We start from the raw sequence: 60948 nt of genomic DNA on the forward strand, positions 1-60948 counted from the left end.
ACATTTGCCACTGTTTTAACTAGTGAGCATAGAGCTTTGACATTCTCTGGTATAAAGACAAATCTCTGAGCCCTAAGCCATACACACAGCAAATATTGTAATATAGGATCTTTAAAAACCCTACCTTAACATCAGGAATACGGTTATACTTCTCTATTCACTTCAAATACTCTGAATCTGACATTCCAGGTTTAGAGTCTGTGTGCAGAATCCATTGCAACTGCCTGAACTATTTCTTCTTCAGTTTTATTCTTAACATTACTGTGACTGACATGATCCTCTGATCATTTCACACCTGTCTAACTTTCTGCACCTGACCTATAACCTGCCTGCACTATGACAAAAGCCAGGTTCTCTCTCATTCATTGTCTTTGCACTCAGTTACATTGTGTGTTTGAAAGAAACTTCTGGATGGCTGCTATATACTTAAGCAGCCGTTTATATGTCCTCATATTTTGCCTTAACACGGTGGTTCAGAATTACTTGAAAGGCCTAAAATACAAATGCCCAAACTCTAAATCAAATCAATTAAATCAAAATCTCTACACACAGGGCCCAGGCATCAGTGTTTTTAAAAAACCCTCTAGAGGACTGGAGTGGACAGTGAGGGTCCAGAACCACCGACAGGGTGAGGCACCAGTTCTCTGATCAAAGGTACCTAAGAATCAGTTGACCATCTTGATAAAAATGACAATTTACAGATTCACTTCTAAATCCAAGATAGGTCCCAGTATTCCACACTCATAACAAGCAACTGTGAGTAATTCTGATACAAGTAGAGATAATCGTCAGATCACAGCAGGAATATACTTCCCCAGGAGTAGCCCTAGTACAGAACTAAAATTGAAGAAAATAGATCTAATAGGACATGCCATTAATTTACTGCATATCGTAGAGACAATGCTCAATCTAAAAAGGTAAAAAATTAAGGTGTAAAAAATTAACATGAAGGAAGACATATCGTTGGCAATGTGATACACTACATGTCAAGAAACACCGTATTTTGTAGATCTAAAAATTCTAGGTAACAGACTTGTGTGTGTGTGTGTGTGTGTGTGTGTGACTATTAGATGATCGTAAAGTCTGGAAAACATTAAGAAGCTAGAATAATTGCATTTCTCTGTCTTCTCTTCCAGCTTCTCCTTATACCCCCGTTTCCTAATGTTGGAGTCCCACAGGGCTCAACATCTTAGTCCTCTGTTCATTGCCAACACTAACTCTTTTGATAATGTCATGCTGCCCCATGGCTTTAAATATACTGTGCTTACAATATCTTTATACTTCAATCCAATCATCTAACTTGAAATCTAGGCTCCATTTAATTAATAGTCATCTAAAGTCAACATGGCAAGATCAAACAGCTAGACCTCACAGTAAAGAGGACAAGAAAATCGCACAGAGAGAGCGAGCTCTTAAAATCCGCAGCTCTTCAGCAGGCCTCACTACCAAACATTAAAGGCAAAAATGACTGGCAATTCTGCGGACTTTTTTACAAAATAGAAAAGGAGGAAAGACTTACCAACTCATTTTTAAGCCAGATTTACATTTATACTCAGACCAGAAAAATGACTTTTCAAGAAAATAGAAAAATATCGCTCATGAATGTAAATACAAAAACACAACACAATTTTACAAATTGAATCCTAAATCTGAGCAAGTCAAGTCTATCCCAGAGAGGCAAGGTTAGCTCAACACTGGAATTTTGATTGGTGCATTCACAGTATTAACAAAGGAAAAAGGAAAATGTACTCGTGTCCATGAATTCAGAACATTTGACAAATCCAGCATCCATTTCTGCCCCCTCCCCAAAACCTCAGCACCCCTGAAGGAGAATTTAACTTGTTCCATCTGATAAAAAGCATCTACATATACCAAACCACCACCACAACAAGCTTGCTCCGTGATAAAAGACAATGTTTTCTGTCTCCTGGAACAATGCCAGAATGGGCCCTTTCATCACTTCTGTTCAACATTGCACTAAAAGTTTTAGCCAGCACTAAAGGCAATAAAGAGAAATAAAAGGTTTTCACTAGAAAGGAAAAAGTAAAACTATATGTGTAGGCAACATGATTTTCTGTGTAGAAATTCTATATATTTTTAAAATTGTTACTAGAACTATTAACGGAATTTAGTAAAGCTTTGCAGGCTAGGTAAGATTAATATTAAAATTTATTTAAATTTTCTGTATTAACATTAATCTGATGTGGATCCCGGCTCCTGGGGTCCACAGTGTTATGGATGAGACTAGACAAATTCACACAGACTACTGAGTCCTGTGAAGGAAAAGGGGCTGCACGGCCACTCTTTTAAGAGAAGAGCAAGCCTTGGTTGGGGTGCCTCCACCACCCTCTGAAGAGGAAAGCGCCTGGACCCTTGCCTTGACAAGTTTTATTGGATTCAGTTTGCACAGGAATACAGGGTGTGTACGTAAAGCTCATCAATCATAGTCAGGCAGAAATGATTAAACAATAAATAACATTCATAGAACTCTGAGGGCTTATTCTGAGTCAGGGTCAGATAGTTAAAGGGCCGTAAAACTTTGGGAAACAAACTCATTTCATGCTTGGAACCTTATCATTTAAATTGAGGGTATCAGCAAAGCACGTTTCATAGGATTTTGCGCATTCTTTCTCTAGCCTGATTGCAACATGATCATCTATGCTGAAATTCTATATATTTTTCAAATTGTTACTACAACTAATAAGGGAATTTAGTAAAACTTTGTAGGCTAGGTAAGATTAATATTAACATTTATATAAATTCTCTGTATTAACATTAATCACATATTGAGGTTACAATAGGAATTCAATTAATAGTAGCATCAAAAGATTAAATAAAGATAAATCTACCAAAAAATATGTATACTAAAAATGATAAAACATTATTCAAATATTAAAGAACGGATAAATAAACCAAGAGATATTTCATGTTTCTGGGTTAACAGACCCGACATAGTTAAGAATATCAATTCCTTAAATGCATACCCCCTGCCGTACCCACCTGCTTTGGCCACCGCAGTGTATTTCATTTTAGACCACTACAATTTTTGAAAACTTTCTTACTAAGACTGCAATAAAAAAAGCCATTTACCTGAAAAAAATACCAATTCTTCCAAAAAAGGATTTCTAGATTCTCTGCAACCTCAATCAAAATCCCAGTATAATTTTTTTGAAAACTTTACAAACTAATTCTAAAATTAAAATAGAGATCCAAAGGATCCGGAACCACCAAAACAACTTGAAAAAGAACGAATTTAGAGGACCAGGAATAAAGGCAATGCAATATCGCCATCCGCACAGGCAATAAGAGGAGCACAAGAGAGGAGGCGGAAGTAGATCCACACGTACAGTCAACTGGTTTCTGACAATGGGGCAAAGGCAACTGAGTGGAGAAAGGATAGTGTTTTCACCAAATTGTTCTGGAACCATCTGATAACCATGTGAAAAAATAGTTCAATTCTTATGGTGCAGCCTATATAAAAAATAACTCTACTCATAGAAACTAAGTAAAATTAGAGAAACTAAAAACTTAAACTATGTCGCTTTTAATTAGAAAACATTTGTCACCTTGGGTTAGGCAAAAAATTCTTAGCAACAACTTAGAAAGTATGATTTATGAAAAAAATTTTGATAAATAGGACCTCATCAAAATTTAAAATGTCTGCTTTATAAAAGACACTATTAAGGGAATTAATTAAAAGACAAGTCGCAAACCAGGAGAAAATATTAACAATACATATGATATGACAATTTGTATCCAGAATAGATAAATAACTCAACTCCATTACCACATCAGGCAAAAGATTTGAATAGACATTTTACCAAAGAGAAGATACATGTGTCAAATAAGCATATAAAAATATGTGTAACCTCAGTCGTTAGGGGAATGCAGTTTAAATCCACAATGAGGTGTTGTAACAGGGTGCAGCCAAGGGGGGGGAAGCAAAAAGGGATTTGGAATGGGGCCCAGAATTCAAGGTGTCCAGGAAATATTAAGATGTCCTCACCCCTCCCGCCCACAGGTGTGAGTTGGGGAAGGAACAAATGAAGCACGGCCATTGAGAGCCCTTTTGTACAGCAAAGGCTTTGCAGCTAACCTCTGGCATGGTCATTTAACATACCTATAACCTTGAACTGGCTGCATAGATATGTTAGCTGTGGCCATGCTCTGAGCCAGGGGGATGGAAGTGACTCCCAGCCCCTGTGTTACAGCACCTGCATGAGAGCTTGGAGATAGTGGGCTCCACAACATGGGGCCACACCTGCCCAGACTCACTAGGGCAGCCCAGTAAACTGGGAATAATACAGGAATGCTGGCAAGTGTAGCCGATTGTAGGAGGAGTCGGAAATGGGGCTGCAAAGGAGGACTGGCATGGGATTTAAAACCCAGACACGGCAGCCACTGGAGGAGTACCATATGCTTCTGGCAGAGTGGGGGACCCCTGTAGCCATGTGAAGGAGTACCACTCAGCTTTGCCAGAATGGGGACCCCTGCAGCCAGTTGAAGAAGAAAGAACTACACGGCTTTGGGGTGCTCCTTTTGGCTGTGTGGCCTGGGAAGCAGGAGAGACTTTCCTTGGAAGAAGGGGGAAAGAACTCTGCCAGTAGGCCATGAGAAGGTGCCACATGGCTTTGGAGTAATTAGAGATCCTGCTTGGATGGCGACACAGCTGATGGTGCCAGTGGCCTGAAACATGGATGTGTGCTTCTTTTCCTGAGTTAAGTACCCTGAATTAGGGCAGGGGGGAAGAAAGCACTGTGGGCATCTGTGGTTATCCTAAAGGACTTTGATACATTAATGAGGACATTGGGTCACTATTTTAAGTCTGTATACCTTTAGATAAACCTTTCCTTTCCTTTCCTTTTCATAGATCTCTGGTATTGAGATACGTCTCTCCTCTGGCAGCGGACAGATGAGCCCAGTAGGTGGTCAGGACAGTATTAGTATACCATCCTTGGGAGGGGCCCCTGTTGTTCTGTAACAGTTTTTGGCATCCCTGGGTGGGCCAAATATTGTGCCCCCCCTTGGACCTCTGTTCTGTAACAGTATCACCATACCCCTATTGGAATGTCTAAAATTTAAAGGATCAGTCATCCAAATGTGGGTGACAATCCAGAACAACAGGGGCTCTCAATCGCTGCTGGTGGAAATGGAGAATGGCACATGCGCCTTGGAAAGCAGTTTGGCAGTTTTTTGAAAAGTTACACATATATTTACCATATGATGCAACCATTAGACTTTTAGGTGTATGCCCACGAAAAATGTAAGCATACATCCATACCAAAGATATTTATAGCAACCTTATTTGTAATAGTCTAAAACTTAAAACAAACCTAAATATCGATCATCATGTAAATGAATCACTAAATCACAGTATATCCCTATAACAAAATGCTGAAATGGAATAAACTTGAAATATGGATGCATAACAAAGTAATAATGCTCAGTGAAAAAAGCCATAGAAAAGACATATTCTGTAATTCCATGTATATAAAAATTCTGGAAAACGCCTATTAATCTATAGTTACAGAAATCACAACAGTAGGTTGCATGTGTGTGAGAAGGAGTAGAAAGAAAGAATTACAAAAGAATATAAACTTTGGGGAGAGAGATATTTACAATTTTGATTTTGGTTATGGCTTCATGGGTACATATGTACTAACATTTACTGAATTATGCATTGATACATGTTCTGTTTATTGTATTTCAATTATACCTAATAAACTACTGCAAAATTTCCAGATCATAAACAAAAACATAAGTCAAATAGAAAACTCAAATAAGACAAAATTAAATTACAATTACTAGAAACCACAGTAAATTACATATTTATTAAACTTGGCAATTAAAAGTAATATTAGCTAAAAAGAAACAGCAATATACTGTTTATATGTGATATAAGAGCACAGAAAATTTGGAAATAGATTGATGGAAAAATATATACCAGGAAAACATTAATGTTATATTAATATGTGAATAAGATTTTTAGCAAAAGCTTTCTTAGAAGTAAAATTTTCAGTGTTTATGAAAGTTTTATTTCACCAGGAAGATACAATTATTAAATTGTATATACTGTATAGAGCTTCAAATTATATAAAGCAAAAATTAAGAAGACTGTAAAAAGAAATTATCAAATCAACCAGAATAATAGAAGATTTTTTTAACCTATTTCTCTCATGATAGAACAAAGATAAAGAAAATAGCAAAAATAGAAGGTTTGAACAACCCACTGAATTTTGGTCAAATCATCATATATGGAACAGATCAGTGGAGAGCATATATTCTCTTAGTACATATGACATTTACAAAGACTGAACACTTCTTTGGCATTGAAGTCTCAATGGATTTCAAATATTTGAAATACTGACCACATCTTATCTATAAATAAAAATTCACAACAAACAATAACTGAAGAAAATAATGCATTTGGATTTATATTTGAAACCCACTGCCCTAGAATACACTGTATTTGGAAATTACTCTTGGTTCTGGGACATCAAGATCCTGTGCTATTCAATGTAAATGATCTGTGACTCAAAGGAACAGCCAGAGAGAAGCCCGTAGCACTACCCAGCTGGTGTTACAAAGGACCCCAAACCATCCCATAAACCAAGTGAGAGTTGGTGGGGCCACCTCCCTCTATCACACACTTACGCAGTACATGTATACCTGTTTGAATGAACACAAGTTTATTTAATTTTCCCATAGAAAAATTCTAGGAAGTGGGTCATGAATGGTCTTACCACCTTCTAAAAATTGTCTTGAGCATTGCACCGTCCTGACAATGGCCCTTGCAATATCAATCCCTGTATACAGGCAAATGCTACTCAAGACACCTCTGCCTTAGAGATTCACAAACACATCCTAAAATATTAAAAGTTTTGAATATATATGTAACCTTATTTCAAGCCAAATTCCCCAAACACTGGCCACAGAATACATTTTCCATGTAACACCCAAATTGGTATTTACGCCTTGGGAAAGAGGTTTTTAGAATTCCTACCTGAATTTGGATTGATTGCAGTTGGAGGAATATCATTTCTTACCTCTAAAAGCAAGCTAGATTCAGTTGACTGTTCTCTCTGGTACCTCAGCCAGTGTTATCCTAGCTCTTAGGGAAGCACATTCTGGGTCAGCGAGAGGGGGAAATGAGGAAATTTTGGAAAATAAGTCACTGGAATTTCTATTAACATTTCATTCTTCCAAGAGTAATTGAACTGCCCTCAGTTTTGGTTTTTTGCTATAGTTACCCAGTGTTATTCAGATCTGAATATTTATTCACCAGAAATATATTTCAGCAACAATACCATTTCAAATCAGCTGACTTGAATGTGTGGGAACTAGAGTATGTTCAACATTAACATGCATGTTTTAGCCCCATATGACAGCTAGTTGCATTGTGGATATAACCAATTATTGAATCACATTTTAGTGAAACTGTGAAAGGTTGCTGAAAGGTTGAGCTAGCATTTTCAAATACAATATGCCATTTCATATTCTCCTGTATAATCCTCTCAAATTTCCCACTGCCGAAATCCAGAGGAGAATCTGGATTTTACAACAAAAAGAAGAAAAATAGTGACGCTAATGAGCTTTTCCACTCTAAGAAAGCTGGTGGTCTCCAGTGGGAATCGTAGTTCAATTAGCAAGCCCTATTTCTAAGTTTTATGGTTAGTAGCTTGGATTAAAAACAAACACATAATTTTTTAATTTTGAATATGACATGAATTAGAATTCTGAGTGCTAAAGAGGACAGAAATTAGAAGCAAGTGAGCTGAACAAGCTATACTGAGAAAGGCCGGAGATTCTACCATATGCAATTGCCATGTGACAAGAAGGCAGCTTGTCTGGAGTCCACCAAAATGTATAGAGTTGAACTGAAAGTCTCAGCCTTCCCACTGACAACTCTATGGCCCTGGGCAGACCACCTAACTTCTCAGTTAGGTGATGCTAACTTAGACTTAGCCTGCTCATCCATAACACACATGTAAGGTACAAGTACTTGAGAACCTACTGATGCTAGAAACTTTATATTTTATCACATTTATTCTCATCAAGTTTCATCCTCCCCAAGGAACTGTGAAGTAAACACTATTACTTCTACTATGAAATTGTGTAAATGGAAGATCAAAGTAAAATTATTTAACCAAAATAAAATTATTAGTAAAATTGTTTACTAACAGCCCTGGCTGGCGTAGCTCAGTGGATTGAGCGCAGGCCTGCGAACCAGACGATCGCGGTTCGATTCCCAGTCAGGGCACATGCCTGGGTTGCAGGCCGGTTCCTTGCAGGCTAACTACCAGCAGGGGATGCACAAAAGGCAACCATACATTGATGTTTCTCTCCCTCTCTCCTTCCCTTCTAAAGATAAATAAATAAACAAAAATTAAAAAAAAATTATTTACTAACTTTTGTTAGTAATTAGCAGAGAATAATATTCCAACCTTCACATTTATCACCCCCCAAGCTAATGGTCCACAAACTATAATCCAGAAGCCAAATCTGGCTGGCTGGCTGTTTCTCTATGGCCCCAAAACTAAGCATAGTTGGAAAAAATCTTAAGAATATAATATGTCATGACTCAGGGAAAATATGAAATTCAAATTTCAGTGTCAGTGAATAACCTTTTACTGAAACGCACTCATATTCATTCATTTACATATTTTCCTGTGGCTATAGGATCAGAATTATGTAGCTATCACAGACACCTTATGGCACATAAAGCCCAAATTATTTACTATCTGTTGCTTTACAGGAAAAGTTTGCAAATTTCCTGCTCTTATTACTTCACACGGTGCTGACATAATTATCAATGAGATAAAAGGAACAAATGCTTTGCAATACCTAGAGCTCAGTACAAATTTGAGGAATTAATATTCTGAGGAACAATCAGGGAATCATAACAAACAAAAACTAGCCCATAAAAACAAAGGAAGAAACCTTTAAAAGTAAAGAAAATACCATGAACAGAAGACTTCCTTGCACCTCCCATGAAAACTGCTATTTTGATGAACAGAATACTTCGGCAGCAGTTGGGATTGGAGCGACTCCACCACATGCTAATCAGTGAGGTTACCGCTGGGATTGAAATCCTGCTGAAAGGTCCTTACCTAGAAAGCCCAGTCCAGTAAAGGTTACTGCATCGTTTTTTCATGTAAGGGGGTCTTGCATTGGTTTGGCAATGTTGAACTTGATGAACCTGTGGACTTGAGCCTGTGGAATAGAAGGAATGGGTTAGAAATCGAGGATTTAAAAATTTCTCCATCCTTTCGTGTTCTGAGAATTGACCTTCACCTATTCTGAGATAGGCCTCACTTGGTGAAGACCCACCTTCACTCTCCCGCAGAGTCCGGTTTCATAAACACCCACCTTTTCTCCCTCTTCTTTGGGACTTCCCTGATCAAAACAGCCTTCACCGTCTACTTGACCAAATTTCAAAAAGTTTCCTCCTGAGGACCAGCCCCTGACTTCCTTTTTCTTAGGACATTTACTTTAGGAAACTTGCAATTGTAATCATCTTTCTGCGCCCATTTGAGATGTAAATCTTTCCCCAGACTCTTGACAGTTTTTTTAACCTAAAATGTCTTTCTCAAGTACCAGGGCCATCTCTCTGAAATGTAACCCTCAGGACAGCACCCCAAGCTCCCGGCTCTGTGAGAGGGTAGATACCTCACTCTGATAAGTGCCAGTTTGCAAACAGAATTGGTCTAATCACACCCACTCACTCTAAGGTCGCTCACTCAAGCACTTACTTGAATTCAATCTCTCTGCCCTATTGTAACAGTCTCCCTCTGAAGTCTACCTTGCCTGTTTAATGCCATCTGGTATAATTTCTCTTCAATATTACTTATTAACTGTTGGGAACAAGAACAATGGCCTCAGCCCCAAGGAGCCTGAAACCCTAGCAGACACCCTGTAAGTTGATTGCCATCTGTTCAGTTTCAAAATTTCCCTTTCAGTTGAGTCAGACCCCACCCTTTTTCTCGCGTGTGGACCCTGTAAGCCAATAATCTGCCTCTCTGCAAAAACGCCTGCTTGATGACCTGTATATAAGGACTTAGCTGTAAGCGCTAGGCGCGAATCCCAGACGAGCCCGCAGTGGGCACAGTGTCTCTGGAGGGATCGCCCCTGCGCAGGTTAAAGTTGGCCAATAAATTAACATCTTTGAATCCCTGAAAGTCTCCGACATTTGTTCTCGTGGTTGGTGGATCTAACATTAACAAATACATTCTTTATTGCAGTTGTTCAATAAACCTATGTCCTTAACTATACAGTGTGTTTTGTCTTTTACAACTTCAAGATCATCATCTTAAAAAGAATTTTTACGTAAGTATAGGTTTGGGAAAACATAGGACATGGAAGCAAATCTGCACTAATGCAATAATAAATCTTGAAAGTGGCTATAAAAAATCTAGAACATCATTCCTTTTTCTTGATACCTGCTCCTCCCACCTGAGGCTAAGTCGTTTCATTCTGCTGGGATTGTAGATAGTTCTATAGCAAAGTTCTGCTGAATTTCAATCAGTCTAGAGTACTCCGAGATAAGTAAAGGAGAAACCTTCCCCTCTAGTAGTTTGGATGACAAAATTTTGGACAGATACTAAACATTTTAATAGCTCCATTTGCTAGATCACATTCCCTGCTCATGTCAGAGACCCCTTTGATTATTTACAATGCCTGTTTATAGGTGAAAATAAGGAAATCTTCCATCAAATGTGTGAAATAAATGCAATTGAGTTAAACCCAAACTTTTTTCTCTCTTAAAAAAAAAAAAGAGAAACAAAACATAGTGCTTTCTGTTCCCACCTAAATAGATTAAATTGGCTTCCTTTTAGCCAGACTTAATTAACACAAAACTATCCTGTGAAGAATCTGTAAAAGATTAACAGTTTTCTTCATTAGCATTTTAATAACTGAATGTTCAGTGAAACAACTGTTGCCATCTTCCTTCTATCATCTTATCTTAATAGTCACTTCAAAGACACTTGGGTAGAAAATAACTTCTCAAGCTGCCATTTATTACTAGGCATTTGCAACATTCTCCAGTAGACTAGAAAGAAGCACACACCACAGCAATTAACAGGATAGGAAATGAATTAGTTTAGTAGTAGTTTAATCAGATACCTGTTCATAGTAGTGACAACTAAACAGCACCTTTTTGCTTAGCTGTCCTTGTCTCAAGTTTTTCATTTCCTTTTTGTGAACGTCCCCTGGGCCATTCTGACATTCCTTATCGAGGCAAAAAGTCAGTCCTCAGAAGACGTAGGGATATCTTACAAGGCTGAACTCAGACTGCTGTTTCCTGAATGATCCTGTTTTAATTTTTTCAAGGATTTTAAATTATTTCCTGTGTCTTATCTTCTTGATTCAACTGCCTTTGACATAAAAGGTTATTCAGAGGGCAATTTTTTTAAATTATCTACATATGATACTCTATACCTCCCACCCTCAGAACAAAAATATGTTCTTGAAATCAAATGATCCCTTTCTGATACATGAATAATATTTTATCCCAACAGTTTTCTCTTGTTTTAGTTTTATTAAAATCTCCATACTTACAAATTTATAATCAGTCACCTTGAAAATTTGTTGTTGAATTTTGCTTTTGAGGAGAAATGCCTTTGGAGTTGAAATCAAATCACTTTTAAGAAATACTTAACTACTGTTACCTCTAATAAACACAAATAAAGATAACATGATAAAGGGCGTTGGGTCCCTGGCTTGTTGGTGGTGAGTTAATGTTTCACATCAAATTACAAGCTATATTTGCAACTGCACTTTCGGCAAATGGGTTTCTTTTACATAACATATAATGCATACACACTAGAGGCATATCTCTAGTGTGTATACATTAAATACTTAGGAAATTCACAAATCTCGACTACATTTAAAAATGTATGCTTTCTTGGATTATTATTCTTGGTTTCACCATGAAAAGTATAGTGATCATTTTGTGGGGATGCATCTCTGCCCAATCACGTTGTACACCTAAAACCAATGCAATGTTATATGTCGATTGTATCTGAAGACGCCTGGGGAAAAAGAGGGAGAAGGTAACAAGCAATCGATGAGCAATGAGATGTTGACGGAAGGAAGTTGTGTTTTGTTTTTAATGGGAGAGACAAAGCCTTTGGGATAAACAACAGCTGAGACAAGAGACTGAATCTATAAGAAAGGATAAATGTAAAGCAAATCTGCAGAAGTGGAGAGAGATAGAATTTAAGGAGAATACCATTTACAAAGTGAATTAAATGACAGCAAGTGATACTTGGCACAATAGTAGTCTAGCACAGTAAATGCTAGCTATTTGATCAGAGAGGATTTTGTCTTGTTGCAATTATCCAAAATCTCAACTCAAACCAGTTTGAACAAGTGTAATTTATTAGCATATACATCTAAAAACAGCTAGCCGGGTTAAGCATATTTTTAAAAAATCAGGGGGTTCCAATTCCATTTTCTGTGTCCTTCTCTTCACTCTGCTCATCACCAAACACATGTTTCATGACAACAAGGACTGAAATACTTCCCTAACTGTCATCCATAAGCCATCTCTTGGAAATCTCTCATTATCGTCTTACTCTGATTGGTTTATAAGGCCTTCTTCAGACAGATGTAACTTAGGTGATGTACCTTTTCCTCAAACAATCACTACGTGGAGGAGATTATTCTAAACTGTGGCAAAGGGGGTTTACCAGACTGGAGATCGATCTCGCAAAATTTGAAGGTTGCCGCACAAGTAAGGGAGGGCTCAAGCTGTAAGAAACCTAAATCTACTGCACAAGGTATAACGAACTACCAGGGCGAAGCTAACTAGCGATTTCTTGAAACAGTGCCCTGTCATCAAACTTCTTGCTTTTCCTCCCCCATGACTCCCCTTAGGATGAATTTTTAAGAAGAGAAATCTGTTCTCCATTTACTGGGACAACGAAGGTGGATAAGGCAGAGAAGCAGCCGTTTTGTCCAGCAGGAGTCACCACAGCTAACTAGGTCAATGGCTAGAGAAAGCTTTGCCAACAGTATTAAGAACCAGCGTTAGTATTTGCTACTTGAATTTTGCCCAGAAAAGCTCACAGAAAAGTAACACGGTACAGAAAGTAAGTACATTTTTTGGTGTGGGATGCCCCCCACCCCTCATAAGCTCAATAGTTGGATTCCCTGGGTCCTCAGTTCAGTTCTTGTTCTAAGCAGAATGTAGAAACTCCTGGAACGCAGTTTGAAGTCTGTAAGAAACAATGCAAGTGATCAAGGTGGAAGTCAAAGTGTACGATCTCTACATTGATTACACACAAATATTCTCATCCGGCTCTTCATGTAGTAGTTATGCTACGTTCTGCAGATTTTTCCTCGTTCTCCCCAATCTTAATAAGCCCTCTCAAAAATCCCTTGAGGCTTTAGTTTAAGGCTGAGAAAGAAAAAGACATTGCATTAAATGTTCCCTGATAGAGCCACACTAATCTTTCACAAATTCTTCAAGTTGTGAGGACTCATGGATATTTCCCAACAGCAACATTTCCATTTCTGTCTGTTCTCAAAACTGTTTACTCTTTTCTTTACATTTGCCCTTCTTCTTCCTTCATATTTGCTCTACACAAACACCAATTTTCTGTTTCCCTTTATAGCTGAGTGTTTATCAGCTCAGCTGCACATTAGACTCACTTGGGGAATTTCCATGGCAAGTGAGGGGAGGAGGAAAGGGGAAGGGAAGAGGCCAAAAACCAGTGAACTTGGAATGAACTGCATGTGACAAATGGCGCTCTCCTCTTACTTGAGAGCTGATTATTTATTTATCTTGAAAACATCTGTGTAATGGGTTCTATCTGGTTGGCTATGTAAGTGTGCGAGATTTCTTTAAGTGTTTGTAAACTCTTCAGCAGATTGACTATGATGGCATCACATTCTGGTTTATTGCTTAGTATTTAATAATGACATTGTGTTCTTTCTCTTCTGATATCTCTGGAGAGATTTTCTGGGCTACTCATACCCTCTTCTCTAGCCCTTCATTCACCGTGATACCAAGAATGTGGATGATGCCAGCATGGATTATGAAGGAAGGCCACACACAGCAGAGTGACAAAACAGAAAAACCCCAGACCCTGACACTGTGGAGCCAAAGACCACCTACAGAAATTTCAGACCACCTACAGAAATTTCACATGAGATGAGTAGAATCCTACCAAGTTAAAGCTACTGTTAGTTAGAATAAACTGTCAATTGTTGCTGAAGCTAATAATAAGCAGAAGGAGATTAACTGAAACAATAGTGTGTGCAAAGGTCCTGGGGCAGTGTTTCCAGAATCAAAAGACTATTTAAGCTAAAAATTAGTAAGCAAGGGAAGATATAGTACAGGATTACTGTGCACGTATACTGGGGATCTAAATCAAGTCCGGACCACCATGGTAACAGAAAAGCAAAGAGGGGTCCCTGAAAGATAAGGAAAAGGACAGGCAGAATCTAGTGTACTTTCTAGAAATTTGCTCTGGCTGTCCTGTGGAAAATGACAAGAATGCAAGCAAGAGGGTCCAGGAAGCCATGAAGAGGCTACTGCAGTAATCAAAGAAAGAAGTGATGTGGCCCAGATTAAGGTGGTAGCAGAGAATATACAGGGAGAATGAATGAATTAGAGATGGGAAAGTTTCTTTCAGAGCCTCAATTTTCCCTTCTGGGAGTTTGGGCTGTTAATGTTCTCTTCCTCATAACACTTCTGTTAGACTTAAATGAGATAATAATGCACATGACATGATTAGATGCATCCTTCACACAGAGAAAGACCTCCATAAAGCTTATCTATTGCCATCACTATATAACGATCATCTTGGAAGTTGAAATGACAGGACTTGGTGATACATATTTTAAAAATATCTGATCTACTATGTGCTAGGCACTGTAATCAGAGGCTGTGCCAAACTGATTGATTATCTAGGGTCTAGTGGAATAATGTCCATTAGTTCCAGAGTACATATTCAGCCTTTTCATTGACATGTTTATGATATTTATTTTTTCCAACTATAGCAGCTATGAAATTTATTGTTTAGCTCTCAGAGATTACAGGATGATGTAGCTCTTTATTTCTCTAAATCTAATTAAATCTGTTCTGAATCTCCACACTCTTGACAAGCAAGAAATTCAATTTCTTTGCATGGAGGGATGTTCTGTAAGGTTATGTAAGTGCTCCAAGGTCTTATCTGTTCCAAACGTTCAACAAAGCCTTTAATCAGTCCACAGGGGAAGTGCCCTGTGGTCACGACAGAGCAGGGGACACCGCTTTTTCACTGGGAAGTTGGGCATCCCGATCCTTGCCAGTCAGGGGAGCGAGGCTCCTGGTAAGCAGCAGCGTTTGATTCCCCCTGAGGTTCTGCTGCCCCCTGGGGTGCTGCACGGAGACATAGTGCTGAATCCCACAGGTCAAGCGCCCCATATGATCTGACAAAGTTTCTCGGTTTTTGAGGGGAAAATATCTACTGACATCCCTCTCTAGCTCTTTTTGTTTTAAGCACCCCAATCTATTTCCTCCCCCTCCTCCTTACTGTACTGTAGGTATTACTACTCCATTTAACTCATATTGAGCTTGGACGTAAAAAGAACAACCAATTGCTAAGTGTCCAGGTGCCCAGAACAATAATACTATGGAGGTGGGAATTGAGGGCTTCTTGGCCAGTCACTATGTGATAAATGGTTTTCCCTATAAGCTTGTGGCCTTGATAAACAGAGTGCGGGTTCTAGCAAATCCTAGGATTCCTTCACTCCCCAGAGATCATTTATGTAAGTTTATCAGAAAGAAAGGGGGAACACACGACATAGTCTCCAGTCTTTATATCTTGTACTGTGTCATGGGAATATCTCCATGCTTGCTCTATTCTCAGATATATCATCAAACCAATGAAGTTCGCTATCAATGTCCCAGGTGAGAAAAAGAAAAGTTATAACAGAAGTCAGGCCTACTGAGGTGTATATAAAACATGAAGATTGGTCACTTCTTACTGAGAGGCACTGACTGGGCTATACCCACAAAGTTGGATGAAATATAAACTTCCTATTTCTATTCTTTCATCCCAAGATTAGAGGAGAGGCATAGGAATGTCCATTTATACTCAAATCTTTAAAATAATTCACACAATGAGACCATAAAACAGAGCCCTGAGAACCCAATGGAGGTGATACTGGATGCTATCTTGAATGGAAAATAAAAACAGAACTCTTACATTGAAGCTACAAATTGCCTTACATAGTAGGGACATTTTGATGATGTTAATTCTTCCAACCTATGAAATGTCCATACTATCCAAAATAATTTATAGATTCAACACAATCCCTATTAAAATAGTAATGACATATTTCACAGATATAGAGCAAACATTTTAAAAACTTATATGGAACCACAAATGACCCCAAATACCTACAGCAATTTTGAGAAAGAACAAAGCAGGAGGGATGACAATACCTGATGTAAAACTATATTACAAAGCCACTGTAATTAAAACAGTATAGCGCTGGCATAGGAACAGACACCGAGACCAATGTAACAGAACAGAGAGCCCGGAAATAAACGCATGTCAATAAAGTCAGTTAGTATTTGACAAAGGGGACAGGAACATGAAATGGAGTAAAAATAACCTCTTTAACAAATGGTATTAGGAGATCTGAACAGTCACATGCAAAAAAATTAGACTCGGTCACCAACTTACACCATGCACAAAAATAAACTCAAGATGGATAAAAGACTTATGTATAAGTCGCTATACCATAAAAGACCTAGAAGAGAACGTAGGCAGGAAAATCTTGGATATTCCACGCAGCAATATTTTCACTGATATGGCCCATAGCGCAAGGGACATAAAGAAAGAATAAACAAATAAGACTTCACCAAAATGAGAGGCTTCTGCATGGCTAAAGGAAAACATTAGCAAAATGAAAAGGGAACCGACCACACAGGAAAATATATTGCCAATGATACCTCAGACAAGGGTTTGATTCAGACAAACAATCCAATTAAAAAATGGACAAAGTACCTGAACAGACACTTCTCCAGGGGAGGCCCAGAGACATATGAAAGAATGCTCAGCACCACTAGCTATCCAAGAGACACAAATTAAAACCACAATGAGATACCACTTCACACTGGTCAGAATGGCCATCATAAACAAATCAACAAACAATAAGTGCTGGTGAGGTTGTGGAGAAAAGGGAACCCTAGTATATTGGTGGGAATGCAAACTGGTGCAGCCACTATGGAAAACAGTATGGAATTTCCTAAAAAATTTAATGATGGAACTGCCTTTTAGTACAATGATCTCACTGCTGGGACTATACCCTAAGAATCCTAAACACTAATCCAAAAGAACCTATACACCCTGATATTCATAGCAGCACAATTTACAATAGCCAAGTGCTGGAAGCAACCTGAATGTCCATCAGTAGATGAGTGGGTCAAAAAACTATGGTACATTTACATGATGGAATACTATGCAGCAGAGAAAAAGAGCTCCTACCCTTCACCACAGCATGGTGGAACTGGAGAGCATTATGCTGAGTGAAGTAAGCCAGGCGGTGAAAGAAAAATACCATATGATCTCACTTATAAGTGGAACCTGATCAACAAAACAATCAAGCAAAGTATAACCAGAGACACTGAAATAAGGAACAAACTGACAGTAACCGGGGGATGGGGGGCAAGTGACAACAGGGAAAGAAGGGGGAGGGTCATCAAGGAACACGTATAAAGGACCCATGGACAAAGCCAAATGGAGGAAGGATTGAGGGTGAAAGGTGGGGGTGGTAGGGGAAACTGGGGGTGGGAAAACGGAGACAACTGTACTTGGACAACAATTAAAAATGCAAAAAAAAAAAAAAAAAGAAGAAGAAAGGAAAAAAGAAAGAAGGATATTGCCACTGTCTCCCAGTCTCTGTGGGAGGGTAGGAGCTCAACTTTAAAAAAAAAACTGTCACAAACACCTCTGAGCAATGGCTCTTAGGAGTTTTTAACCTTTTAAATAATATAGTCTGTCTCATAAAAACAGTAAGTACAAAGGAGCATCTCTGATATTTGGCCAAGCACTTTTCTAAAACATACATCCATTTTCAAATGCCAGAAACCAGTTACTTAGAATTGTAATGGTTCTGCCAGGCCCTTCTCTCCCTTACCCCCTGCTCTCTCAGATTCTGAGTGTTTGGCCTCTGCCCCAGTATTCACAGAAGCAGTTCTCACAGAGCTAAAAGGTTTAATCCTCCTAAGTGGGCAGAAACCACAAAGCTCTTTATTTTCCCTGGGGAGCAGAAGAAGATCTCAGACCTTCAGCTCAATTCTCTAAACACACTAAATGATTATTGAAAGGAGAATGGATACATAAAATATGGCATATCTATGTACTTGTTACATAGTTGTGAACATGAGTGAAGTAGAGTTACAAGTCTAGACTTAAGTAAATCTCAGAATCACCATGTTTGGGGAAAGAAAGGGCATGTTGCAAAAAGTAGCCCATAGTGTTGACAACGCATAAGTATAGAAGCATGCAAAACAGTATTCTTATATAATGAACTATTCATTTAGAATAAAATATGAAGACACTCATTGGAGTCACAGGTACAAAAAAAAAGTGATGCTGGTTATCTCAGAGATAGGAGAAGATGATCAGGGAAAAGCCTTCCACGTATTTTATGCGACACGTACCTGGATTTTAATGAGGTGATTTGATTTTCTGCTCCTCCTTACATGTTTGGAACAACTCATGATAAAGGGAAAATAACACAGAATTTAGATTTCTCTTTTCCGGAGGTGAGAATAGGGTACAGAGAAGAGATGTCAGTGCTATTGTGCTCCTTCTTCATACTGCACCCTGTTTCACCCATTGTTATTTAAACCATAACTAGCCAGAATGGGCCAGGTTACGCTTCACCAGCAAACCCCAAAACGTTCATGGCATGACTGAAGTTCAATTTCACTCCTGCACAGCAGCTGGCTTCCTTGCGGTGGCCTCATTAGCAACACAAACTTACAAAATTACCATGACGAACAAAGAGAGCAGAAATAATCCTGTAAGGGACCTCCCGCGCTTCCATGCATGGCCATCCTGCACTTCAACAGGACTGGTCTTGGCCGTCATTACCCTCCCCCGAAAATGCAGACCCTGAGTCAAGTACAGGCCTACAATCAGTGTTTTTGTAAAGTAATCCTAGAAACAGGAGGAGACTGGGAAGCAAGCCCCAGAGAGGGAGGGAAAGGCAATTCTGGGGTTTGTGAGCAAGCTGGTTGTCTCTGTAATGTGCACTCATGCTGGGAAGCCACAGTGGAGCCATATAAAATATAGCTCAGAACTGCCCCTCTGAGAAATTAAGGGAAAAAAGTGTTCATCCAGCAGCCTCCATTCTCATCAGCCAGCAATTGGTGGTAATAACTCTCACAAAATAGAAGGTGTATTATGTATGTGTTTTGAATTGAAGTTTGTTTCTTGGCTAGATGCTTTAAGTAATGTTTTTCCATTTACATGGTTATTATTAAAATAAAGTCAGTGTGTTATTGTATTAATCGAGGTTAAGTCGTAAAGCTTGCGTGTCAATGTGTACCTATAACTGACGCTCACGCTCTTCTTACCGTTCTAAGACATTGCTTACTCCACCAGGAGAAGATCATGTACTTTATCTACCAATGGTCACGCTCTGGGCTGATCTGGTCAGTGGGAAACACTCTGCTCTTTGATGTGTATCCTAACATCAAAGAATGTCATGTAACTGGTACTCTGTGAGCCTCAGCTTCCTTATTTGTGAATTTATAATGCTCTGCCTACCAGTACACAAATTTTTATCCAGAGCAAATGAGTAAGTATAGGAAAGTGAAAACAAACTGCAAAGCAATATTGAAGTATATGATATTGTAGATGGTATCCGTATTCATCTCTATTTATATTGCCAAAGAGACTTTTTTTATAAGAGTTATAAATTTACAGCGAATTTTCTTTGTGGGAATGCAACAAAGTCCCAGACATATAAAGTAAAACAACAAAAATACATATAAATAGATAAAGAAATAGCTAGTGTTTATACTGCACTATATTCTTTTATATTTAACATGACTCATTTTTTTAGAGTATAACCTCAGATAGAATTCACACGGCAGTAACTTACATAAAGCAGAAAAGAAATACATAAAGTTGTCAATTATTATTGATTATTATGCATTAACCTATTTAAAATCTCCACATCTGAAGTGAAAATCACAAGTGAACTTTCTAATAAATAACCATAGACTCCAACTTTTAAAGAAACAAGGTTAGAAAATAGAACCAGAGACTTGGAAATACGGAAAAACTGACAGTGACCAGAGCAGAGAGGATGGGGGGATGGGGGAAGGAAAGGGGAAGGACAGCCCAGGAACGCGGACAGAGGACCCACGGCACGGACAAGGAGAGGGCCTGACTGTAGGAGAGGGACAGGACGGGGTGAGCAATGGGCAAAAAGGTGGAACAGCTGGAACTGAACAATAAATAAAAAAACAAGAAACTAGATTAAAAATAGAATGAGAATGAAAATGTCTGTTACCAGAAACACCTCCTCTGGTTCTTGTTATCCCCAACCAAATTAGAGTATAGGTACGGCCTAAAACCAAGTTCGTTAGATCTCTTTCTATCTAAGTCACATTTTCTAGTATTCCTCATGGTTTCACTGAACTGGGTAGTGACTGGATAGCAATCCAATCAATTCAATTCAGTCAAAATGATGTCTTGATAGTAGTAAACTCAGATATTAAGAATGAGAAAAAATGTGAAAATAACTTGTTACATAATAGAGAATTTGAAAAATTGAAAATTGAACCATATCAAACTGTCAAGAGGTTTTCACATTGCTTGTCCAGTGTATAATAAAAAATTACTAAATATAAAAAACCAAAAATATCACCCATTATTCAGGTAAAAATGAGTCAATAAAAGCTGACTCTGAGACGACCCAAACATAACATGTAGAACAAAGACAACCAAGAAGCTTTTATTAATATGGGAAAAGATTTAAAGAATATGTTTGAAGAATTCAAAGCAAACACGTTCTTAATGACCACACAGAATCAAGGCTGCAAAATGAAACCATGAAAAATAGAAATTCTAAAACTGAAATTCAAGTAGAAATTCTGAAACTGAAAAATACTGAATTCTTTGAATGACATTGAAGACCAAAGAGTAATGAACTTCAGATGGAAGAATAGCAGTCATCAGAACTGAATGACAGAGAGAACAGAGGTTAAAGAAACAACAGAACCTCAGAGACACGCTGGATCATCGGAAACCGTTGAATACACTGTGGGCAGCGTGCATAATTACAGTCCCAAGGAGGGAAGAGGGAGAATGGTGCAGGAAGGCCCTTTGAAAACAACAGCTGAACATTCTACAAATCTGGTGAAAGACACTGATTTATAGGTTCAAGTTCCATGAACCCTTAACAAGACATATAAGAAGAACAACACCATATACAGAGGATAACTCCTGAAAACCAAAGGTAAAGAGATAATCTCAGAGAAAAATCAGAGAAAAAAGACACACCACATACAGAATAGCAATATGACATTGTAAGAGTTTCTGAGCAGCCTTGGCAGGAAGAGAAGAACATGATAGGAAACAAACTATGATGCGGACACCAGCCGGCAGTGTCCGCATCTTTATGGATGAAATGAGACATTCACACGAACTACTGAGTCCAGTGTAGGAAAAGGGACCACATGGCTTTTCTCTCAAGGGGAGCAAAAGCTGATGCCCTTTCTGTAACCCCGCCTTTATTGGGTTTCTCAGCACATTACATAATGGTCCTCATTTACTATTCACCGGTTGCTTTAGGAGGTTACCTTTTACAGACAACAAAGGAGCCAATGCTGCTAATCGCATCACAGAAGAGGGATGTTTGCATTGAAAAGGGATAGGTGGTTGAACCGGTTACACTGGTCCTAGGAAGGTTTAGCATGGATCGTAGTAAATTACTTTGCAGTAAATGTTCGCTGCAAATCAGAGTTGAGGGACCTTTTAGCAAAAGGCAACACTCAAAGTAGCCTAGGTAACAATGTAGGCCTGACTCCCCACGGAGAACCTATCCGTGGGCGTGGGTCCTGTGCATCTCCGAGAGCGAGCTGAGCCCATGCCACTCAGAACGGTCTCCTACAAAACTAAAGATTGGCTTTCTTTGTGATTTTGCCTAGACTTTCCCTCGGTTAGGAAAGAACCGAAGTTTCTTTTGAAGCCAATGACAAGATAGACAAAGAAGAGGGAGACCACTTCATATCATTTATTTTATGGACAGAACAATTCCTGTAAAATTCCAGAGCTTAAGTATTTCATAATTCTTCACAAATCTGTTTCTATAATGAATTTCTGAATCACTGCAACTGCAGGATTCAGAAATTCATTATAGAAACAGATTTGTGAAGAATCTATTAAGGGGGGTGTCTGTAAGGGGGTGTCAGATTTGACTTGGTCTTTTTCACCTGTTTTTCCCCTCATCTGACTTACCAGAGCAGTCCTTACAACAAAGACTTCTCACTTAGGCCAATTACGATTTTTCTTTCCAGTGTCAGAATAAATGGAAGCAATTAACATTTGAAAGATTAAGGAGAGTTACATAAATAAGACTGAGACACGTATTTAGCTACAGACTAGCATGTGAGTGCCATTTTCAGTTAGAAAAAATCAATTCAGCCAAGAGAAGGCATTTGGCAGCTAGCAGAGAGATTTCTCAAGAGGACACCTAAAAGAGATGTTGCAATTCTTGCTACATGTAGTTTATCATTAAACAAAAGTGATAGGTATTGTTGCAACAGCAGAGATAAAGTTATAATTTTTTTAAAAAATTGAAAACACAGGCTGGACTTAAACTCTTTAGCAAAATCACAGGAAACAGCTGCATGTTTGAATGAATTAATCATCAGATGATGACTGAAATTTCAACTGTTAAATAAAAACCTACAAAAGCACCTATGTTATATTATGTTAGATAGAACCGGTAATAAGTTAACAGTTATTCTCTGAGTTCTGGGTTTCTCAGAGAATTAAACTCTGACATTTGTTTAGAGTTCTTTGTTTCCAAATACTTCGTAGTAGAACTAAAATATTTGTTAATTAACTTGCAAAGTAAACTATAAGTTTAGCAAAAGGAAAAGTCTGGAAGATTTGCAATGGGCAGAAGTCAATCTTTGAACAGCCAAGCTCTCTTCCCATCATTTCCTCCAGCACAATCTCCTTTACCAAATGGGGTTCCTAGGACCTTCCTTTGCTTTGCCTAGTAACCCTGATCCAACTAGATGAACTCTGTTTTCTGAAACTCAAACCAGGTGTTTCAGATAGATGGAGGATCGGACTAAAAATGTAACTGCCTGTGTAGTTAATCCTTGGTGACTAAATTGATCAAAGAATTCTAGATCATTCGTCTGTGAAGTGTCCAAGACTCATTTGTTTTAATGATCCTCTCCAATACAAATTTGAAGAGCCAGTGCGGAAAGTGCTAGTAACTGCAATAAGACTAATTGATCACATCGATGCATGTGACCGTGTGTTTGCTGTTATGGTAAATCTGCACACGTTTATCCCAATAAAACTCACAACAATCTTGTGACAAAGGTGCTAAAAGTTATCACCACTTTCCATGGGACAGAAGTGAGACTTAGAGAGAAAATAATTTCCCAAAGTTATACGACCAAAAAGAGCTACATAAGGATTTGGTTCTAGAGCCCGTTTACCCAACCCCTATCAGACCCTGTTCCCTCAAAAAAGAGGACCCCTCGAGGACCAGGAGCTGAGCTGATTCCAATGAATGATTGGAATTTACCTGTACCTCTCTGGGCACGTCACAGAATCTGTCTGGGGCTTTGTTCTCTCTCCCGTGAAATGGAAACACTGAATTCCACATTCTACACAGCCACTGGGAGGGCTCAGGTTGCAGTGACCCCAAATAATCAAGTTGTATAGTGTTAATAGAAAGAGCTTAAATTAGCTGTAGAAGTCCAAAATTCACTATTAACTTTGGTAATTTGGGGCAAGTCATTCAATCTCTCTAGTCATTACTTGCCTCGCTTCAAGAGTTAAAATACAAATGTATCAGTAGCTTCAGAAAGTATAATATAGCACATAAAACACTAATCCATCATCTTCAATAAATTTTGTAGTATTAATTTATGGATTTGGACAATTGTGACCAATTGGCTTCGTACTCTTTTTTCCTCCTCACTACTTAAAACACCCAGTTTGCAATATTTTAAGGCAATCCACATTTGTAGTAGTTTTAAACAGAGAAAAAGGGAAGAAAGGAGGGACAGAGGGAGGGACAGGAAGAGAAAGAAATAACCTCCACGTTTCCACTGATGCATGAGAAAGGCAGGGGATGTCCAAACAGACACACCACACAGTAAAGAGTGGGAAGGAATGTGCCCACTAACAGGTTAAACAGATTTTTGTAAAAAGCAGCAGTGGTAAATAAGCTATGTGTACACTGATTCCTTTGCAGTTTGACAAAGTTAATGATTAAAATCTCCTCCACTGGTCCCGTTTTTCCCAAGGTGTCTATTTACCTTGACTGATACTATTTTATCTCTGTGGGCCAAGGATGACTGCCCTCGCTTCTGTCTAGAGATTAATGATTGATTAGCTCAGCATCTGGATTCTCAGCAAAAGGGACGTGGTTGCTTTGGCTGCCATTTTCCCGGCTAACCTGCAGGACACAGGGGGCCACAGGACCTGCTGGCAGGAAGATGAAGAGGGCTCTGGTTCTCCTGCTCGCGGTGGCCGTTGTGCATGCTCTCGAGAGAGGTAAGACCCCTAGGGGTGGGACCATTCACACTAAGTCTAACGTTCCGCCACTGCTTGAAAAACTTATACAAAAAGCAAAAATCAGAATAATTGGTGACTATGTTGGAGAGAGAAGAAAGAGTCAAAGAGGGATTACTCTGAGGTGAAATGTGGCATAGAGCTTTCAAATGGAATAGTCAAGAAATCAAGGAAATCTTATGAAAGAAAGCAAGATTATATAATTGGTCAATCATCCTTCCCTGCTTTTTTTCATAACCAAGTCCTGGGAAGAATATTTTGAAATTAGAACTTTTTTAACTGTTAGAAGATAATGCAAATGGAGGCTGAGATCCATCACTGATCATTTTTTTCAGGTTCCTAATACTCGTTGCCACGGAGAACATAACGTGCTGTCTCAGTGATGCATGAGGTCAGCTTAGATTTGAGTCCCTTACAGGAACCTCTGCATGTTGTATTTGAAAATGCAGTTTCCAAAGTATCCTGCCTAAAGGAATTTAATAGCTGTGAATACGATTATGAAAAGATATCTGAGCTATATATTTTTATTGAAATTATTCTTCAGATAGTGTCTTCATCTTTTAGCTACACTTAAAAAATTTTTTAATGCTACAAGCTGAAAGTATGTGCAGATGCAACTTTATGGAAAGTTCTCAAGCTGAAATTTTATAACCAGTTTCAGCTCTCTTTTCTGGATGATCCTTTAATGCCTCCAAGGAAAACTACATCCATCCTGCTTCTCAAAATTAATTTTCACTTCGTGCTGTCAGTCTTATCCAAGTCATATATTAAAATTCATGTGACTACAGTGTTTGGCCTGTGGAATGTGTGTAGCCCAGGAATTATGGGCATTTAATGTAACATGGATAATGTTGCTTCTAACTGATCCTTTTTACATTCCCTTATCCTTGATCTCACTTTTGTCATTCAAATTATTTAAAATTTTGTCTCATTCACCATAGATTCTTAAGTAAGCTACAGGTCTTTATGTAAGACTACAAAGTCTGAGATATATTGGGGTATAAGGAAGCAAAATAAACTGGGTCCCTTACGGGACCTATGAATAGGCCAAGACCCAAGAAACCCTGCAAGCTTCATCTTTTGCCCACGGGTTTCCCTGGAGTGGATCTGCACCTGAAAAATCCTACTGAAGCAGGTTTCAATCAGGACGTCCAGTGATGGCTAGGTCCTGGAATTATGTGTGGGCTTTAGAATGTGGGACCTGAGTTACCATTTCGGACTGCAGTCTCAGTAAGTGTAAGTGCCTTCACCTCAATGAGTCACAGGGTCCTTTGAAGATAACCGAGGACCCTTCGACCTTTCTTTCGACATCCTTCAGCATTCTCTGTCTCTGATGAAATGAACACTAAAAACCATAAGGTAGCTTAGCTTGGAGGTCTAAAGTTCACAACGAACTTCAAGTTATCCAGGTGCCATAGGTCTGATAATATTCCCTGGGCATATAAAATACATCTGTAAAAAAATCAGTGTTCAATTTTTGGGACAGTGGTCCTAATCCATCAGTGCTGTATTCTATACCAGCTGAGTAGGATCCAAATACCAAGTCAGTGATATGCCTGGAGGCTGGGTGTGTGCCCTCTTGGCTGGAAATTACAAAATACATGGACTAAAGGACTTGAGAGAACCTTGGGTGGTGGGGGGTTGGTTAGAGCTACAGTTCTCTCTGCCTGTTGTAGTTCTAGACAGCCAACCATCCAGCCACAGCATCTGTCTGAAACATCTCTTCTAAAGTGTATTTCACTCAAGCCTCATGCAGGAAAGAAGTTTCTATGGCCAAACACATAAGAAATAAGCCATACATTACTACTTCTTGGTTGGTTCATAATCAATGCCTCCGTTTTCCTAAAGGTTCTGAGAAATCCTGCCTGCAGAAACTATGCTTAACCCAGAGTTTCCCAGAAATAGTGGTTTTTCCCAAAACTGCCTATACCCTACGGAATATTCTTTGGGCAACCTCTGTCTAAAACAGACACTGCTGTAGCTCAGCGTGAACATCAGCTCCAGTCAGGCTGGTCCTCTCCTATCAAACAGCATTGGGGGTACAGTTCATAAACCACTCAGTACACCTGGGGAGAGAAGAGTTACCTAATACGCCAAATCTGGATGGTGCCATAAGAAAACTCCCACTGCTCCCCTTGAAAGACAAAAAAGACAATGTTGTCTATCCTTTAAAAGACAGAAGGGACAGTGTATGTTCATTGCTGCCACATGGCTTCTTTCCCCAGGACTGAGATGAATCTACCACTAGCCTGTGATGTATCTTCCCCTCCTCCCTCCAAAAAACCAACAACGGCCCCTGATACAGCTAGGCAATTAGCAAGGAAATAATGCTGACAGGGAATGAATCATTGCAGTGTGTAAGAGTTGTTGGCAAGAACAGGGTACTTACTATGAACATTTTCATTTTTGCTTAAAGCACTTGTTTCTTAGCATACATATTTTTACTCAAACATGATACCACACAGCAAGAAATTCTCCGTTGGGTTTCTGGGTAAGCTATATTTTTTCCTTCTCCCGTGTGCCCATCCAAACAGCCCAGGACAGTGCGTGTTATCCCAATCTTCAAGCCACCACTGAATCACCCCTTTCTCCTTTCTACAAGTTGCCTGCCCCTTCATCAGTAACTACTTGAAAAATAAAGTACTTAGTTTGATTCAGGAATATAGCTGTGCAGAATGCCAGAGAGAAGTAATTTAGAATAAAATAGATATTCTCTCCATTTTCCCAAATACCTTTATAAACTTTCTGAAAAACCTACACAATGGTTATTGAGGAGGTGACATAGAATGTGAGAACTACATGACAAAAGGGAGTTAGCCATGCACATATCTAACTGAGTTTCAAGTGAAGGAACTCAGGTTCAAAAGTCCTGAGCTAGAAAGAAGCATGGCCTGACCCAGGTCTCAAAGAATCCAGAGTAAGAGCGTAGAAGAGGTTTAGCCAAGACAGGAAAGGACAAAGAGCTGAAGCCAGAAAAGCAGTCAACTCCACCATCAAAGGCAAGTTGACCTCCCTGGAAACCAGTAGCAAAGTCACACTTCACTGCTGTGAGGTGCAATGCCAGGTATGCACTCACCATTGTGTGTGTGGAATAGGGGTAAGTGTGCACACAATTTAAAAGGCCACAGAATCAATCTCTATAGGAAGAAGGTGAAGAAATTCTTAAAAGAATTGATTACCCTCTCCTCCATTATCTGTAGTCACCTAACTTCTTTATTTTGCCCCCAGCTGCCTTTCCCCTTCTCTCTCCAATTTTCCCCCTTTCACCCTGCTCCAGCCACATGGTCTGCAGACTATTCCTTGCACACTGTGTGCTCTGCTCTTCTCTGGTTTGAACGAGCTCCTCCCTCCTCTTAGACCTGTGGTCCCCAGACAACCACAGGGCTCCCTCCCTTACCTCCTTCAGGGGTCTGCTCCAAGTTCATGTATTGAGATGACTTCCTTGACTGATCTATCTCAAACAGCACCTACAACTCCATGTTTTCCTCTGTCCCCTCACCATGCTTTATTTTTCTTTTTTATCACTCGTCATCTTACCTTATCACCAGCGGTTCACTTGTTTATCATAAAAAATTGAAATTTATAATTTTGGATGAACCAGAATTTTACACTAATCAGTTGGGTTTACAATGACAATGTTATCATTGCATTGCTGCCTTTATTTGAGATACCTCAAATAAAATCTTTCACTAAAGACTAAGTATAAGAGAAACAACCAGTCACTAACACAACAAATGCAGGGGCCACTGAGTGAAATTCATGCTGCTTACTACCAACCACCCATAACTGGTCCAAACATTGGTTCATTGCTATCCCACTAACTGGCTCTGTCTCCTAACTTCCCTTTTTTCCCTGACACCATCATATCTGACTCATTTATGTTCAATCCTGTGGAGACTTCTTGAAGTTATAAATTAACTTTTATTTTCCACATTCTATCAATTTCAGCCTTGGAAAGGATACCAGCCACATACAAAACATCCTGCTGTGGAAACCTCGTTGGCATCCTTTTTCTTTCTCCCCTTTACCTCTTGCATGTCCCCGGATCTCCAGGCCTGCGAACACCACTTCTCAAACCTGTTTCCGTTCACGTTTCCATACACCGTCCTCCTCCAGGCCCTTCTTCCCCTTACCTGGCTATTGTAATGGCCTCCTCACCTAGTCCCCACCTCCCATCCCTTGCCCAACCAATTTATATTATTAAAATACAATAGAAAACTTGACATGATGTGATAAATGGAGCTCATAAATGAATTGACTACATTTTTAAGACTCAGGATTACTATTGTGAGATTAATGAAATGATAAGGTTCCACATGTATAGCTGGCTGGTGGGATTCCAGGGATCAGGCTGCCTGATACAAATCCACTATTTGAAGTCACGCGATGGTTGGTGTGACCTCTGGCCTAAATATTGATAAGTGTGTGGTAGGCAGAATGAGAGCCCTGCAAAAATGCCTACCCCCACCTTAATGCCCAGAAACTGTGAATAGGTAAACTGTGTTAGGTTATGCTGCAAAAGTGCTTAAGGTTACAGATGGAATGAAGGTTGTTAATAAACTTAAAGCAGAAAAATAATCAGGATTACCTGGGTGGGACCAATGTAATCACAAGGGTCCTGAAGGTGAAAGAGAAAAACAGAAGAGGGTCAGGTAGAGAAACATGTAACTGTGAAAAAAGGCATGGAGAAATGCAAACTCGTTGGCTTAGAAGATGGAAGAAAGGAGCCTGGAGCCAGGGAGTGTGGGTCACCTCTAGAAGCTGGAAAAGCCAAGAAAACGATTCTACGCTAGAGCCTTTAGGAGAGCAGCCCAGCTGACACACTGATTTTAGCCAATTCAGACCTATGTCTGTCTATCCAATAGAACCATAAGTTGCTAAAATCTGTGTTGTTTAAGCTGCTTGCTTGTGGCTGGCATTACAGTAGCAACAGAAATGTAATACAGTATGTTTCCAGGTCCTGTGACTGGTAAGGGTACTTCCTGAAGAAAAGGAGCATTGAGTCAAGGCAGCTCACAGTTGATAGACTATCATTTTACAGGCCAGATCCAGGGAGAGTTGGCCAGGAGATGATCAGGGTACATATTCACTACTTTCCCCGCTCCTGGAAGTTTTCTATTTTTATTTTCTCTCCCAAATTCCTCTGAACTGAAATGATTTGGCCCACCACCAGAGAGGAGGACTGAAGGAAATCACATATCCATACCATGAGGATATATAAAATCTGATACTATATTATCACTGGATTTTACTATAAGAGTTGCTAATATTTATTGTTTACCGGATGTTAGGCAGAAGCATACTAAGCATTTTATACAGACTGACACGTTTCATAGAGCAGAGTTATGAAGGCACTACTTATCTTAAATCCAAGATTACTCTCACTTGAGTAAGAGTACTTACCCTTACTCTTACAGCCATGGACTCGTCATTTCTGTATATGAATAAATTTCAACAGATGACCCATTACCTTAAAAAATAAGTGAAACTTCAACTACCAAGTCTTTCTGAGTTTAAGTCCCATGCTCCAGTTTTTTTACTGGACTACTCATTACTCCCTAGATATGACTTGGGATTTTCCAACCTCAGGTACATCTTCACATCATCCTTCCAACTTAAAATTCCTCTCATAATTTATTTACCACTGTTGAAATCCCACCATCATCCATGGTGCACTTCAAGTAATAATTCCTTTGATGAAAGCCCTCTTCCATTCTAAAACTTCATAGTGCTTTGTTTCAGTTTCCTATGACAATGACAGGTCTTGATGTTTTATATTTATCTCTAGTCTCAAGCTTCCTTTCCTTAAGTGTCAATGACATCAGAGTTTTCTTTTGCATGGTAGCTTGTTTCTGTTATATGGTCAACAGATTGGTCTCATGCACATGTACAACTACAGTCACAAACCAACTCAATTTAGCTCCTAATAACTGGCCAGTATTCACTGCTTATTGTGGAGGGGACCGGCACTGTTCTAAGCATTTCACATACATTAACCATTTTAATCCTCACAACAATCCTATGAGGTATGATGGTCTCTGTTTTATAAATAAGACCAAGGAGGAACATAACCACCTTGCCCTTGGTCTCACTATCAGCAGGGATTCAAATCCAGGAGGCCTGGATCCAGGATCTCCTTTCTAAAGCATGATAAGTTATAGCTTCCCATGGGTGTGTTTTCTTTGGCCTTCATAGTCTGGGCCAGCAAAGTGTCTTTGAAGTTTAACTTCATTTGCCAACATTTTAAAATCTAAAGATTTCACACAAAAACCCAGATTTTTGGCTTCTCCAGAGAAGATGTGGCTTGAGTCAAACCTTCACGTGACAACAAGGACCTAGAGCTGCATGAGGACTGTCCCTTCTGACGAGGACCATGGGAACAATGCCAGGCATTTTCCTTTCCACACTTGGGGCAAATGTTAAGGCACACAGTTCCTAGACCCCAGGGGCATTTGAATTTTCCATCTTTGGTATCTTGGATAGCATCCAATAATGAATCTTCAACTTCTCACAGAATTGGGTAATTAGAGAATTGTATTTCATTAAGGAAAAACAAAAATTTGTTAGTACCTCAGCATAATTAAAAACTATAGAATTGTTTTGGCCTTGGAAAAAATTTATACAAATAGTTTTATTAATAGAAAAGAATGATCACTAACATTTAAAAATGAAGTTTTCTTTTACAAAATAAGGCCATTTATGGTAACCTGTTGGACTTAAAAATGCGGTAAATGGCTCAAGAGATCTTCTTGACAAAAACTATGCATGGTAGTGAAAACAGATAATGATAAATAGATATATATACACATATATGTACATATATATAAATATAGCCTTGCTACTGGATTAGCTGTATAAATGGAAATCATACATTTTGATAGCTATTGAGATGTATACATTGATAGAAAATCATCTGTGTCCAGTGCTGTCTGAAGTATTTTAATCAAGAGATAGAGCACATAACTAGTCAATGGAGCAGAATCTTCATTATTTTCTGTTTGTATCAGCTCAAATATGTACAATATGGAAATATGACTTTGTGATTCCTTATTGAATAATACTTTGTTCAGATTTCATAATAAATGCTTACTGAATTGGTTTGTGAAAACTCATGTGTGTCCAGAATTGTGCCAAATACACAGGACTGAAAGAAATTTTCTTTGCACTAAAGGAATCCTTATAGAAAATAACACAATTCTGCTTAAAGGACATGATTTGTACTGCCCTTCTTTCTAAGCTCTATGAACAAATGCCTAGTGAGTATTAATCAGTATACATCCCTGTCTGTACAAAGACCAAAGCACCAGACTGAGACTTTCAGCCAACCTGCTCACCTTTCTCCTTGCAAAGTTTGACAATCCTTGCAAGCTTTTTTTAAACACAGGAATATGAGGAGGAAAAATTAATGTTTCCAGGAGTGGTAATTATAAATTAAGACTTCAGAATGGCAGGAAAAAAAGAATTCTTCAATACCATAAAGAGAATAATACTAAATTCTAATAGAGTAATTCTCAAACCCATAAATAACATATGCTCAAAATATTAATGTTGTTTGATTATTTGGATGGTAATAGAATTTTCCACAGAAAAAAATTATACACAGAGATGAAGTTCTTAAACTGACACACAAAAATGTGTAGTAAATATTGAAAGAATTATAATAACTACAAGTCACAGGATTTTTTTTTTGATTGAGATAATATATAAAATATCTGGAAGAATACCTGCCTAATTGTAGGCACCCAAATGTGAACCCTTTGTCATATTGTTTATTTTTCTATTACTTTGAAAACTAAGCCCTACGATGCATCCCAAGTTTCCAAGTCAGATGCAGGGGACGTTCCCCTTGCCCATCCCAAGGGTGGAAAGAGAAACCCACTCCCTTCTTCTCGCCGCTGCAGAAGCATTTGTAGACGGCAAATGCCCCTCCTGTGAGGGGAATGGGAGGTGGGATGAGACGCGTGGGGCAGACCGACTCCTTTGGGGCTTTGGGGAATGTATCATCGATGTAGGCTACTATCCATGACGAACCAAAGACATTAGTTTTTGGTTACTTTTTTCCTTTGTTTTAGTTTTGAGTGACTATCAGGCCACTATTGCAACTGTAGTTTCTGAGCAACTGACCTGTTAACCCTATATGTTTGACTGTTTTTAAATTGTCACGATCTGGAAAAAAAAACCCATTTGTTCCACTGATGGCCTACTAAGAGGTACATTTAATATCTACTAGATTAATGTATAGATGTCATGTAGATCCCTAGATTTAGTATTAGAAGAATTGAATTTCTTCTTATAGATTCAAACTCAGAAAATTGCACACTTGTCTGAAAACATCAATATCAATATAAAAAGCAGATTCATGTTTTATACAATGATTAAAAACATCAATGGGGATGAACCAAAAGAAAAAGCCTGAAAATGGAATAATGTCCATTTGATTGATGCTTCTTCATTGACAATGTTTCTAGCCATACCTTTATAATTGGTACCTTTACCCCCCATAACCAGGTCAGCTTCTTAAACCAGCCCAGCAATATTTAATTTCTCAAATAACATCATTATTCTGAAATCATCAATATCTAGTCTGACTGTTTGTATAGCACTGCAAACCAGATTCTTAAAGAAGATTTTTTTAAAAAGCAAAACCAAACATACTTATCTTTTCTGACCAAAGGAACTTGTCAACATAGAATAGAAATAAAATGCCAAGGAAATAAAATAGTGAAAATATAAAATGCCCAACTGAGCTCTGAAACCCTATGATTCCTCAGAACACAACTGGAAAACTTAAAGATAATTTCTAGCTTTCTATATAAGGATGTAGTCAGTTCGATGTTATTCAGCTCCATCCATCACTCCTGGTATACAAACAGCTTTTCTAGGGGACCAGGTTGGTATTACAGAAAGATAACAACAATAGTTAAAGCATTAATAGTACCTTTTTAAAGTAAAGTTTATACCAAGAGAATAAGTACCTTATTGTCTATCTCCAATAGACTGAAAATTCTATGAGGGCAGAGATGTGTCTATTTTGAATGACCAACACAGAGTAAGTCTTTCAGACACCTCTGTTGCATGCTGTGAATGAATGTTGTCAGCTGTGTCGGAAGAGGTAAATTACATGGAGCACTAAAGATTTGTGAGTAAATCAAATTTCTTCTCAAACATCCAGAGTTAGACATGATTTACCAGAATGTTTCACAGTACAGATAGAAATAAGACATGCAGTTGCAAAAAGCAAAAATTCTGTTAATGGAATTTGTAAACATTTAGTGCTCAGAGGTCACTGTGCGAAAAAGATTTCCCCAGTGTCACTAAGATCATGCCAATATTTACTGGGGTCGTGTCAAAGTCCAGTGTACCCTCTTTGTCAACACAAGGCACATTAAAGAACAGCATATATCATTTACAATTCATTCAAGACAGAATTTAATTATATGAATCAAAGAAGGCTCAACAGGAGTAAAAAAAATGTATTAAGCAGTACTGCACAGAATGAAGAATCAGTTTGTAGTAATCACACTCTAACTGAACCTTGGTATTTGTTTTGCTTTTTTTTGGAAGATAAGAAAATGATTAACATATTGCCTAGCCTTATGTGCTGTATATGTTCCCTCTGGGTAAATGAATAAATAAAAAATGTTAAGATCAGAAATATATTTTGAGTAGACCACCTGAAAGGTACATGGTGCAAGAGCTGCAGGTCTGTTTTGTAACAGTGGTTGGACCCTTTTATATTTTAATTCTGAATTTTCTCAGCTCCTCCCTTCTGGGCTTCCTCCTTGCTTCTGACACGCCTAAGGCTTAATAGCCCAGTAAAACTGGCTTCGGAACAATTTTAAGTCTTATATTGTCAATCTAGTCTTTCATTTTCATCTAATAAATTTGCATTATAGCTAAAGCACTACATAATCTGTGGATTCTAATGTGCTTCCGTGCAAACATGAGTGGTTGGTTTAATTAAAGCTACTTAACAAGGGGTGATCTTCAGTGGCCATTCACACCACGTTCACATGTGCTCACACATTCCTGTGCTGTGCTGAATGAAAGCGACTTTTTTGCTGAAGTGAGAAATTTAAGCTTGAAAGGCTAGAAACTAATTATTTTTCAAAATATTCATCAGGGGGCCCCCATTTGAATATAGGCTCTCATTTGAATGTTATTGAGAAGTCACAATAGAAAGTGTTACCAAATTATCTCTGCAGTTTTACAGGGAGACTTTATTAAACAAAGTTAGCTTCTATGCATTAAATAGAGAAAGACAAAGATAACCAAAAACACTGAAATGGAGAACAGGCTGACAGGGACCAGAGGGGAGAGGGGAGAGAATTTCAGGGGAAAAGGGGAAGGGTTTACAGGAACAAGTATAAAGGACACATGGACAAAAACTAGGGGAGATGGAAATGGGAGAGATAGGGGAGGGCTGGGTGGGTGGGCTGGGATGGGAATAAAAGACAGAAAACTGTACTTGAACAATTAAATTAAATTAAATTAAAAGAGAAAGACATTCTTATTAGAGCTATTTTTTGTAAACATAGTAAGCTTTGGGGTGGGGGAGCTTCCATATTACTTCTTACTATTTCTAAAAGGGATTATTTTGTAATCCCTTGGAAGTGATCTTAAAGATTAAGAGAATAAAATCTTATACTAAAATCAGGAATCTTTCATCTATATGCTTATTTAAGCTCCATATGAATATTTTTCAGTGACAAATTCACCTCTCCAAGAATCGGTGCATAATTTCAGTTAGTATTTAGCCATGGGTACAGTAACGTTCTCCCATCGAACCAAAATTTCCTGCCAGACGTTTTTTCCTTGGGAGCCACAGAAAACGATTCTGTAGATACCCCAGGGTTACAGCTCTTCATTCCAGGAGAACAGCTCTGCCTGAAACCCGTCCCCTCTCTATCCTAACCTCCAGTCCCTCGGAATACTGTTAATGATTAATGGAAATACCCTGCCTCATGTTGACCTTTTGAAATTGACCATATCCAACCTAGTACACTGGTCAATAGATTCCAGGAAGTGTACCAGATCCAACGGTTCTCAGATGTAACAGACGTTTGCTGCAGTGGCTTTCTGTACGCCACCGACTACTAGCTTTATTAGTCCTACTGTGTTCGTCCTAGTTTGTGAGATAGTGTGAGTTTCGAAAGTATGGGCTCTTCTGTGTGATTTTGAGGGCATTTGAGTTGGCCCCTTATTACAAAGTGCTGCCAAAGAACACCTTTGTCCTTAATTCTGACCCTTATCTCAGTGCTATAATGGGAGTCATCCACCCAAAAGACAGGAGGTGCAACAGCTTCCCACACCAGTGCATCTGACAAATCCCACAGAGAATATTTGTAAAACAAACAAACAAACAAAAAAAACCCTCTCTAGCCTGTATCCAACCAACATCTTTCACTCCAAACCATAAAACAAAACCTTCTACCCTCATTTACGTAAACACTCCCACAGACCGGAACTGTTCGGGGGGCAAGGACATTTGGGGTGTTAAAAGGCATAACAGTAATTGCCATCCCCTGGAACAAATTCCCTAGTGTTTAAAGTCAGGAAGATAAGTGACTAAAAGGTAAAAACCACTTGTCTCACAACAGATACAGAGCCATTTATGTACTTGTTACGCTTTTTGAAAGGTGGAGCATCATAAAGCATTGGAAAATTTCCTAGACTTATTTGCATAAATGACATATCAAGGAAGAAGAACACTGGTTCCTTCCCATGTGTCCGCCCCAATGCATCTGTAATAGAAGTGTTGAGCAAGTGAGTCTCAGGATCCATGGAAAACTCACCTCCTCCTGAACAGACTAGCTCCCCCCCCCCCAGTGTCTTGAATGAACCGAAGAGTAGGTTCTATGATTTTTTTATTCATTCTCAAATAAAAGGTCCTCTGGTCCTTTTGAACCTTGAAATAACCACCTCATACCAGCCATGATAATATTTGCTTAGGTTTAAGAGTCAAAAATTCATATGTTTATGAAACTATCCCCCACTATGAGGGCCTGTGTCAGTCCTATTGCCTGTGGTATGAAAGGAAGACATGGATACTTTCTTTTTCGATGCCTCCTCTCCTTTTCTCCTTCTGCCCACCCTCTAGGCTGCTTTTGTTGTTTCTCAAATACAGGGAAGGCAGAAGCTAGAAGAAGCAAGCAGCAGGAAAAATTAATCCAGTGGGTGCTTAGTGAGCTAGTGCTGTTTCCTCCGGCTATGGGAGATGTTCAATGTGGACATTTTCTTTGTAGCTTCTTTGGAGATCTCTTTATCATCTCTGGTGAATCTCTCACATCCAGCTGGCATCTTAAAGCTTTCCTTTGGAACCCTGGTTTTCAACGTGCCTGCCTCTGCACAGAGAGGTGCCCCACTGTTTGTGGCCCACTGCCCTCTAGGTGGTCCTTTGTTGGGGGGTGGGAGTGGACATGGTGTGTTTAACACAACTCCAGGTTGGCCTGCTCTCCTACCTGATCTACGGCGGGTCCACAAGCGCAGCACCCCACTCACAACCCTCTCCCTTGTTGCCCCAGGCAACCGAATCAGCCCCAGCCCCTTTAATCTGAGCCAGACACCTGTTTGCTGCACCCCAAACTTCAGGGGTCATCTATCAAGATCTCTAAGTGTTTCCTTGAAGCCCCTTTCACTACACTCGAACCTTTTGCAAAAAAAAAGTATTTTGCCTAATTTTCATGTTTTCCCCCAGCTGAATTCCTAGCTTTCCATTAGAGTCTGGAAGTGGGCAATAGAGCCTCTCTCACACTCTAAGGCCCTGCATCAGTGGGGCCAGTTCTTCACTTTGGAAAGTAGACTTACTCTCCATTTCTTTTTTATTCTTGTTTCTTTCCAGACCTTACGTGAAACCGGGATAAAGAAGGGAGGGACAAGATGTCCCATTTTAGCATCATTGTAAAGATAGGATCTAAAAGAATGATCACTGTATCAATGATCGCCAGGTTCTTACTCACTGGTTGTTGGTGCAGATCATTAACTTAATTGCTTTCAATATTCACTTTTCCCCATTTCCATTAAAATTCATAGCATGTCAAAAAAAATTGACCCGTTTTTATAAAATGGCTAGAAAGGCACCCACAACTGGAGTGCTTACAGAAAATGCTAGTTTCACCACAACTAGGTCATGGGAATGACCCCTTTGTATACATGCGTTTAATGCAACATTCATGAAAAAAGAAATAAATACAGAACTTTCTATTTTTGTGTTTCTAGGTCGGGATTATGAAAAGGATAAAGTCTGCAATGAACTCGCCAACCTCGGAAAAGATGACTTCACATCTTTGTAAGTATAAGGTAGTCACTCACCCTCTTGGTTACTTGACCTTGAATGAAATTGCATGTAAGGTAACTTCCATTCACCATAAAGGGCTGAACTGATTTCTGCTAAGATTAACAAGACAGAGCCCAGGGTCGATGTAGACAGACGAGCCAGACAGAGGACAGCCAAGGGTTCCAGCTGAACTACTGTTACTGTGGTCTAAGAATTTGTCGCTGGTATGTTCATCAATGAGTTGAAAGAGAATAAGCAAGCATGGTTTTCTGAGGCAAATTAAAGTGCAAATAGGACCTGCCAGGAGTGGCAAACAAAAGCAACAAGGTACAGAACAGGCTCATCTGGGGAGGCTCGAAGGAAAAAGCCTGTGGCTGGTTTAATGGAACCCTCCGGTCCAACTTCTATTGCTTTACAAGATCAATTTACTGAGGACAAAAATTCAAAGGTAATCTCATATTCTTTTTATTGGTCAAAATATGTACAATATTCTTTTAAAAACCTGAACGGTTTTATATGTTAATATGTGCAAATGTGGGAAAATTCTAATTAATACACTGACTTTATTTTTCCCCTCAGAGCAATGGTCCAGTACAGCAGGAAATTTCCCAGTGGAACCTTTGAACAGATCAGTGCTCTCGTGAAGGAAGTCGTGTCCCTGACGGAAGACTGCTGTGCCGAAGGGGCCGCCCCTGACTGCTATGACAAGAGGGTGGGTCCTCGTGGCCTGGCCGGGTGCATGGAGCCCACTGACGGAAGCCGAGATAGGCCTTTAGGCCCTATCTTAGGGAGGTCCTAGACAGCAATTCCACATACTCCGTTCTGGGGGATGTATAAAGAATATTACGCTAAAATCCAAATTTTTTTTCTAGCATAATGAGTCAACTTTGCCCACTAGTCCTACAGGTTCAAGTGAGAAAACTGGGCCATATAATGACTCAGGGAATAATTCTAACATATTCTGCTTATCTTAAAATTCTACAGATACCTTTATCATGCCAAGCCTGGAATTGACTGACCCGGAGCAATTTCATGTTAGTCTCAAATTAGTTTGGTGTTCAGAAGTTGTCCTACATACATAAACTGCCAGGCTTTGGGTTTTTCTCTCCTGAAGTATATACTCAGAAATTTAAATGCTGAAATGACAGGGTTCAAAATATAGACAGTAGCTAAAAAAAAAGGTGAAGCTACACCTGATTCTAGCAGTTTACTAATATCGTCCTCAGGCCCGCTGCAAATGCCCTGAGATTCATCTGGACAAAGCCTCCACAGACAAATGCCTCCCTGTTTGAGCCTGCAGCTGTCGGCCTGCAGCAACAATGCTCCTAAGATCTTGTCAGACTATCATTTATACAAGGATTATTTTTACCATTAATTGCTTTATCTGGCCCTTATCTGCTTTTTAAGAATTTTATAATCTTTTTCTCCAATCACTAAATCCATTAAAAAAAAAACATCATTTCAACCTGACCTTCTGAACCACCCTAAATTAAACAAGCATCAAACCAGGATGCCATCATTACCAACCAGGATTAGAGTAACAGAACATATTTTTATGTTCTATATTTGCTAACCCATGTTTTTTTTAAGACTGTATTTATTTTTTAGAGAGAGGGAAGGGAGGGAGAGAGAGAGGGAGAGAAACATCGATGTGCCAGAGGAACATCGATCAGTTGCCCCTCACATACTCCTAACTGTGGCAACACACCTGCCACCCAGGAATGTGCCCTGTGCCCTGTGCCCTGTGCCCTGTGCCCTGATGGGGAATCGAACTGGAGACCTTTTGGTTTGCTGGACAATGCCCAACCCACTGAGCCACACCAGTCATGCCTGCTCACCCATGTCTTGATGAGAGAGAAGCTGCAGTTTGTAGAGACAGATCAGAAGAGAACAGAGCTGGAATTGACGTTCGTGCTCACCACTTTCCTCTTTCTCCTGCTTATTCAAAGCATTTTTTAAAATGTGTTCATGCTTTTTCTTTGTAAATTTCTTATTTGAAAGGAGGTCATAAAAAACAGTAAAGTTGATAGGGAAAGAAATAGAATGAAAGAGGAGACTCACTGGAAAAAGACAGAAGAATAAAACAGAGAGAGTTCCTAAGAATTCCTAAATTCTGAGTCTGATGGAAGGTACATGTGGGAGAGGATGAGAGATGTAAGCATGTAAAATGAGAATTTCAAAGTACTTTTACCCATGTAAACCCCCAAATAATTTTTCCATGATGACTATTTCTATTCTACATATTTTAACTTTAAAAAAAACTATTGTTCAATTACAGTTGTCTTCATTTCCTCCCACCACTCCCACTCACCCCAGCCATTCCCACCGTAATTTCATCCCAGATTCTTCCCAAAGTAAATATTTTACTGCTACAATTGCTTTGGTGGTCCTGTTAGCCATGGGTTTAGTTTGCCCCCTGTATCAGTGTATCAGTGCTGAGGCAGTAGATGACCAGAGGTTTGACCAGAGGGTTTCAGCCCATCACTCACATGAGCATAAGCTTCAGGGAAGAAACAGATCCTAGGGCCTCATCTTTGACCCACTGTTTCAGAATTTCTGTGTTGTACAGCCCAGGCATTTGTTGTTTTCATATATTCTGTGAGAAATTTTAATGCAGATGTGGGCTCAAGAAACACTGGTTAAGAGAACACAAACTAATGCAGAAGACTAAAGCTATTAAGAGTTGAGAGTCTGCTCAGGTAATAAAGGGAAGGGAGGAGAGCGGGGAAGGTCCGCATTCTCTTTGGGTATTTGCAGAGGAAAGCAGGTGGGCGGTCATATTGGAGCTTTTTGAAATGACCTCTTTTGTTTTCAGAAGATGTTAATATCCCTGTGCAGAAACACTGAACTTGAGAATAAAGCTTTTTAACGGCTGCAAGCAAATACAGTCCACTTATTAACAAAGGTTCTATTGTTTTCTTACTCGGAGGAAATTCATTTAGTAACATCAGTAAGACCCTGTACTTGCCCATTACTATGATTACGCAACTTGCTACATTGACAAATCATCTCATGGAGACTTGGGCATGAAGAGTTTGTTATTAATGAGAATTTTAAAATGTAAGACTACAGATGTTATACTTTGCCCAAGGGAGAACTAAAGCCTGGAAACTTGTGTCTATGTTTGTATATGTGTATGTACATAAATGAGTTTACTTGTTTTCCTTCTCTCTTTCTAGACGTCAGCACTGTCTGCTAAGTCCTGTGAAAGTGACTCTCCCTTCCCGGTGCACTCGGGAACCGCGGAGTGCTGCACCCAGGAGGGCCTCGAGCGGAAGCTCTGCATGGCCGCCCTGAAGCACCAGCCACAAGAATTCCCTACCTATGTGGAACCAAGTAATGATGAAATCTGTGAGGCATTCAGGAAAGATCCCAAGGAATTTGCTGACCAGTGAGTTGCAAGAAGTAGAATTTTAAAGCCTAAAATACTAGGAAGGTATCTAATCTAACCACCGACTCTAGACAAACACCTTTTCGACAGCAGCCTGGACAACTTCCAATAAGAAGAACCTGACTTCCAACCAAGAGAGCCCAGCCCATTGCTGTCACCATAGACTATTGTAAACACCTTTCTCAGCCAGAGATAAAAGTCATCTTTCCCAGCCCCCACCCAATTCACCCTATCTGGTGTTTGAAGCAGAGTTACTTGGATCCTGTATCCTCGTGACAGGCTTTCAAATATCTGATGGCAGCTACTGAGATGCCCCTTAACCCAGTGATCTTGGCATACTCCACCTGATTGAACTTAATTGCTAGGCACAACGTTAATACTTAATTTCCACTAAAGCACAGGAAACAACAGCTTGTCTCTTCACATTTCAAGGAAGACTTGTGAATATGACACACAGGGTATGACATATGTGAACACACTACATTCATAAGAACCCAGATTATGCAGAGATGCTCCAAATTAGTCTTAGAGGATCATAAAAATAACCAAATATGAAAAAAATCAATTTTAATGAAAAACATATATTCAAAATATCAGAATAGATCTATATTCAAAAAATCAAAAGTAGTGGCATTCAAAGAGGCTTTAAAAGAATAAAATCAAGGCCACAATTTTGTAAAATTTGGTTGGCTTGACCATCTCTATAAATTTTCACAGAGGATTTTGCTCAAGATTTTAGAGTCTCTTTTAGGTCCATGGAGACTTATGCTCCTAAAAATTAAAAAGGTTTCAATAAATAACTAAACCTACACATAGTAATTGTCCAGAATGGTAAACAGAGAGAGATAATAAAAAGCAAACCCATAATTACATTCATCTTAATTAAATTGACGACAATAAGCACCTACCATGAGCCATTGTAGACACTAAGTGAATAAAGGGATAAATGGCCTCTCCTCTCAAGCAATCAACATGGAAATTTAGAAAAGAAACTATATTTGTTTAATAAAAATATTGATTGAAAGATGCTCTGGCTGGTTTGGCTCAGAGGATTAAGTGCTGGCCTGTGAACCAAAGGGTTGCCAGTTTGATTCTCAGTCAGGACACCTGCCTGGAGTACAGGCCAGGTCCCCAGTAGGGGGCACGTGAGAGAGAGGCACATTGAATTTTCTCTCCCTCTCTTTCTCCCTCCCTTCCTCTCTCCAAAAATAAATAATTAAAATCTTTTTTTTAAGTGACTGATATTACAATGCTTTCTGTACATCTTTAGTGCTTTTTAGATATTAAAACCGTAAACTAACTTCACATATATCCTGTCTCCATCAAAATATTTATGAAAAAGTAGATTTTGTTTCCCACAAATGTTTTGACCATCATTCTTTCCCCCCACAGATTTATGTATGAATATTCCACTAATTATGGACAAGCCCCTCTGCCGCTTCTAGTCGGTTATACCAAGAGCTACCTCTCTATGGTAGGGTCTTGCTGTACCTCATCAAATCCTACCGCATGCTTTCTGAAAGAGGTAGGTGTCATTTATTAAACAGTTACTTTTTTCTTCTATTAAAGCTATTCCTTTTTTAAAAAGGTAGAAGCTCAGATCCTGAAATCAGTAAAAGTTTTGAACATACCTTTCTTGCATTTTGTTCATTGGAAAAAAGAAACATACCACCACCTCTGGGAAAGAAAGAACGATGTTTCTTTGGTCAGAATTCCGTTTTGTAGTCGTTAAAACAGACAGTCACGATATCACTAGTCTCTTTGTTCACTCCTACACACCACCTTCCATGGACCTCAACTGTCTAACGGGATTCTCTCATTTGTTTTCTAGAGACTCCAGCTTAAACATTTATCTGTTCTCACCATTATGTCCAATAGAATCTGTTCACAGTATGCTGCTTACGGGAAGGAGAAGTCAAGGGTCAGGTAAGGATTAAGTGCCCCCAGGATGTGCAGCTGTTTGAATCTGCCCTGCCTACCCACAATGCCGGGGTTCTCTAAGAGAGTGCTTGTGTTAGAATATACAGACTCTAGAGTTATGCCCAATAATCCTCAAAAGTACAACCCAGTTTTTCTCTACACAGAATGTAAACAATAGGAAATAAGGCTATGTTGTAAAACATGAAATTTGCTCTTAACCTTTTCCATACAGTCATATGGGAAAACTGAGAGACCATGAGAAATCATTTCCTCAAAATTCATATCAGCACATACTACAAAAAAAATTATTTTTTAATTAACGGCAATTTGCTTTGCCCATTTTTGTCTTCAAAAGAGACTTCTTTGGTTCTCATTATATGAAGCTTTGTGCTATATAATATATATCTCTTAAAGCTTTGTGAATTTATACGGATTACTTAGCTACTTTATTTGTAACTTTTGCTTTTATTTTTGTATGGCTCCTGTTAACCCCATGTTTTAATTCTGACATTTTCTACACCTATACGTCCCTCATATCTCCTCAGACACCCAGATTTGACAGCTTTAGCTTATCTTTTCAGCATTAACACTCTTTAATTCCTTCTAACTCTGATCCACAAACTTTGTTCATTTAATGGAAATAAAAATTTATTTTGTGTTGGCACCAGATCTTAAGCTTCCCTAAAGAGAATAGAAACTACTTTCATTAGTCCTTTGAAAATAGTTTTCCATTAGAACTACTGAAGCACTAAGTGGCGTTTTCTCACTTTAGTTCTCCTTTTGCATTAAGTAGTATAGTTGGCAAATAGAGCTTAGGAATTTATAATATAAAATAACCTATAAGATATATCGTATCTATCATAATCATAAATTTATAGTTTTATTAGTGTCTAGAAAATTACCTAAAAGAAATATCATTGAATGTGAACAAAGATTTAGCTACAAATATTGGTATCCTTTTTTAATATGAAAAAAATAAAGATTTTTTAAATGTTCCTAGAATAGAGTGCATACTTAAATCAGTTATGGTGTATCTATCTGAGAGAAGGCTAAACAGTTTCGTTATAATTATATTATAAGGGAATATTAATGAAAACTACAAAACATTACTAAAAGAAATTGAAGATATAAAATAAATAGGAACACATTCTATGCTCGTGGCTTAGAAGAACTAATGTTGCTAGAAATGTTCATACTATTCAAAGCAACCTGCAGAGTCAATGCAATTCCTATTAATATGTCAACGGCATTTTTATTTGCAGAAATAGAAAGATAATGTCATCCTAGTTCAAATAGAATCTCAAGGGACTCCATATATCCAAAACAACCTTGAAAAAGTGGACCAAAGTTGGAGGCTTCACACATTTGAAAACACACTACAAAGCAACGAGAATCAGAATGTAGTACTACTATAAAAAGACATACAGACCAATGGAGTGGAATTGAGAACTCAGAAACAAACCCTTACATATCTGGATAAATGATTTTTGACAAGGGAGCCAAGACTACACATGAAAAAAAAAAGGGAGGGAAAGTTTCTTCAACAAGTAGTTGTGAGAAAATTGGATGGTCCCTTGCAAAGAATGAAGTTGAACCGTTACCTTACACCATAGGTTAAAATGAACTTGAAATGGATTAAAGATCTAAACATAAAAATCTAAAACTATAAAACTCCTAAAAAAACCACAGGGGAAACTTCAGGATATTGGATTTGGCGATGATTTATTGCAATTAATTCCATAGCACAGTCAACAAAAGCAAAAATAGACAAATAAGAATACATTGAACTTAAACTTGTGAGCATTAAAGAAACCAGAGTGAAAGGGAAACCTATGGAATGGGAGAAAATATTTGTAAACCATGTCTCTAGTAAGGGTTTAATAGCCAGTGTGCTTAAGGAACTGTTACAAATCAACAACAAAATGCCGAATCAACTGATTACAAAAACAAAAACAAAAACAAAAAAAGAACTAGGCAAACAACTAGAACAGGAACAGATTCATGGAAATAGAGATCACATGGAGGGTTATCAGTGGGGAGGCAGAGCAGGGAGAATGAGGGAAAAGGTACCAGAATAAGAAGCATAAATGGTAGCTACGAAATAGACAGGGGGAGGTTAGGAATAGTACGGGAAATGGAGAAGCCAAAGAACTTATATGTATGACCCATGGACACGAACTAAGGGAGGGAATGCTATGGGAGGGAGTGTGCAGGGTGGAGGGGAATAAAGGGGAGAAAAAATGGGACAACTGTAATAGCATAATCAATAAAATACATTTTAAAAAAGAATTGAATAGACAATTTCCCAAACAAGACAGAAAAATGGCCAACTAGCCTGTGAAACGGTGCTCAACAGCTCTAATCATAGGGGAAACATGAGTCAAAACCACAGTGCGACCACACACCCATTAAGATTGCCACTACACCCCCCAAAAAAGCAGAAAATAACAAGTGTTAACAAGTGTCAGGGAGAATGTGAAGAAATTGGAGTCCTTGTGCCCTGTTGGTAAAAATGCAAAATGGCGCAGTCGGTATGGAAAACAATGCAGTTTCCTCAAAAAATTAACAGAATTTCTCTGTCATTCAGCAATCCCATTTCTGCATACAGGGTGAGGCAAAAGTAGGTTTACAGTTGTTCATATGGAAAAATAATATAATAATAAAATAATACAAGAATAAACTCTGTTTCATGTACTCATGCCTGTAAAAAACCTACTTTCCCCCCACTCGCTATATATTTCTAGGAATGCAAAGCAGGGTCTCAAGTTATTTGCTCATCCATGTTCCTTGCAGCATTATTCACAATTGCCAAGAGGCAAGAGTGACCCAATGTACACCAACAGGTGAATGAATAAAGAATATGGCATATACCTTTAAAAAGCCTATCACATGCTACAACATGGATAAAACTTAGAACATTATATGGAGCAAGATGAGCAGTCACTGAAGAGCAAATACCATATGACTCCAGTCACACGGAGCATATAAAGTAGTGAAAACCATGAAAGTAAAGTACAAATGTGGTTGTCAAGGGAGGGGGGCACTGTGGCCAGTGTTTACCAGGCAGGGAGTTCTGGTTTTACAAGACAAAAAACTTCTAGACATCTGTCACAATGATATGGATTTACTTAATATTACTGTACTACACACAAAAATGGTCAAGAGGGTAAATGTCATGTCATGTGGTTTTTGTCACAATAAAGAATATTTAATGATATAGAGCATAGTATTCCTGATACATTAAGTAAAAAGATAAATTTATCAAGAGTATACCATAATTCCTTGTAAAATACTTAAAGGCTCCACACCGAAACATCAACATCTATCAACTCTGTGATTTAGGGTTATAGGCCTTCATTCCTTGTTCTATTTATACTGTAGTCTGTAAGCAAATTTATAAAGACATTTAAGAAAGTGTGAGAGACCCCCAAAACACCACATTGGCCTTATGAATGAATAGAGAGATGTTAGGGCTTTCCTTACTGCCGTTTTAGGTAGAACGTTTTAAAGCCATCCTCCAACTATGTAGATCTGGCCAAAAGACAAGCTGCATAAAAGTACTGAAAATTTGAAAAGCTTCGTTGGACATGGCAGGAGGTTGAACGATAGCTTCAGCACGGAGGACCCGTTGCCTAGCCGATGTGTTGCATGCAGCTGCTGAAGACAAAGTCGAAACTATGGCATTATTTCTCCAATGTTTGTTTTCATGATGAAACTGGGGAAACTGAGATTCGAAATAAGCTAACCAGTTCTTCTTTAACTGTATAGCCATCTCATAAAATTGGCCCAAAAAGCACCTACTGCTGATCTGGAGGATGTTTTGCCGCTAGCTGAGGATGTCACCACAATCCTCTCCAAGTGCTGTGTGTCTGCCTCTGAGGACTGCATGGCCAAGGAGGTAAGAGAATCCCCATCGTCTGCCCCGCACTCAGCGGCGAGAGTATACACTCTTCTGAGCTACCTTTTACGTGAATCATCAGAATGGCCCTCACATGTATCCTATGAAACTTGAATACACTAACTCCAGTTTGCAGAGGAGGGAACAGAATATTAGCAAAGATCAGTAATTAAAGTCACACAACTAGTAAGTATCAAAGTCCGCACACAAAAGGTTTCCTGATTCCTAAGAATTTAGTGTAACTGCAGAGCCCAGCACAGTATCCATTAGCCATGTATGGTTATTTAAGTTAATTATAATTAAACTTAAATAAAAGTTAAACTTCAGTTCTTAAGTTCATACTAGCCCCAGTTCAAATGCTCACTAGTATTACGCAGTACAGATACAGATAACTTCCATATTAAAGTTCTTTTAGACAATATTGCAACAATTATACTATTAGAAATTATGATTTTTCTTATATTGAATGCCTGTCATAATTTGATCATTTGGTTTTTATTTCACAATTTTTCATTTACCTGATACTTTTAAGTAGAGATGAACTAGAACAATTACTTTTGATACATGCCACTCTCTGAGTCCGTGGACCTCTACAGTAACAGTGACGTTACGCTGCCTGGTCTTTTTCTGTTAAGAAAACATGTCTATGTTAATACGTGTTTTCTATAATCTGACTTCCAATGGCTAGTAGGTCTTGATGTCCATCTGTCTGTCTCTCTCTCTCCCTCCACCCCCCAGCCCCAGGTAGGTAGGTAGCTAGATAGATAGATAAAATGTACTATGCCAATCTTTTAGATATACCTTATTCTATTTAACCAGTACTCTGTTATTGGGTTTCAGTGTTTCACCTTTTGCATTTTAAGTAATGCTGTCTTTTATAGGCTTATAGCGAATTTATGAGGATACATTCTTGGAAGTCAAATTGTACATGTTAAGGCTTTCAGTACATATTGACAAATGGCCCTCCACAAATATTCTGCAGATTTACTTTCTAAGAGTGTTCCCACTGACTTTTATATTTATACCATGCCAGGGCTGGTAAGCCTATGTAAACCTTCCTTATTTCTAGTTGGACTTCTCAGAAAAACTAACAGTGCATAAAATCACAATTACTTTTGTAGCTGCCTGAACACACAGTAAAAATCTGTGACAACTTATCCACGAAGAACACTAAGTTTGAGGACTGTTGTCAAGAAAAAACACCTATGGACATTTTTATGTGTACTTACTTCACACCAGCCGCCCAACCACCAGAGCTGCCAGAACTTGAGTTGCCCACCAGTCAAGATGTTTGTGGCAAAGGCAACACCAAAGCCATGGATAAGTAAGTAGAGCTGATCTATAATGTTCTTAACAGTGTCAATATTCATGAGCATTAAGTAACAAATAAACTTGATGGGGCAGAAATGGTAAACCTGTACCTGGCTTCACTAAGAAAAGAGATATGATAAATGCATGATGAATTGCATCTTTTATGAATAGTATATGCATATTCATGGCATAAAGTTATTTCACAAGTAGGTTGGATTAATAGGTCAGAAAATCATTTACCAGTATCAGAGAGCAGAATTCAGACTGTGCTGAAATGCTGTATTTGTCTTAATACTCTGTTTTTATAAATGCATAGATGGCAGTGGGCTAAGGAAACAATTTACACAAATCTATTTTCACAGAAAAGCTAATTAAAGTACCTACTTGATGCTTCATATAGAATTAATTATGCTATAGGACAGTTCCATATACATTTGAAGTAGATATGTATGCATTATATAGTATGTGACCATATATATATATATATATATATATAAAGAGGATTCCCCCAAAATGCCATATAGTACAGGCTTCCCTTGCTAGGTGAGTATTTTAGGAACCCACATACATCAATACCAGCTGGTGTTGTTGTGAGAAGCTGCATTTTGCTTTAGAGAATTTTTTTTGAAGACTCTCACAACACATTTGCAGATTTCATGATGGGTATTTATGACCACACCTACCCACATTGTGCTGAGTGTTCATCAGTTTTTGACCAAAAATGTCATGACCCCATGCCCCACCCTCCCTATCCACCCAGTCTCTTCCTGAGTGATTTTCCCCCCCAGAAGAAAAATGTCCTCAAAGGGAAAGGTTTTTTCTGATGTGAAAGAGATGAAATAAAAAATGGCAGAAGCATTAAAGGCATAAAAAAATTGATGAGTTCAAAAACTGTTTTGAGTAGTGGAAAAAAGTCTCAATTGGTGTATTACATCAAATGGAGAGTACTTTGAAGGTGACTCAAGTTTAAAAATTTAAGAATAAACATGTAATTTTTTATAATAAATTCTAGATTTTGGGGTCCCCCTCATACAGTACATTCAAAGCTTTAGTTTAGTATTAATTACTGAACTAAGATATTAACTACTGAACTATGATTTCATTCAGTAATAACTTCAAAGCAATTACTAATAACTTACATTTCAGTGAGAATATTGTTTTTTAATTCTAGACCTATTGATTTGGATTGTTTTAGCTAAATTTTTTTTTTAGATAAAGATGCACAAATCAGGTGCCCTACCTTTGTTATGGATGTAAAATTTCTAAATGTGACACAGACCCACAAAGATACTCCTGGATGTTGAAGTGTATCTCTCTCTCTCTCTCTCTCTCATGCCAGGTACACATTTGAACTTGCTAGGAGGACTCACGTTCCAGAAGTCTTTCTCAGTAAAGCACTTGAGCCAACCCTGGAAAGCCTTCAAGAATGCTGTGCCTCTGAAGATTCTACTGCCTGCTTTAATGCTAAGGTACCCTTGGCTCGCTTTCTACATCAACCCTGGTCTAGATGAAGGGCTGGCACAGATGCTCATGCTCCACATCTGGAGTGGTGCTTGTTTTCACATGGCCTTACGTCTTTAAATGGCTTTTAACAAAAAGATTAGCATTCCATGACATTAAAGTTATATGAAATTCAGATTTCAGTGCTCATACATAAACCATGCTCGCTGTTTATGCATTATTTATGGCTGCTTTTGTGCCAAAATGGCAGAGTCAAGTAGTTACAACAGAAACTATGTATAGCTTACAAAGACTAAAATATTTACTATCTGGCTTTATACAGAAAATATTTGCTAATGTCTGGTGTAGATTAAACACCCATACTAACATGTTACACAGAATTGATTGGATGCCTCCGAGAGCAGTGCTAAGATAAATATTTTTATGTAATTATTATTTTCTTACAGGTCCCTCAACTGAAGAAGGAACTATCTTCTCTCATTGACAAGGGACAAGAACTATGTGCAGATTATTCAGAAAACACATTTACTGAGTACAAGAAAAAGTAAGGGCCTTTTTCTAGCTGCATCCTCCAAATTGATCAATATTAGCCTAGAATTGTGATCTGAACGCATAGTTGAAGACTTAAGATGTGGTTAAGTGAGCAACAGCAATAGGAGGTTCAATTAAAAGAGATTCTTTAAAAGTAATTCAAATCTTTTATCTGTATAAGAAACAGTTTTCTGGTGGAAAAAAGCCGCCTATATCAGGTGAGAGGTCAATTCAAACACAGCCAAAATATATAAATTATAAGATCTGTGGGGACTTGATTAAAAAAATATTAGTCTGTAGTTTATCAACATTTTTGCCCAAAAGCAATCTGTATACATGTTGCTATATACTATGATTAAGAAACTATAAAACTGCTGGAAAATGTTGTCTAACTGAAGATCATATCATCTGACAAGAGGACCCAAATTTTCAATTAAGTGTAGTATCATCCATCACCAGTATGTATCCTCTATGAATAGCAAATACAAATGTGAATTGATCATCCATAATGTGGTACAACTGTCATTTTTCTCCATTAGGAGAAGCCATTTCTTTACCAATAGGTGTTAACGTTAGAATAAGTAGCCATAATAGTGAAAGTAGTTTTATTGGGTTCCTAGAAAATGTGTCTGTTGAGAAGACCATGACATTCTCAACTTTATTAAGTAGATTTATTAGCTTTATTTCCAATTATCTTGAACAACACAGGCCTCCAGCACAAATAAAACTCTTCAAAAAGACCCTTCTAAAGAATCCACAAAGTTGAACACCTTTTTCAATGACCACCATGAAATCAACCTTAGCACAACTGTGAAAGCCGATAAAAGAAAGAAAAAAGATGAAAAAGGAAAAAATAAGAAGAAAAAAAGTAAAACAAAACCCTTAGATTCAAAATTGTTTAACAGTTATCAGAAAATTGTGTGATTAACAGAATAGTATGAAGGTAATATACCATAATGTTAAATGGATAATGCAAGATTAAGTTCTCTTCCAACAGTTGGGAACTCCAGGATTGCATGGAGCAATTGCATCTACTCCAGATGCACTGTGGTAGAATTGACATTTAAGGTTATGAAATTAGGAAAGATTGAGGCAATCCAGTCTACTTGAAATCCCACCTCTTTTCTTCTCCCATCCTCTGAGTTCCTTCCGGTTGCGCTTGTTTCTACTTCCAGCTGGAACCAATTCACTTCGATAATGCTTTTAGGAGCAAGCTAGTCCCCCTGACCCTCTTTATCCCTTCCCAACATCCACTTGCCAAACCCAACTCTAAGTAAAGTTCGGTCTCTTCCACCTCTCGGTGACTACTACTGGGCTAGTAAGTATTCTTGGAGAAAGTCATAAAACCAGGCTGAGTTGTCCACCACGAGGATAGAGAATTACCAAGATCGTACACAGTTCAAACTGGAAACAAATCAAGAGAATTCATATCCTAGCACCACCTTCACAGTGAGATGGACAGCTGGTTAATAGTAGAGCGAAAAGCAAGAGCTGAAGGTCCCTGACCTTGTTTCAGCCTTTCCTAGTTGAGTAAGCAAATTGAGGGGGCAAGTGTACCCGTGGCATGAATTTCTACCAGGGCAATATCTTTTAAGGAGCTTGAAATTTAGAACTGGACAGGAGATGAAAGGTTAAGAAAAACAGAGGGAGAAGTTATCCAAGATGATATAATTGAGTGAATGAAAGGGGAAAGGCTGGAATTCAAATTCAGCAGCAGTTTGTACGTTTTCTTTCATGATCTTAAAAGACATGTAGATTTCACTGTCCATCCTCAAATTGAGTCACTAAAAACAGTTCCCCAGATACACATTTCTTAGAGGGGCAAGTGTTTCTATTTTCACTTTTTGTTGTAACAGATCTGAAATGGATCTCTTATGCGTTAGAAACGTTTATACAGCAGAATACACTGTGTAAAACCTTGCCCCCCAAATGCTCTTTCAGGCTGACAGAGCGATTAAGAGCCCAGTTGCCTGATGCCACAGCCGCAGAACTCGAAGAGCTGGTTGACAGGCGCTCAGACTTTGCCTCCAAGTGCTGTTCCATAAACTCACCTCCCCTTTACTGTGATTCTGCGGTAAGATGATTTGCTAACCCACTGATCATGCACAGTATTTGTAAAGACGTACGCACTGTGACTCACTTGTTTCTTTTTGTTATTGAAATACTATTATGCCTTTTCCTGGTGCTATAATAACTTTGTTGTCTTTACAATTAAAGTGAGAAAAAAAGACTTTTATGTTATGTTAATTTAAAAGCAAATTGAGGTAGTTGCAAAGCTTAGGAAATTTTACAGTTTTAAATAAAAGTGAATATAGGCAACAAAGTATAGTGTAGTGTTTTTCAAGTTGTAGGTTGTACCTATAACAGCTTTTCTTAATGAAAGAAAAAAAACAGAAATATTAGTCCATCTAACAGTGTAGTTAACTACTGTATGCAATTTTTATTTCATCTACTCATATATGTGTATGCATATAATTATTATGTAGATTGACAAAATAGAGATACTTTTAAAAAATGAACTATACCACACCTTCTCTTAATTATAAAAATTAATTTTGTTTTAATGTAACACCAGAAAAAGAGATGCAACTTAATTACTAAACATCACACATTTCTTTGCCATAGCAGTTATTTTCTAAAAATTAAAAAATATATTAATATTAAAGTGTTGGAGTTACTTGAATTACAAGTTTTTCTTCTAGACACTCTCCATTGGTTTCCAATGCTGAAAGATAAAGACATTTGAGCTCATATTTTCTAATTTCCTTCCCTACTTCTTCTAATTTGTTATTTCTTGGGTTCATCTTTCTTTAAATATGATTCCCCGCCCAACCCCTAGATGCCTCCCTCCTTTCCTACCCCCTTCTCTGTATTCCCCTTTCTTCAAATGTAGTTGCATAGTTATCAGATCATTTATTTTGTTTACCTTGTTAAGTTCCAGCCAGACTTTTTAGTTTCTGACAGTAGGTAAATTAGTATATGCCTTTCACTGCATCTGAGCTTATTAGTTCTCGCCTCTAAAACTAATGTGAGGCTTGTGTTCTGTGTGGACAGAAGGTGTGAGGAAGGAGGGCCCAGGCTAGGCTGTGCGGCTCCGTCACCAGTGGGCCTGATCTGTGCTTTCTCTAACATCTTGTTGCATCTCTTACGAAAGGTCTTTCTCCACCAAGTCAGTTTCTATCCTTTTCCATGGGAAGGTGTTTGTTAGCCTTTTTCATGCACATTCAACTCATTTGTTCATATCATCCATTTGACTTGTAACTCTTTAGCAGTCAATTCGATTGTTGAGAAGGGTCAAAGGTTAGGGCAACACTTTATTTTACTATTACTACTAACTTGGAAATATTAGTGACAATTACAATTCTGTCATCTCACCCATTCCATTTCCAATGTAGATGCAGGGCTCAGACCAACTATACACCTTATCGAAACGTCTCCTTCCTTCCTCTACCTCTTTCTGAAGTTCATGACATTAAGTCGCATTGTTCCCCTGCTCTGGTGGTGGCTGAGATTTTCTGAGTGTTTACGATCGTTTCTCGTGTGTTTGAGAACAAGCATTTATAATACATTTTGAATCCTTTTTTTGCACATAATTTACCTACAATGTAAAAGTAAATACCACTTGGGCTAATGATATAATGCCAATTAGAAACTTCCACTATAAGTTAAAGAATGTTCCCCCCAAGAAGTCATGTGAATTTTTACCCATCTCGTAAAACATAAAAGCAATACGGCCTCATTTCATTTCATGAAAGCAGGCTCCCCTCAGTTGTAATTATTCACTGTTCTATTAGAGTGCATTGAAAGTATCCAAGAACCTAATTTTAAAAAGTCTTAAAATGTAACCATAGAAAGACTATAAAGATCATCTAGTATAATTTTTTAGTCAGTGATTTCATTCAGAGACCATTCAGCCTCCACTTAAACATCTACACTGTTTTCTCCTACAAGTAGCCTATTTCACTGCCAGAAAGCTCCACTGATGAGAATATTGTTTCTTAACATTTAGCCATGACATCCCCTCATAATTTCTGCTGAGTCTAATCAGGCTTCCTCCATCAACCAGAAAAAAAGTCTACTCTCTGTTACCCTTAGCAACCTTTTTATACTTGAGTGACTTTTTAAAAATTAACCTGTATAAAGTATTTTTTAAAATATTTAGGTATGCTTACAAATTGTCTTAATATTGTAGTGAGGTTTTGTTTTGTTTTTTAGTTAGGCACTTGTTAGATAGTGCCTAACAAGTCTTAATCAGTTTGACAAATTGATAAATTTTACATCTTGTTCATTTTTCTTTGTACCCTTAGAGAGAGATTAGTTTCTCTTCCAATTCTACATTTTTCCCCTAGTTACAAATCTAATTGCTAGAATTCTTTGTAACAATTTATAGAGTCAGAATTCCTTATGAAATGAGTATAGTAGAATAAGTGCTCATTCTTTAGATTCTGCTAAGAAATAGATATTTTTCTTTTTATTAAAATTCAAACCCAAAAAATTCTAATAAAAAAACCAGAAAGAGCTCATTTTCATCATATTGACATTAAAACATTTAGCATTAAACAACTAAATTGAGCAGTTCCTTCCTTTACTACCAGTTTGCTTTTGGTAATATAACAGGTAAATTTAGATTGTCTTATCCCATAAAAATGAAATCAGCAGAATTTTCTTTGAGGGTCTAATTTAATTATGAAAAAAGGGGAAACATCTAAATGTATATCTACATTCTGTCAAATATGTCACTTTTGTAACTCTCCCTCAGTCCCCATTATCTCTGGCTAAATACACACTTTCCTGGCCCTGGCCGGGTAGCGCAGTTGGTTAGAACATTATCCTGATCTTCTAATGCCAGGGTTGTGGGTTGTTCCCCACCCTGCTCAGGGCACATGCACAATCAACCAGTGAATGCAGAAATAGGTAGGACAACAAACTGATGTCTCTCTCTCTCTCTCTCCCCCCACCTCCTTCCATCTCTAAATATCAACAACAAAAAAATAGTAAATACACACTTTCCTTTTATGACATCACACAACACAAACAGCTTTATGCACAAAATGCAAGCTTCTTTCCTTCAAGTGTCTTGCTTTTCGTGTTTTTTAGTCGCTTTTCAGCATAGATTTCATGGTAACACACTGCCATTTAAAAACTACTTTCAACTACAACAGTAAGACAAGTTTGTAACTTTGTTTTCTGGCTTTATAACCAGTAAATTTACAGCAGTGGCGCTGCCAAGGAGGCAGTCTGGCAGCATTTGCTAAAGGAGAGTGAGATGAATGGGGTTGTTAAGACACCTGGCACAAGTGATTATTTAGAGCACTTGGAAAGAGACCCTCTCGGGTTTCTATTAACCTCTCTGATTTTCTTTCCCCATTGGCCTCATAGCTAGGTAAGCGAGATCACCTCTGTTTTGACTTCATGCTCTGGCAAAAATCTGATAGAACAGCTCTCACTTTACAATTCTCAATGCTTAGTATGAATATTTGTTCCACTTGTCCTATAACATTTGGATTAAAATTTACCATTAAATCTGCCTGTCCGACATTTGACAATTATTTGCCTTAAAAGTAAAGCCCACTCCCTCCGAGTCATCTCTATCCTGGGATCCACCTCCATCTGCCGTTCTAAATATACTTGGCACAGTCGCTCGGAGAGTGGCAGAGGGCCTTTTGAACCATATTTCCATTTTTTATGAAATAACCTAGCCTTACTCTCACCCTGACCTTGAATGATCAGAAAATAGAACAATCACTTTAATTTTCTTTTGGCTCCACCAACGCACTCTTTATTATGCCACTGGGGTCCATTGACTGCAGAAAAACATAATATTGCAAAATTAGACTTGCAATTTTTTCTCTCTCCACAATTATTCAGACAGGGCATCCCTAGGCACGCTTCTGTTATCTCATTACCATGCTTCCACTAAGCTGTCTCAACAGAGTGCTAGTGGGCATCAACTAGGATTTTACAAAATATTTAGAGAGCCACTATTTCCTGCTGGAGTTGATCAATAATATCTTGAAAACAGAAACAAATGGGAACAGTCAAGCAGACACAGGGCAAAGAGGAGGCTGACTGCCTTCTCCTCTTTCATCCCCTTCCCGTCTCCCCATTTTTCTTTCTCTCCTGTATTTTGAAAAAAATCTCTCAATAAATCCCTAAACGTTTTCTGCATTATTAATACTTATATTTAGGCAATCTTTTTTTGCCTGATTACTACCTCCCAATTGGTCTCTCATCTCCAATCACCCACAAGGCCTCACACCCAACCCCATCTCTGTACATATGTCAAAATAACATTTGTCGAACACAAAATGGCTAATTCGTTCCTCTAATTGCTCTACATTGCTTCTAAATTGAAGTCTATTTTCTTTAACAAGACAATTTGGACCATTGTTTTCCTGTTGAGACTAATCTACTCTTGCTTTTTAAATTTAATGTATTTTTTTACTGTTGTTCAAGTATAGTTCTATCCATTTTCCCCCACCACCTCCTTACAGTTTATTCTTCCTGCTTCGGTTCCCCTGTACTCCTTGCAGTTTTCCTAAGTACTTTACACCTGCTCTTACCTTAAGGCTTTTGCACATGAAGACCCCTCTCCTGTACTACATCATATTCACTCTGTAACCTGATTGTCTGTCACCAAGATTCAGGATTTGATTTAGATATCACTCTGGAACACTTCTCTGGCACTCAAGCCCCCTAACACCCTGTGCACACCCAGTAATTAGCCCTTTTTTTCTTGTCTATTTTTCATAGAAGACTCTCAACCGTCCAAGGGCAGGGATTTGTAAAACTAAGTAAATATGAAGGCTGGCCAATAAAAGTTCGATACAAAACTGCATTTTAACAAGAAAACCTTTCTCTAATCAAGGTTTAAATTGTTTACCTTCACTAATCTAATAGTCTGCAAATAAAATATTTCATGAATAATTACATAACTTTTTAAAATTTTTCAGATTGATGCTGAAATGAAAAGTACCCTGCAGTCTTGATGTATATGAACTATCCTAGGTAAGTATTGGTTTTAAAGGCAGCGAGAAAACTCAGCTTTGTGGAATGTATTTTAAAAATCACAGAATGGGAAGGAGCCTTTCAAATTGTTTATTCTAACTATTAGCCATTCAAACTTACTTTACAGATGGGAGGATTAAGCATCTGGAAAAGTTAAGGAGCTTACGCTACTACATGCAACCAACTTCTAGCACATTTAGGACTAGAATCTGGGTCCCCAGTCTGGACAATGTCCATCATAAGCTCATAGCTAAGATAATGACAGCATGAAGATCATTTCAGGGATTTTGATGCAATTGATAGAAAAAATGAGTTAAAGACAGAGTTCACCAAGTCTTAAAGATAACACAGTAGTGTTCTTGGGAGAAAAGAGGCATTCTTAAAGCAATACTATTGAGACATTATCACTTGCCTCTTTCAGATATTGCATGTGACAAAATTCCATGTTTTAAACTGCAGATGACCTCAACTTTGTATATTTCAACAAAAAAATTTCTCCCTAGATTTAATTGTATTCATTTTATTATTACTTCTGAGATTTACAAATTTATAAAAATAATGGTTTCAGTTTACCTTAGATCTTAATTGAGTTGGGGATTTTCAATGATGTGAGATTTTCATTTTTCTGATTTACTGACAACTTCCCGCAAAATGAGATAGATGCAAGAGCTATTGACAAGTGAAATTAAATCATTCCATCATATTCAGGTTTTCAACTCTCAACTATGCAAATTATCTGAAAACAGTAAAAAATAAAACAAAAAACACTGAGAGGAAGTACAGTGGGGCTAGTCAAGGAAACTTATTTTTGGAATTAACCAATATGGATTAGAATCCCCATTCTAACTATCTTTGTGAACCTGAATGAGTTATCTCAATTCCCTAAAGCTTAAGGGTTTTTTCTTTGTAAAAAGAAAATTATAGCTACCTCTCAGTATTGTTGTGATGACTGAGAATATGTGTATAAAATGTGTAGAAAATAATAGCAGTAATACTAGCAAAGTTGCTCTCCCTGCTACTGCTGCCTCTGTGATTTCTCTCACTGTAACAAGTCAGCCGTCCAATGGCAGAAGTGGCCCAAGCTGTTCAGTGTGAAGCAGTCACTAAAACTATTTGGAGGGGTGGGGGTGTGGGTGCTAACGCCCAGGTGTCTATTTGACAAAGATGCATAATAGGTTCTTTTAGAAAATTAAGTTACATGAAATTTTCTGGACACAAAAATCTATCCAGGCCACTTGTCTTGCAAAGACGAGAAGCTAAAAAATACATTCCACATGTGGAATCAGGCTTAGCCATCGCACTCTGCAACGGTAAGCTTTCCCTCCACAGCCTGCTCTCAGGAGAGAATTTGACTTCGGTGACCACTATGGCCTCACACAATTCTAAGGGGAAACTCTCCTTAGTTCCTAGAGCTATTAAACCAACTCTGGCTGGTTAGGTATTTCTTTTCAACGAAACCCTACTCCCCTTCAGAGATTCGAACAGCTTACAAAAGCTGAAGCCTTTGTCCCACGCGTTCCCGTTCTCAGGCACACCTATAATTCACGTCTTCCCTTCAATGGTTTCATTCTTAACTAAAGTCTTATTACAAACCTGAGTTGTCATCCTCCCAGTTACTGGTCCCTTTGGTTGATTTTTCTTCAAGCTCCAGAATTGACTGTGGCCATAGTTGCATGCCTATTGGAGAGACAATTACTGTCTCTTAATAAGTCCCACAAAGGCAGTTATCTTTTTATTTCCTACAGTTTTGGAAGCAATTAGTATTTCCTGGGTTGCCAAGGATAGAAAAGTTGGCTCACACTGGTTGAAAGAAAGTTGAAAGAAAGTTGAAAGAAAGACAGGTTGAAAGAAAATACCTGAAATACCAGAATCACACTCAGCACCACCAGGTGCTTACGGTGTGAGAGAAACCACACTCCAAGGCCCAAACTCATGGAGAACAATGAAAGATGGAACTTCTTTCACTGTGCAAACAGAGTTTTGATTCAACTCTGTACTGTCTTAGAAAAAGGAAAAATCAAGGGGAAGACACGTTTGCCTCATTACAAAATAGGTGATTTGATAGCAACTCCCATTCTGTTCCACTAAAATGCAACTACCAAACTAAACTATTATCTCAATCCCCCAACCGGAAGTGGTGGGGGGCAGGCTTATTTGCCAGTGTTGCTGTTTTGTCTCCTCCCCCACTCTGGCAGTGAATATTCACTCTCATAAAGTAGGAAGTTACACACATTATTGAGGAAAAAGGCATATAATGTACCTTAACCTATGTGATGGCTTTATATGCAGATATTGGGACTTTCCTACATTGTTTTACTCTGACTTCATTAGGTTAGGTGGGTCACGCCACACAGGTTCATCTTTGAACATAAAAATAACTTGACTGTCAAGCAGTATTATGATTGCTGCCCAATAGCTCTGTTTTTCTAACATGTATTTCCATGGTTCTCATAGACCTAAAGCTGGAACCATCCTGGAAACGCCACCTGAGACCTAACCCAGGCAGAGCCACGCTCCTGGGGGGAAAACTAGGTACTCCCCGGTTTTTATCAGCCGCAACACCTTTGTACGATGATAAGTACAACAATTTGCTATCAAAATAAATTGAAATAGAATGCAAACCATAAATGTCTGAGGATGACATTACAATGCTGACCTTCACAACACTGTGCCTGTAGTTTGCACAAAGACACTGCAGTAGGCAGCCTCAACCTCACAAGCCCCTGCTTATTTCTAGAACCCTGCTGTGCCTCTCCATCAGCATCCAAAGCTGATCCACAGCTTTCAGCATCCCCTTTACAATTCCCAACACACTAAGCTCCATTCCTTGATTACCTCTCAGGCTTAGGTACTATTAAGGAAAAGTTAGCCAGCCTTGGGCCATAAATAGCCTAAGATAGCTTACTTCTAAAAAATTCCTGAGAATTTCTTGCTCCCAGCTATAAACTATATGGCATTAATTAGGTAGTATCTTCCTTGCAAAAAAAAATTTGTCTGAACAAGTTTATTTTTGCTAAAGACTCTTCAGAGCAGTTTATTGAGTCAAAGTTCTAAAACCATCTTGATTTTTGCTTGATTTAATTAACCATGTATATGTGTGTAACACACACTATAAATGATATTCTATGTGCTTTCTTTGCCTAGAGAAAATGAAGGTGTTCTGACTTAACATATTTTGCTTTGAAAGAAAGCTCATTATTTTCATAAACACTACCTCTCTGAAAAACATGCAAGCCAAGAAAAACCTATATTTATAGTTAATTGCCTCAAGGAATTTGAGTTCATCTAATAGTATTTGTGGAGTTATCTGGAGAGATGAAACATTCTCTATAGCAAATATAACTGGAGTCACATTAACCAAATCACC

General features: G+C 38.4%; 1 protein-coding gene across 1 annotated transcript; it reads left to right on the forward strand.

Annotated features, from left to right (window-relative positions):
- Positions 1-24569: 24569 nt before the first annotated feature.
- GC (GC vitamin D binding protein) lies at positions 24570-60205 on the forward strand. Its single transcript, XM_037063443.1, has 13 exons — positions 24570-24767; positions 38004-38073; positions 38641-38773; positions 41241-41452; positions 42845-42977; positions 43284-43378; positions 47141-47270; positions 48392-48594; positions 49921-50050; positions 50489-50586; positions 52515-52647; positions 57527-57581; positions 60036-60205. The coding sequence occupies exons 1-12, from the start codon at positions 24710-24712 to the stop codon at positions 57560-57562; spliced, it is 1431 nt and encodes a 476-aa protein (XP_036919338.1). The 5' UTR covers positions 24570-24709; the 3' UTR covers positions 57563-57581; positions 60036-60205.
- The last annotated feature ends 743 nt before the right edge of the window (positions 60206-60948 follow it).

This window comes from Sturnira hondurensis, unplaced genomic scaffold, assembly GCF_014824575.4.
Source record: "Sturnira hondurensis isolate 20B ecotype Veracruz unplaced genomic scaffold, ASM1482457v3 Scaffold0014584, whole genome shotgun sequence".
Taxonomy (NCBI): Eukaryota; Metazoa; Chordata; class Mammalia; order Chiroptera; family Phyllostomidae; genus Sturnira; species Sturnira hondurensis.

What these genes read in the sequence shown, in the direction of transcription:
- GC (XM_037063443.1), top strand. Translation starts at nt 24,710, where the DNA reads ATGAAGAGGGCTCTGGTTCTCCTGCTCGCGGTGGCCGTTGTGCATGCT. An exon ending in AGGACTGCATGGCCAAGGAG is followed by an intron (nt 47,271 to 48,391) that starts GTAAGAGAATCC and finishes TTACTTTTGTAG; the next exon opens with CTGCCTGAACACACAGTAAA. An exon ending in TTTACTGAGTACAAGAAAAA is followed by an intron (nt 50,587 to 52,514) that starts GTAAGGGCCTTT and finishes ATGCTCTTTCAG; the next exon opens with GCTGACAGAGCGATTAAGAG.